The sequence below is a fragment of the Tenebrio molitor genome, chromosome 5, assembly GCF_963966145.1.
Source record: "Tenebrio molitor chromosome 5, icTenMoli1.1, whole genome shotgun sequence".
In the NCBI taxonomy this organism is placed as follows: domain Eukaryota; kingdom Metazoa; phylum Arthropoda; class Insecta; order Coleoptera; family Tenebrionidae; genus Tenebrio; species Tenebrio molitor.
The window spans coordinates 6231073-6300679 of NC_091050.1; the positions used below are offsets into that span (position 1 = coordinate 6231073).

Consider the following 69607-nt stretch of genomic DNA (forward strand, 5'->3'; position numbering starts at 1 on the left):
TATAAAAATTGGATATTTCATCGTATAATAATCCCATTAAAGCTCTTGGCCTTTTTAATTTTGTTTATTACTTCGTGAAGAAATTATTTACAGAAATCATGCACCGTGCCTGATTTCCGGAAATCACTACGTCCACAAGAATTTCTGTGTAATCAAGATTTAATTGACGAATAGGTAAAAAATGCTCAAATCTGATTGGTCCAAATGTATAAAATGCAATTTACAACTAAAACAAAGGTAAATGAAGGTCTTACACTTTATAGGTACTACTAAGTTCTGCCAGTTCAGCTGTAACGTAATCACTAGTTAGTTAACAATAAAGTTTATCAAGGCAAGTTGTTCTTCAGGAAGTAAATTTAAGGTACATAATACAAACAAAATCATTGTAACTGGGAAATTTACATTTTCTGCATTAAACTCCAGTATCAAGAGTTTCATGAATGTTAATTGTGTTAAAAGAGTAAATGTCCTCCGTATTTTTTTATTATTTTAAACACACTACTTCTTTATTATACATATATGACCTTGAAAATTAACAATTATTTCCTTTAATTAAATACAACAATACGAGCGTGACTGTTTTGAGGACTTTTTCACACGTTAAAAATTTTATTACACATTTTGGATTATGATTAAACACATATTTGTGATTTACTAGTATTAATTTCATTGTAATTATTGTATTCCGGATGTTATTCTGTTTTATTTTTTTAAACTTACCTACCTAATATTTTTTCTGAATCGAACAGTTTTTACTAAATCTGTTTATTTGTATTTCTTTCATTCCCTTTTCTCTCTATATTCATAATAATTTTTTCTGTTAATCTTTTTAGTGTTCATAACAAATAATTTAAAATGTAACTTTGTTTCTTTAGTAATGGAAAAATGTTATAATTTAACTGCATTTTCTTGTTAGTTCAAAAAGTCAATTATCACAGAATTTATATTTCTGTTTATTCCTTGATTTTTTTGATAAATTTGTAAAAGAATGCTCCTAATAAAATAAATATATAAGTGGTAATGATAATCTCAACCCCACGCAGATTCCAAATTTTATTTGAAATGCTTACGGATGATACAATAATTAATTTTAAAAAAAGTAACACCTAATGCTAGAACAACACAAAATCTCTGGATCATTTCCAGATACAATATAAATGTGAAAGTTATAAATAATAAATACTATAAATTTTTAAATTATGATAAGCATAAACAATTTAAGCGTTCTTTGGTCTTCTACATATAAGAAACGGCTACCACACTGAACTAGTCGAATATTGTGTTCCAAATACACTCGAACAAAACTAAATTGTATAAAAAAATTATTCGATAATAAACGATTCACATAAGTGAATCAATGCGATCAATGTAAGCAACATAGTAATATCCAGTAACATCAAAATTTTCTCTTTTCTTATATTACGTGACTTATTATATGGTGATTATAGACATTCTCTTTGTGTTCTTTCAAGGTTTCTGGCAGTTTCGATGCCAACAAAAGGACTTAATTAGTGACTAGCGTTACACTTTGAGGTGTCTAATGAAACTTGCGGTTATCACTTGGTAAACCACGCCATAATCTTCGATCTTCCCGTTGAATATCACTATAGGAACGTTCTGAAATTAAAAAGTCATCTTATTAGTTTCCAGCTTAAAAATTGACGCAGTCCTACTCACCCCTAAATTTTATAAATGGTATTTCGTGTACATTAGGAACGTTCCGTTTTGAGAAATTCGAAGTTTCTCTAGTCGAACGGAAGGAACCCATACCCCTGAGCGAAGGAGGCTGAACGCACAATACATCTTGATTCATTCGGTAAGACGTTATAGAAGGGGCTTCGAGAGTGCTATCGTCGTACGTATTTATGTCGATGTCAGTTAAAACTGAAAAAAAATTATAGAAATTAATACGTTAACAAGCAAGACATAAAGGATGAACACAGATAATTCGCACAAGCAGACTGAGTTTCACAAGAACTTTACAGTAATTTTAAATAATCCATTAACAATACCTACATCAGAAGCTATAACAAAACACGCTAATTTTGTCAAAATTTTTCTAAAATATATGCATGTTTAAAAGGAAAATGTGCCTGCCAGGTACGATTCAACTGGACTTGAGTTATTATTTCTTACGGTACTAAGGCTGTAATTAATACTTATCCACGAGGTGTGGAAGTAAAGTTAACGTAACGCTGGGATGGTAATTTCATAGAAGAAACTGCAAATTTAACAGTTATGTGCAAGTGTTCTAGGCAACGCATAATTTATAAATTTTTATCTATTCCTAGTCTTGTCGAGATCTGTAAGCCGCCTGCAGTAATAGGCACCTACTCCTTATCATTTCACCGATCTCCGCACAGTAATTAAATCGAGGATAAATCTAGGATTGTAAAAAACATTACCATAAACCGTATTTGCGGTTGGTTAAGGAACCTGAATATACATCTCGCGTAAAAAGTATCACATTTACGGGTACCTGTGCGAAGTGGCAAAGTAAATCATAATAAAAGTTGCCATAACTGTAACACCTGTTGTACTTGAAGCAAGTTATAGTAATTACATCATGTTTCGTACATAAAATGCGAGCACAGCAAGGGAAAGTATGACCTTTATTTCATACTGGCTCTGACAAAGTCCTAATTGCTTTCACAAAGAGTGGACCAGAAATTCCATAAAATAAGCGACGATTTTTATTCGAGTCAGTTTACAGTCGTTCATAAAATACTTTAAATTTTATCTGATATTTTATATTTGTGTGTAGTTGTTAAAATGAACATATGGAAGTATGTTGCAATGAAACAATGCTGACATGAGAGTTTACAAATGAAAGAGGCGTCTATAAGTGAAAGAAATTTCGGCATATTCCGTACATTATGTTAGAATATGAAAGCTAGACCGTTATTGCAGCTGTAAGAATGAAACAGTAACAAAACTGTGCAAATGGCTAATCACGAAGTCCGCTCGACAATCATACCTACTTTTCTGAGTGTGAAAATAAAGAAAACGGCGATTACATTTTCAGAACACGTTGCGTTCACGTTGACTATAAATTATTTTAAATTAAGCGCAAGGATACTGGTAATCGTTGTTGAACGGTGAAAATACAATTTAAAAAAGAAACATTGCAGACATTTTTCAATACCCCCAATTTGTGATTATTGGAATGTAAAAAATGTAACTGTGTGATCGTTCATCTGAAAACTCGTGAACTGGTAGTTCGGACGACAACATTTAAAACGGCACAAAAGCTTGACGTTTTCGTCAAAATTAAAAATTACTTACTTTCTTTTTTTCGAAAGGAAAATGGTTGGTATCTCCAAGGCTTTGGTTTGTTAATTTTGGATGCACAGTTTTTGCCTAATAAAAATAAAGCTCTGTCGTTAAACGCGTGCAGATTTGGGTTGAATTAAAAAATGAAATGAGAAGCCAAAAATGATCAAGTTCATGAAGCAGGAGCACAAAATTATATCGTATAAAAAAAGCGAGCGTCAGGATTCAAAATGATTATGTGGCATTACGGTTGTTGCGATGGTGAAATAGAATGAAATGATTAAACAACCGTGTGATTATAAATGGGGAAAATTGATTATTTTACAAGCACTTACGAGATAGTCTGTTATCGAGGGTAGGATGCTCCCAATCCCTATCGCTGGGGGTCCACTCGCGTCTTCTTACCGTATCCTGTTTCACACTATCTGTGGGTAATTGCCTCATCGCTGCAATAAAATAAATACCTGAAGATATCACGAGAAGTTGCGGAAGCTAACTCACAATTAATCAGTAATACTGTCTATCAAAAAACGATTGGTAAATAATTCTTACATCATACCATAATCTTTGGCAAGGTTTGTAATGAATTTCTAAGAATTATACAACGAATTAAGTTTATGTAGATGCGTGAAAACCTACGATCGTGATTCATTCTTTATTGCTACTTTATATTTCCGTTCTTGAAAATTTGTTATAGTGCAACATTTCACGAATCCACGCAAATACGGTGATAATGTGAATCGTATTTCCCAATTTTTTGAACAGATAATGCATAGTATCTAACAATCACTTTTCAGGACGAGTGTAAATAATTTAAAAAAAAAATTAAGTGCACCACGTGTTGATAGAATAGTTCTCTTGAAACAACATCAAATCTATGTATACTGCTCTTATTTGAATATACTGCATTACATAATCTTTATATTTTCTACACGCATTATCATGAGATATTACGTAATTAGAGAAACGATAAGTTTGTTAGAATCGTCGTCTAACATAAATTCCTGACATTATCTCCCATAAAATACGCGGAATACTCTCTTTAATCAAACAACAAAAAGATTCAAAGCTATTCACTTCGATTGACTATATTTGTACAGCACCTGTATACCGTTTAAAGCTTAGGAATTCATTTTAATTTTACATGCTTTCATTCTCGTCAATTACTTCGATTTCACTAACAGTGCAAACTTTATTTTCCGATTTAGTGAAACTATAAGTAAATGACACTCGTTTCAAAAAAGAGACTTTTACATTAAGACAGACTGTAGATAGATATTTCGAAATATTGGCCGTATTTACCAATTATCTGTTCGAAATTTTATATTTGTATACCTTTTACATTCCACTAGCAAGCAACCTTAACGTTTAAGTCTACAAGATAACGAGTGTGATAATAAAATTTGAAAGAGGAACCATATTAGTTTCGCAATCGACTGCATTTCTACGGCAAGATAAGAGAATTTGTCTTACGTAGTTTGTGATGAGGAAGCATCCAGTCTCCCAAAGAGCCCGTATTGTTGTTATCTCTTGATTTTCCATCGTGCGAATGCCTCAGTGCCCTCCTCCTTTCTTTACTCATCATCATGCACTCCTCGATCAATTCGAACCAGTCTTCTAGTCCATCCGGTGTTCTCAAGTAAATTTTTCCGTCCCTGCCCAGAACCAAAGATACTGTGCTGTAAGTCTTCTTGTTCTCCCATTCGACTCGTTCAATGTCAACCAACTTGACTTTGAAGAGAAACTGACCCATTTCTGATATTTTGTCGGCTCCGGAAGCTCTTTGAAAGCAGTACAGATAATCCCTCGTCAAAATAAAGTAGCGTTCTTTCCATCTGCTGAAGAGTTTCTTGCGTTGCTGCCAAAGAAGGCCCCGTTTAACGGTGGCAGTTGACTCCTTTCCGAAGTTCGAGGAAAGAAGAGACTGAAAAGAGCATCGTTTCGAAATTTAGAATAAATATTTAAGAAAGGACGTTTCACTTATTTATTAAATAGCCGTCCCCAGCCAGCCACCACGAACATACTTAGGACGCCCGTGGGAACTACAATATACTGCTCGCAATTTCTTGTCATGTATACGGCTCCGGGAAAACATTAATAAACAGTATTACCAAACGAAACGAGAACGGGTACGTCGATACAGCGTTCGCAGAATTCTATTGGATTTTACATACCAAAAGTAGTTATCTTGTGGTGCGTGATAAAAATGCCTTGCGGTCGTTGTCCCGGAAGACGTTCGACCGATTTGCATCCGGTTTGCCTCAAGTCTAAATCTCATTCGAACCAATATAAATTAGAAATTGCGAAATTGGATCTGAAAACTGCGATCCATGTGACTTTTAAATTAAAGTGAAACTGAATTTTATGCAACTGCCGTGGAGAGTTGCCACTATATATTTTTTTATCCTGCATAAATTATTTGCAAATTTGTGATAATTAATCATCACTGTTCGAAAAACTTTCTTGTTGTTATTTATGGTGTAAGATTCGCCAGTTCCGAACAGAAAAATGTACGAAGGCACCTACAGAAATATTTCTCAAACGAATGAATATATTCACCGGTTCCGCTGAACTTTTATCGTTTTGTATATTATTTATTGAGAAGTTCTGAATGGTCTATAAATTTATATCGGCCTGACTTTCCGCTTTAAAATGTTAAATAGAAAATACACAAATCAGCGAATTAAGAAACTCACTTAGACACTTGCTTAAGTTATGTGGCATTTACTTACGAGTATGTGCAGGAAATATGAAGTTACAGGTGCAGTTAGAATAATTAGTAAAGAGGTTTAAAATACAACACCATAAAGAAATGCACTTTTTGCGTTATCTCCTACATATTCATAAATGTTAATTTGAAAAATTTCACTTTTAATTAAATATGTATGTTTTTTTTTCTAATAATGAAAGATCGATCTTATCTAGGTTATTAGAGTAAATTGAACTTTTAACCATGCCCACATACATTGCAATGGACGTCAAAATTGTACATGTAAATGTCACTACAGAAAACTCTCATATTTTTTTTTACACGAACACAACAGGATTTAGATAGGTAAACATGTTGGAGACGATACAAAAAAAATATATAAAAGAGTAAATATGTATCTGCACATTTTTAAAAATTATCTTTGTAAGTGAACACGTTTTTATTGACCAACAACATCCATTTGTACCAGGATATGTTGTTTAATTTATTCATTTAATTACGTATTGTTACGGTTTCGTCTTGTATTTCTTATTAGTCATCTTTCACACATGAACTACAAGGATGTGTTCAATACCAGCAAAAAATTACATAACTCTATATTTAAAAGTAAGCAAATAAAGACGGTCCTGCAATTAAAAATGTTATTGCTTTAGGACAAAAACGTCCTCCTCGTAGTGTTAAAACAGAACTCCATTCTGTGTATTTCAATGTGAAGCAATTTGTATTCCTCTCAAGTTCCAATAAAAAAACAAGTGGCAAACGCGTTTATGTGATATAATAACCAACGAGGCGTTTGCATTTTGATAAAAATATATAGCTTCCTGTTAAATGTTACATTTGAAGGCGATCAAAGAAAAAAGAAATAACTTTGTTATCATATGCATTTTTTTGGAAAGTAAAAAAATCAAAGCTGATAAAAGTATTTTGTGTGAAATGCGTTCGGCCTCGTTTCATCGTTGAAAGCAAAGTCCAATAAATTATTCACTCTGTAAACTGACTGTGTTTTCAATAACATTCAAATAAAAGAGCAATAAAACGTAAAGGATTCTTCTATTACTGCATTAGCATATTTATTTCTTCTTTTATTTCGGCCGGGCGCATAAATATATGTTTTCATTTTTTAGTGTAAGAGCTGTCTGCAACTTTTTCTTATTTCAATTTTCTATATTTACATACTTTATGTCAACTTTAGTCGTGTTATAAATTCTAGACCTCGAGATCTATAAGCTTCCCCTGGTCCTTATGTAAATCCGACCCTGCTAAATGTATTCTTGTGGCATCCTCTGCAGACATCCTTATCTCTCTTGTGTAGCAATTAAGCTACAAACGCAACAACAATTATTAACAACGGCACTTTTAAAAATAGAAAAAAATGTATGTAAGTCAGAAGCCAGAACTTCCTTCCTTCGTCATTATCACTGTTGATAACGAACAACGGGCGGCATTCTGTTTATTATTGTTTATCATTTTAGTTAACATGGTGCATGTAAAACCGCTACTTTTTTCACAAGAAAGACGAGAATAAAGTAAACTGTTAAATTGTATGACGTGTTCCATCCACGTAAAAATTGAGAGAGTTTTTCTAGACGTCTAGTTTCTCGTTTCCAAATTTCCAATAGAAATCTAATAGTCCGCAAATGGATTCCTCGAGATATAAAGACTGGTTAAAACGAGGAACTGCATTTATATGAATGCAGTCTGCATTCTTCACATTTCGAAGTGTTTTAATAAATCTCTAAAAGCAATAGCTTGTAGTGCAGACTGAATTCTGCATTGGGTATTTTTAAGTTTTCGTCGTTTTCGGAAAACATTGTTGTGCTAAACTGTCTAGAGCAATGACCGCCATTAAAGCTTTTCGAAATTAAAAAACTCCAACACGATAAAAAAGCAACAACATTCTATGTATGTAGCAAAAGCAGCATAAAAATTTGCAAATGCGATGAAATTTATGTTAATTAAAATTCTACTTTTCACTGAAATATTACATAAGGTGCTCCTATACTGTGAAATTTATAGACGTCCGTTGACATTTATTAAAGAGTAATACGAATACGAATTTAGAGAGAATTTTTCTTTCACCGAATGTCGTAAAAAATAGACCAAAGTACACTCATAGAAAACTTCCCAAAGTTTCTAAATTTAGTAGGCATTTATTTTATCTAACAATGTGTCATCATTTGTACACTCATAGTAGGATCGTGGGGGTGTCAGATATTAACGTAGACACAATGGTAACTGCGTAGGACTTATCAACAATTGCGATTTTACCAATCGTGCAGGAAATCGCTGCAATTTTTCTATGGTGTCCAATAACAGGTTGGACTCATCGACATTCAGCACATCCATCGTCCTTCCGCTAGAGGATGACACATACTGCATCTTCACAATTGGCATGAATGTCGCAAGGTGGTCAAGGCGATGACCAAATAACCACATCAAAGACTGCCATTTAGCAAGAATGGTGTCTTGTTTACGTTTAATTAGTAGGTATCACATCTTTTACAGTTATCCCATTCGGGAACTCACAATAATCGTGCGACAACAAATTGTCTCTTATCTCTTAATTATGGTTTTGTTGGTCTTTCGCAAAATGGAAATTTGACAATTAACATTCGACTAGCCTCCGGGTAAATGATGTGAATCATTTAATTGCTACTATTAAATAATGAGCAACGTTCTTTACTATCGGCATAAATCTGTCAGCGGTTAAGTTGGAACCCAAGTTACTCATGTCCGTGGTTCCGCGATAAAATTTCGCAACACATCCTTCCGTTTTACGTGCTTTTCTTGATTTCGCGAATGGTTTTTATGCGGTGCCAACTCAGGAATTAGGCAATTCTGCAAGGTTAACATTAGGATTGAAGCGGGTCATTACACTGTGGTTTATCTCAGCTTGATAGCACGTTGTGTTATGAACACAGAAGACCTTCAGCATTGTCTCGTTCTTCTTCATGTGAAATTTAAACATTTCTATTCCTACTGCAGGTATCTGGGATTCGCTGTACAAGAATACTCTTATGCAAGACTGACTTAAATTCAGTTACCTATACACATTTCGACTTGGACATATTACAAGATTGCCAAACTCTATGCAAATCTGTAACCGATAAGGTCGATCAAGTATAGATCCTAATTTGGAAGTCGGTCAACAACGAAAGTTTTATTAATGGGTAAAATATGAAAGAAAGTTTCGTCGGTCTACCCGGACTAACACTGTTAGAAAATACGTGCCTGGACTTCAGATAAGGTTACGTGTACTTCATTTTTTACAATATTCCTGAAACAAGTCGTTAGAATCCCATCGACACAGGAGATTTAAGACCTGTTATCTCATATTCATTAGATAAAAGAAGGGACCGAAACAACTTTTAACTCGTGAATCGAATTCTATTTCGTAACATCAGGTAGTTGATGTGAAAGATCATTTCAGTTTCTTTTTTAAAAAAGCTGTCACATTTCGCTTGTTACCTAAGTGTATGAATTTTCTTCATAGCCTTATTTTTTCTATAGGTTGGGCTTGCATCATTGTCATTCATGACGGCTAATTGGTCATCAGCAAGGCTAAATATACACTGTCCGCAGTCTGCAATCGGAATGAATCACAAAATATGCAAATAGACGGTTGAGGAGTTACGATTATTCTTACTTTATGCAAAAGAAAGCGCAATCACTTCGTCCCCTTTTCATCTTTATTCGTCATTGTTGTCTAGGCTCCTCAATCCGAACTAGTCATCTTGAGCATTCCAAATAAATTCTGCGGGTGGGTCAACGGAACGTCTACACTAATTTTAATAATGACAGAAGATCATGGTGTTAAATGAGTTGATTGGTGTTAAAACGCTGATGAATCATTTCTAGCGCGCTTATGTCATAAACAGACGGAAAATTCGCGTACATTGTTCAGGATTTTGTGAAAAATATAGTCTGTGCAGGCAATTGCTTAATTACTTACGTAAATTGTGTGAAAGCATTTCCCCTTTTAATTGAACTGATAATTGCGCCAAAGTAGACTACAACTTGTAGCACTCTATTGAGGTCATCTTCACCGGTAATTTTTAATAAATGCAATGTTATTGACAACGCGGCAAAATATTTATGTTTTTCTTTATCTATCTATATTTATATTGTTCAGCAATTATAAAGCACTTAAATGAAAAGGATAATAACATCGTAAAACTGCAACGGGTGACACTCAATGAGAATAAATCTTTTCAACGTCGGTTGATATAGACAGACAATCATGTCAGTCTTTGTCCGATAATTAATTAGTTGATTAATTAATTAGTTAATGACAATTCTACATGCGACATATAAAATAAAAATCTTCAAACGCTAATTTGTTCAAAGCGAATGTAAGCAATGAAATGCTTACTAATAAAATATAATTATTATTTTAAATAATTATGTGCATAACGAAGTCGGCAGTTATAGAAAGTTGCGTTGTAATATGTTGAAATGTTATCGAGTTTGCAGAGTTTAAAAATTCATGATAAAGCTTCCGGTCGACCTCATGTAGTTTTCTGTAAAAATGGAAATGTTTCAAGCTTGAATTTAAATAATTGATAAAAGAAGTCATCGATTTTATTTTATCAACCGACACGTGTGTTTCATCGAATTTAATATAAAACCCATTGTCGGCTTCATTTTTGCATTATGAGATCAGTAGAGAGATAATTATCTCCCACTAAGAAAGATTATGTTGACAAAACTTAATAAATTTAGAACCGCAACCGCATCTGGCCTCAACTTTTTTTTCTGGGCGCCTTATCATTTGGAGATTATCGTATTCCTGGTAAACCCCGATAACCTGGAAAAGTCTATTAGAGCGTAGTAATCAAATTGCGTCGTGTTGTTAGTTAAATCGCAATTAGAATTTTGATAATTATTTAGGTCGCACTGGGAGACAATGTTTCAATATGTACGAGTTGTAAATATGCAAATGCAATGTAATTATCACCAAACTCATTATTAATTCACTTTAAAGAAGAGAAATTCGCTACCTCGACTTCTATATAGCTTTTATTCCATCGTTATCCATGACTTGCATTCCATTTATAGGCATCTACTTTTGTTCGCCAAAACTGTCCATTGAAAATAGAAATTGGTTCGTTTGAAAGTCGTCAAACTAAAAATTTATCGTACTGTTCGCCCCACATATGACGCCTTTATTTCATTCTGTTTTAAATGGATTTTTTTTCAGGAGTGCAACAATTGCAACTTCTCTCTATCTAATCAAGTAAAATGTTGCAGCGTATATAAACTTTAGATAAACAACCTATTTTTTTAAAGGTTATTAATATAGATTAAGTTGTGTAACTGTGGTGGTGGCTGATTCGTGTCATAAAGAATGTGGAACGTTTTTAATTTTTCCTCAATGTACATATTCACAATCAAATGTTATTTGCGATTATGATATCAATCTGTTTGTTAACGTACCTAAACATATAATTTTGAGCATAATCGCTAGTGGGTAATATGTATAAATATTACTTGCACCAACCAGATATTGTATAGCAATTTATCTCGAAATCTGAAGTAAATTGATCACAGCTTCACATCGCAAAACAGAGTCTTACAAATTAGAAAATGAGTTTGTTGCATAATGTCTTGTACCACGGTTGGGCTTAAATTTGAATAGTTTTAATTCCTCATTTTTCTTTATTAAGTAAATCTAAATTGTAGCAAAACGAGTGGGTGGTATTATTAAGCCTGAAACATAATTAGAATTTATAGTTGCGAGTCAGTGAAGGCTCAGTTTGAAACAGAAAAGTTTGACGAGAGCTGTTTGTTTTTAAGAGGGTGCGTACAGTCCCTGAATTCCAATGGCGATTGTTAGTTGAAATGTTATCGGTGAGTGTATATTTCAAAGTTTCTGTTTGTACTACATTACAATATATATTCAGTCTTGAGTGATAGGGGTGGAAAATGGGCGTTTTCCACCCTAATGGCTGCTGAAATATTAATGTCACTTCTCGACCTGTTTTATACTCTTCAAGCAATGCAAATTACTCCGTCATTGAATAAGAGATTACCTACATTTTTCCGGCCATATCCCATTTTATCCACCTTTTCGCATTTCACATAAATATCTCTAAATGATTATGGGGAAGGTCGCGACATGGGCGTTGTTTTTAGCAAATTAAATTTGTAAGGTGTGATTACTCGCCAGTTAAACGAAACCCAGCTACGCGTTACAATTATCGTACTCGCAATGAGCTTTCTCCAAAGCATTTTCCGACAAGGAGAGACCACGAGTTTCTGCAAGAAAGTGAGAAATTACAATTTGCGACGATGTAATTACAGGTGGACTGGACTTCAATTTCACTTTACCTTATCAAAAAGGTTCGTGGAATTGTGTGCACAATGGGATTTCGACAATAACTGGTCTTCCTGATAAGTATTGGCCAAATGCCATTTTCAGTGGAAAAGGGTACACCGGTGACATATTCAGGGCGCCCAAAAAAGTCGCCACTTGTTCAAGTTTAATTTTTAATATGGACGCATAAATGACGAGGCAATCTAAAAAACAATGCCAATTTCGATCTTATGAATGCAAATGTAACATTGTCTTTAATAAACCCTTGACTATTCATAACCTCGATGCACTGCATGCAGTGGATTATGCAAACTCGGCTGTTTCAATTTCGTTTTGGTAAAGTGCAATTGGAGGTTGTGTTGTGTGAACATTTATATTACGTATTGTACTTTACAAAAAATTACGTAATGTGTGGATTTTTTCTGTAAAATCCGTAGGAGTGGAGAATAAAAAAGGACGAAATGCGAACACTTTTCATCGAAATATCCGTTTTATTAACGATGTGGCAAATTAAATCACTGACGTATTTTGGGTTCCGAGTTTTTATTGACGTTACAGGAAATAAATAAAGACGATTACAGACAAGTAGTAGTCGACAGTGTCGTCAGTAGTTAGTCAAACGTGAAATTTCATGTGGAAAATTCGTCATTTAGGGATTTGATTCATCGTTTAAATGTCTATCCATATGGTTCCATTAAGCACCGAGAAATTTTTAAGAGACAAGTAAAAACCATTATTCCGATAAACAATTACAACCGTACTGATTTTCTGTTATTTAAAATATCAGAAAACTAAGCTTTACTCGAATGATCTTTTACTTGACATAAAAATTGTAGCAAAATTTTTATTTGCTAAATTACATATCATTTAATCATAGCCTCCTGTTGCGTTTTCAAGCAAATATTTGTTTTCTTGCTCACCTCAGAAACTCTATTTTATACGGTATTTATCATTCCCAATTGGATGTTTTTTTATCCCGATTAGCTGAAAGTGTTTGATAGCCTGCTATGGTAAAAATAAAAATGACTGCTTTGATTGTGCCATGAAAATGCTTGCACCATCTGGTACATTTTTATAGCGTTGTTTTTTTGACATGAAATAATAACATGTGGTGTATTTAAAATTTCGCACATTACGATACACAAAACATCATCGTGGAATTTATTTGTTACAAAATCGTTAGCTTTTAACTCGCGTGATCCTTATCAAAGTATGATTTTTACAGCCTGAAATAACTTGACCTTCCTTGCTTAACCCGCAAGAGAAGTTAATCAAACATAAATAGTATCAATAGATGGAATAAAATGTAGTAGGAAGCACAAATGAGACGCAGGAAATTTACAATCTCAAGCGATTTGTCACACAAATATTTTGCAGAAAATTTGTTATACAAATCTGTAAATATTTGTAAATATTTATACACGTTATCCCGTCAAGATTTGAATAAAATAAATTTGGCAACATGAAACTAGGTGTGACAACAATCAGAATATCGGGGCCGTAATATAGGCTAAGAGTTTTTATTGCTGTATTGATATTTTCTGCAAATGTATCTGAAATTGTCAGAACTAAAGTTGCGTGCTATTTTGATACCATCATCACCACTAAAAATGAACCCGTAGTAGTTGGAAATCTCTCGTTTAATCGATGTAAATATTTAATTTTATTCAGGCACGGCATAAATAGGATATTTCTAAAAAATGAAATGCAATTCTCAAAATCTCAATTTTATGGTTGAGCTTACATAATAAAGTAGTCTTTCCGGTAACTTGGTCATTTTGCAGATGTCACTGTAATATACAGAAAATTGAAATTTTTTGAGTTCAGGATTCCACAATATCCTTGAGCAAGATACTGTGTATGTATTATATTTATTATGTTTCTGAGTGACATTGAATGTTTTTACTTACGGTAAATCTTGATTTAAAACTGCTTACAACATGGAAACTGGAAATCTATCTTTACATTTAATCAGTAGCAAAACGTCAAATCTATACATTTCTTCTACTAATGGTTTTAGCATGTTTTTCTTGTATTTATAGGAAAAATTATCGACGTGTGGAAAAAATACAAATATAATCTCTACGGCCTTTTAAACAAAAAACGAATGACTCCCAAATTTGTAAATTCATAACGTCAGTGGTTCACTTTTGGTTGTTCGTTAAAAAATAATTATGCCTCGTAAAGTGAGATTACACGGTTTCTTTATGTATGCATTCGTTGATGACTTCGAAACTAATTCAAAACGCGACGAACAGTTAATCAAATTTAACGCTAATCGCCTCTGAAAAACTGTGTATTTATTTCGAAGGTAAACTGACAGTAAATTGCTGTATCGCTCTGTAACGCGAACAAGTCTTCAGCGGCCTCGCGTCAATCCATTTCCCAATTCCCTTTCTTTGATTCAGTTGTCCTTACCTGCGTGTATTCGGGCCTCGCGAAGAACCTCCCGTCCCTGTTCAAACCCTCTTCGTGCCGGAGCAGAACGCGCTCAACTCTTGCTAAGATCGGGGAATCCAAGACGCCGGAGGGCCGTCCCGGTGGTCCGGCGTCACCCTCAGTTTGCACCAACATCGCACAAAAAAATGTTTAAATGATCAGAACAACGTGCTTTAGCAAATGTGATGTGCGCGACTGACGAGATTGTGAGTGATGTTGTCTCAGCAGCGAGCGGTAGGAGACTAAGCTGTGGGGAATACCTTCGAGTGGTTGTGGTTAGGAGCGATATGCGCTCCTCGATGCACTTCCCCGGAATTTGCGATTTTACGCCCGGAAAAACTCCGGTTCTAACAGTTTCAGAATTTGCAGGAAAGCATTCGGATCGTTACGCATACGCACTGCCAAAATTGGAATTTTTTGAATTTTGGTCCTACAATATTTCGCCAAGCAGAGAAAATTTTAATTAACTGTGTAAAAATTTTTATGGATGTAAAAGCATATAATTAATTTCATGTGGGTTGTTGAAGGTGAACAATTTCCCCAAATTTATTGTTTGCAATTAGCTCCGCTATTGGGCTTTATGTAAACCACTTTCTACAGAACACTATATGTATAGGAAAAAGTACTCCGTATGGTTATGAATAGAGTAATAGTAAATAGTAATAGCAAATCTATTGATTATTATTAACATAGTTGCGATAATAACGTTGATAGGGTATCTTTTATTTATGTTTTATCTATAATAAACACGGCGCCGGTAAATCCTATAGCGTCATTTGGCAACAGATCAAAATTTAAACATTCTATTTATTACATAAATAAAAAATTATTTAAATTATTTTTGAAAAATGTTTACAATTTGTTGAGAAAATATGTATTTCGTTCTGTTGCCTTACTCTTACTAAGTAGAGTTAATACTTAACCCTAACTACAAAAACGCATATGTATATTAATGCAGAATCGAATTAATAATTGGTAGTTATCAGAATACACTTTCTCTTTTTAAATAGATCCATCATGTATGTGCCTGCAGTTTTAGAAATTTCAACCAAAAATTATACATATTCACAAACAACATGACTTATTGCAAAGATTGCAACATTGGTAAAACAAGTTAATCATAATTGTCAGTTCATCTTTGGGGCATCGATTAAAGTAAGCCCTACCGTCATCACAATTTTTAAATTTAAATGTCTTATAACATGCTTTGCGAACAGTTTAATTATTCTGGTGCACTTGACTGATTGCAAGAATAATATAATGTGAGAAAATTTCACTCGTAATAATGTTATACGTATATCAGTATAATGAAGCTATGGCCGCAGGCTAATAGAGTGACCACCAATATCCAAGAAGACAAGAAGAGTTTGTAGCCAATTTAATGAAACATTTGGTAGGTAGTGATTGTGCTAACCTAGTTATGGGGCTTGATTAAATTTGACGTGGAAGATACCCAAGAAGCCAGGCTAGCGACATTCAAGTGTTCTTTAGCTTTTTGTTCTTTAGTATAACTTAGTGCACCAGTCAACTAATTGCGAGTCCAACATTAAAGTTACAGCCATATTTATTTTGCTTGAAGATTAAAATTTATGTTCAAAGTTTAATGCATCCTCCCACTTTTCTCTCACAATAAGTATTTAACATTTTATGACTGCAGCTGATCACAATTGTTATATGTAAGCTACAATTTTTCTTGATTAAGTATAATCACCCTTGAGTTGTCAGGAAATTCAGTTACCAAGATATTAATATGTAATAATAATAAAAAATCATCTAAATCAGAGAAATCTATATTTATATTTGGTTTCAAATCCCACTTATGTCAAATATAACAATGAAGTCATATATGATCTGCAGTAATAATATCTTCATTTTCTAGTTCCTACATCACCTTACCAAAATAATAATTTATGTCAAAATACAGCTATTCACAGTTATCAGTTTTAATGTGGGTACTTAAAAAGTAATTGTGTTTTTTTTCAATGAAAAGAGATCGATATATGTACTGATAAAATATCGATGCGTCAATATTTCGATAAAAACAGTGGGGAGATTAACCCACATCTAATTCGGTTCGGTGAACAGAAATTCTATCAAATTCTGAAAATCTTGAATCTAAGAATCTGATTTGATTAGATTTCTCATCAGTGATTGTATCACAAAAAATATTCATGGATATCTATACAGGGTATTTTCGAAGTTGAGGCGTTCCTTGTAATAGAAGGTACATTATTCTTAAGAATTTTAGCCTAAATCTTCTTAGTAAAATGTTTGTATTAACGGAGATAATTGATTGTATATTTTTATGGTTTTCTAAAATTTTGAGTCCGGTGCTGTCTATTTCTCGGCTGTACTAGATTACTGACGTTGTCCAGGATGGTGTCTTTCTGAAAATCGCTCTGCGTATTCTCTCGACCCGAAGCTGCATTCAGTGCATTCTGATAACGTGATAACATTGCCCATACATTAGCAACATAATCTGTGAGCTCATTATTTTCGAAATGATAAAGCCATCCCGACTAATTAGATGACAACTCTGACAGTATTTTTGATTAACGTCCATGCCCATTTGATTTTTTTAAATCAATTCTAGTTTCTAACAAATCAGCGCAGCAGGACCGGTTTGAAAAATTTCAAAAAAAATTAACTTATTTTATCTTCATTGCTGTACACATTTTAGTAAGGTGATTTTAGCTTTAGAACAACGCATACTATCACATGTTAAAAGGAACGCCTCAACTTCGAAAACACCCTGTATGTATAGGACCAAATTTTACCTAGAATTTTTAAATTCATTAATCTCGTTGATAATGTCAGTTTTCCAACTTTTCTGTTAACATTATGAGACTTCTTTTTGAAACGATATATGTTTATTTGTTTGATTTAAGACCGACTTAAAATAAAAACAAAATTAAAAAGACAGTTTAGAACAATTAAGTAAATTTAAAAGAAGTCTTGCGGGGTATTATCAGATTAGTATCTGATTAGGTACACTTCTCATCACGACATACTTAATTTTTAAAGCCAAAATAAAATTCCGGGTCATCTTTCTGTCTATTTTTTTTTTGTAACTCAATAAACAACTTTGTATAACCTATTATTTTATCATATTTATTTAACTACATATTAAATCCCTGATTAGATTATTAAAATAATAAAGTATTCAATTATATGGCGTATGTTATACAAAAACATTTAAAAAATACTTTTGTTTTTATGTAATGTTGTCAACGTCTTTTTAAACAAATAAGCAACTTAATTTACGTCTGTACTTTGTTTTTGTTGAAAACTCATGATTTTGTAAAATTGTTCCAAAATATAATTAAAGACTTTAAACTAATTTAATAACTTTGTTTTATAAAGATAGAGATCTATCTCTTCCTATATTTCATCTGAAAATTAAAAAAAATATATTGATATAAAAACATCTTAAATTTCAGAGATACTTTTATTAAAGTTGCATTGTAAATCATTTGCTTTAACAACTTCTAATATTCTTAATAATATCTGCCTAATAACATTATTTTTATAAGTGATAAGCAAAGTACTTTACATTTAAATAAGTACCTACATTATGCGTCCAGAAAGGACATTATCTAAAGACGATAAGTAAAGATTCTTGGGTTTAACAGTAATATAACTCCTCTAACAGTACGAGTACATTATTATAGGAGTAGTTAAAATGAAGTATTTATTTTAAGTGTGCAGGCAGTTGTTGTCTCCAAAATTCTTGTCTGGCGTTTAAGTATTCCACAGTTTCTTCGATAGTTTTAATAATACTCGAATCATCCTCCTTAAATTTGCACTTGAGATTGGGATTCTTCATCAAATTGTCCAGATACTCCTTATCCGGTCCCAATTCCCTCAATAACCGACTTTTTCGTCCAGATCTGATTTTAGAAGCCGGTGTCAATCGGCTTGTTGTTTTGACTGTGGAAGCTGTCGACTCCGGACTAGCGCTCAACTTTGATTTTTCCGTTCTACTTGAAGCGGGTTTCGGGGTGAAAATTTTTGAAAACACGCAGGACGATCCGATCGCATTTTCGATAGCTTTCTGGGCTTTGTGAACTCCTAATTTGAAGTCCTCGTGGTCGGGTCTGATGTGAAGCCCTCTGTGGTAGTACATCAAACTGTGTTCGAAATCTCCCAGGTAGTAGAGAGCCTCGGCTTTCTGATAGATGGCCTTCAGATAACTCTTATCAATATTAAGAGCCGTTTCTGCATCACCCAAAGCATTCTCCGGTTGACCCAATAGGATATAACACTTACTTCTTGCCACGAGAGCGCTTTTCTCGGCGGGATTCAACTCCAGAGCCTGCAAATATTTACCCAATCAATACGACATACATGCCAGGTTTTGTTCAGAGTGATAGCACCAATCTGAAACAGCGCCACGAGTTAGTTTATTTAAAACATTTACGACGAGACCGAAAATTCAAAATTATGAAACTGAGAAAACCTTTGTGATAAAATTGATGGCAATTTGAAGGTCCCCTCTGCACATTTCGTAATTGCCAAGGGCCAAAAACGTGCCCGGTTCTGCTTCTTCCGGAATTTGTAACACTCTAGATCTATCCTGCTTTCTCTTCAGTTTTAAGGACTGTTTTATGTCTTTAGATCCCATATTAACAGCTGCCGCTCTGTCTTTATCACAATACAATTCTTCACGTCTGCCCCCGTTACGTCTTCTCCTTCTCTTCCCCCTTTTCTTTACATCTTCTTTTGCTTCTTGCGAAGCCGGTGACGACTCGTCACCCTCCTTCTTCTTATCATCACCGCCATCTTTCTCACCTTGAAAGTGTACTTCCTCAATTTTACTTTCTCTAATTATTTCAGGGCGCTTAGACAAAGGTTTGTCATCGTCGATGTTTATGCCGACGAAACTTTGCAACAGTTCTGCTTCTCTAGTGAGTCTCTCGTGCATTAAAGATATGGGTGATTGGGTTAATTCCTCAGCCATCTTTTCTAATTACTAAAATTTAATTTTTAAAGTTCAGGAGATGGATTTTGCGTTAGTGTTAATTTATGTTAGATTTACCGCTCTAATTGTGGTCAACTTCTCTTCTGTGTAACAACAACAATCATATATTTAACGAAAATTTGCACTAATAATCAGCTTTGCAAGCCGAGAAAACTGACACTCTTAGTGGCGGTTTCTATGGATACAAAGGTGTGATCAATTTTAACCATGGCACCCAATATCGCTCACACTTTTGACAACACCTACTTTTGGAGGGTGTTCTTATGCTAATTTGGGGTTACTCATTCGGCTTCATCGGGGGAGTTTGGTTCAAACTTCCGATCCGAGGTCTCTCCTTGATGTGTAATTTAATTAACCGAATAATGACTTGGAGCTTTGGCAACTTTTTCAGTCTCCTTTTTGCAGTTTTTCGGTCGGCGAATTATTAAATTGTACAAATTCATTTTGCGTCCGCCTTTTGATTTGTTGAAATTTGATTAAAACCGGGTACTGTTAAGTTTTGATTGAAATTTGTACAAAGTTGCTTAGCTAATCAGGAAACTTCTCTTTCCCTGGAGTTGCATGTAATCCACGTCTAAATTTAAGCCCTTCGAGGAACGAGAGATATCGTTTTGCTCTCCCGATACATTATTTGCGCGAAGTATTTACTCAGTTAACTGGAATTCCGAATTGCAAGGTAATTTATCGATTCAGAAATAATACAGATTAAGTACGGAGAGAAACAGCTAAAAGCACTTTAAATTTCAACTATCTCGTTAAATATTTCATTACCCACATCGCTATACTTGCGACTAATTTGTATAAATATACATAATGTTCAAAATCTGTGAGCAACAAATTAAAAACTAAGGTGTAACTGTCAAACTTGTGATTCCCAGATGGCTTTTGAATCCAATTTATGATTATTTTTAAAAATCGTTTATTTAAAACACTCATTAAAAAGTTGCTTTGCAAAATATCGGTTTTTAAATTCAACCATTCGTGAAAAAAAATGTTTAACTTACCTTGTTGTATGAATAGATAGCTTTAGCTAAGTTGCCCACTTTAATGTGGCTGTTTGCTTCCTCATACCAAAGCTTTGATTCCTTCTTTTGGCTTACGAGCTTAATCATAGACTCCGTCCTCTGTCTTTTCCTTTCATCCGCCATCGCTAAATCAATAAAAAGATCAATTAAAACCCTTGAAAAAACTCAGTGTTCCTTTTTAATTTTCTCTCAAAGAGCCACATGCTAACGACTGCACCACGCTTAACGCAATCTCGTGATGGATTTTTACTAAAGTAATTATTTTTCCTTGCATGTTCAATTACAAAAGAAATTCAATTTCCGTATACATTTTATACGTGATTTATACGTGATCTTGTAATAAAAGTTTTAAACACGAAACTTACAAAATTTACATCATTTTATGTTTACCTACATTTGTTTGCATTTTGTTTTCAAGATGAACGCTTTTAAACTTGGTAGTTATTATATTTGGCCATTATTCTTAATGAAATAAGTTTTGAAACAACTCATTAAACTTTCAGGATTAAACGATGTTTTTCAACAATATTTTGTGAACTCGTAAAATTAGTAGCTAGAAAGTGTTGTCATAATTTTTATTGTCTCGTTAGATTTATTTATCGATTTCGAGCGATGCCACCAACATCGTGATTAAAACTAAAACATTAAGCCATAACTCACAAGAAAAATAATGTGACAGCATTTTATTGACATAACAAACAATAAAGCAAACGGTGGTAGTTTATTATTTCTACGACAGCATGTTTAATATTCCTTTTTGATGACAATCACTGGCGTTAACATTCGTTTTACTAAAAAAAAATGCTAAATCAAGATACGAATTTCTATATTTCTGTGAACTTTTATTTTAGATAACCCTACCAACCCCAATTGCACTTTTTTACAACTTTAAATAAAATACCTACTTTACTAATCAGATGATCTCTTCTAAGAACATAGGAAAACTAAAAATAATATTTTGAATTGCCATAACGCATGTATGTACATGTTATTTTTTAACTTATTTATGCTCCATCTATAAAACAATTTTTATTAAAGTATTCTTGATTTTGTTTGAAAAAAAAAGAATATTGTAATACAATATAACGAATTTATTATAAGTTATGTTTCTTATTAAATTAAGTGATCTTGTACAAACGACATTTAAGTATTTTATAGATCAACATATCGCATTTTTTGTGTTTACAGAATTGAATCTTCTTAATTTGCAATTCAAATAGCGCATCAGTCGCATCACTACTTTTCTAAAATAAATAAAAAATAAAAGTTAATAAAAAATAAGGTCCCAGTCGACTTACCTAATTACGTTTGACGACATTAACATCTTTGTTCTCTATTTTGAATGATGTGATAATTATATTGTTAAACTCTACTAAACGAATTGTTCCTTAAAATTCAGTAAAAATGTAGGTCGCATCTGGTACATTAAACAAATGAGTGTTAAGATATTTTTTTAAATAAAATGGATAGTAAGCGTATTTAAATCGATTCAACAGAGCTTTTTAAAATTCATCTTCTCAAACTTAAAACATAATAATCAAAATAAATCATTTGTTTACGGAAATCTCTTCAAAGAGTCAAATTCACACAATATGGAATAGTCTAACATTGTAATCTCTTATTCATGAACTTTATGGTGATTTGTAATGAACTGGGGTCTGGTATCCTTTATTAAAATTTTATTTGCATTACAATAGTAAGACACAATTGTCTGAACTGTTAAAATAACTCAGCTATAATAAAAAATAGACCGCACTGCAAACTTGAAACTTGTCATTCTAAATAATGAAATATCTTAATTGCAAAAAAATCTTGGATCCTCTTTGAAATTTAGATTTCATTGATCCTCCTTGTTGAACACATTGTACACTGTTCTCCTTCGCTTGTATCAATAATAATAAACCTACTAATAAATTTAAAAAATTAAATTTGCTTATAAGAGAATCTTGAAAAGTAAAAAAACTTGACGGTGTCCCGTTTTTTCAAATGTTTCCTCTTACCAACCTTGTAGCGTAATATGTTATTACAACACCAGGTAATAAAAGACGTTAACAATTTTTTTTAATTATGTTTATTTTATTTGATTCGAGTCAGCTGTTTTAATTTTTTTCCTTTGGGCTTCTAACCAAACCTGACAATAATATTCATTAAGAAAGTCTTACACGTGTAATAATTATATATTTATATAATTTATTTGAATAATTGCGATTATTGCGGAAAATGTTTAAGTTATAAGAAACTCATATATTCTCCATTTAAAACATCTTTAAATGTTTTGTAACAGTTGTAAAACGTAAACAAAAAGCTTACGTGATGGATGTAAAATGAGTAAGCAAACATTAATGGCACTCCCATAATATTTTATGACTTAATTCGTGTAACCCTAATTAATTCTTAATAATAATAGAAATTAAATTTGTCTTATGCCTCGCTCCGTGCTTTGATCGAAGTTATCCTAACGTGAAAAGAATGAAATCCTGTATTAAAATAAAATTTGTCTCCCCAGTTCACGAACAGAGCGAGCAAACACAAAATCCGATCGCAAAAATTATAAAATTCAAATTGTGTCACGGGAAGCTGGTGTTAATATCGGATTTAAAACCTACCTTCAAAGGATAAGTTGAAATATTACGTCAAAATCCTATAGTATCCGAGGGATAATTAAATTTCCATTTCAATGATAAGTCGACAAATCTTACCAAGACACTTGGTCTTTCCAAAATGCAGCATCGAAACCGAAATTTTGTATCTCTAGGTAATCCGCGCGCTAAAAGGATTAGAACAAACTGATTACGGAAACGACCGCGAACAAAACCGCTTATAAACCAACCCTATACCTGTCCGCCTCAGAGGCGACTCGTACAGGTGCACTCATGATGATTGACTCTGCCTGCGTCGAATAGTAATCGATAGTTGAAAATTCAGACCTCCAGAGAGTCATCAGTTAACATTTTCTGCACTCCACTTGAAATCTAAAGAAAGTCTTTGAGGTAAGCGTTCACAATTTTTCATAAATTACAATTTCGAAAAATTTTTACAGCCGTATCTATGAACAATTAAAATTGTCGAAATCTGTACGAAAGTGAAATTTCTCATTTGTTAATTGCTAATGCGTTTTCTTCCAGACAACATTAATTGCACTATATTTTATGATAATAAAGCTAAGCATAAAATTATCAGGATACAAATGTGGTTAAACACAATAAATAACTAAGAAAGAAATCATTAACCATAAAGTTAATATTTTTTATGCTCTGTTTGTGTTGAACCTGTATTCGAAATCGTTTCACTTCAAGTCTGGCAATAAACCTCAAGATTATATAAATTATTACAAGAGAACAAAAAATATATTTGAATGCAGGACCGTGATATTCCACTTCTAATTCTAGAATGTACAAAATAATCAATAGGGTAAAATATAAAAAAAGATAAACATGATGTTAATTCATAATTCTTATGTTGCGTGTAGAGAATGGATCCATCTGTAACACGCGATTTGTCTTCGAAAGTCTTAAACGTACCTTAATCCTCTCCCCCGTTCAAGCCCAATTCTTGGTCCCAAATTGTCCCCGTGTCTCTTTCCCTCTTCACGTTATCTTCGGATAGTGGTCTTCGCAGTCTAACAGTGGCGTGCATAGCACCTTTTAGTTGTGTAAATAATGAAATAAATTGAGGTTCCAGTTAATTGCGGTCTAATGTAATGCATAATGTTGGTTATTTTGTTTTTAGGTCAGAGTTGCTCGTTGTTCGATATAATCATTATTTAAACAACATACGTCGCAGCCTAAAATACGACCCATTTACAGGGTTAATAATGAAATAATTCTTTACATTTACAACTTTATCTTCTAAAAGTTGTAATTCATACAAAATTGCTCTTTATATCTTGGAAAATTCACATTTTACGACGTCTTTATTACGGAACGTAGTAAAGTCAGGATTTATATCCTAACAGATTTAGTAATAATTTCATTCGAGAAAATAATATTTTTCAGTGCAAATACTAATATACTGCATCGAGACTTCCTCTCATTTTTCAAAATTAGCACTTGACTGCGTTACTGCTACTTTGACGAATTGTTTCTAGTTTTCAGCATAAATCAATAATTGTTGTAAGTACTCCAAAAATTTTTTGTTTGTGATTATATTTTATTTCGTGAGCAACACGATTAAATAATGGAAAATAAATTAAAGAATTGTTTTTCAACATGTTTATTTATGAAGTTTTTCTTTTATTTGATTAGTTGCGACATCAATTAACAGATAATTTAAAATTCTAATACTAATTCTAATACTGCTTAATACTGAGAAGGCAAAGTAGAATTCTAGACCTACTTTAGCAAGTTTACAAGATCTGTTCTAGAAAAAGTACAAAAATTTGCAGTTGTAATATACCTATAATTGTAATAAAAAAAGGTCGTGTAGTTGTTACATGTGTCACATCATTACCTTTGTAACTGAATTAGTCAGTCATACATCCTCTGACTAAAATCTCTGCAACCAGTAAATACGGAGCAATTTAAAACAATATTATTTATATGTAACATTAAAAATAAACCACAAGAAATCGTAGCCGGAAGATGTAAGTTATTTTTTAACCTAGATCTTGAAAGGGACCACTTAGTTGTAGCAAATAGTAGTGTGTTTTTCGCAAATATCCAGAGTAAGTAAAATATACCTATATTTTTCATTTTTGACATGTGTATAAAGCACCATCTCCACTTGTACATTTATCTGAATTAACAATAGATAAGAAACTATTTCCTAATTAATTTCAACAACTTTTTGGGGTAGCACCTACATTTGGAAAATTCTTTATTAACTCATCGTCCTGTGCACTGTCACTTTAGCTTGAAAAGTCCTGTCAATGTTCCCGTAATTTTTGATGCTCGGTAAGCTATTTCTGTATTTGAATCTGTCGTTTTCCGGCCTTCCTCTCGGTTTTCCTCTGCTGCCATACCTCAACAGTCTGTTGGTCTTCGAATCAGGAGGCACCACTTGTAGGACCGTGTCCAACAGCTTGGCTTGTTTCGTAGGAGGGGTCGGATTGTCGATAATAATCATGGCCTTGTGTTTTCGTTCCAGGGCAGCGTTCTTTTTCATGAGCATTTTAGCTTTCTTGTTGAGCAATTCTTGAGCTTCGGGGTAATGCGACAAAGCTGCATTTAGGTCAGCTTTGCTCAAAACAAATAAATTCGAATGTCCTTGGGATCGAACGTCGGCAGTTCTGCGATTCATGCCTGGGATCCCCAGAAGACTGATTTCGCCAAATACCGATCCTTCAGAAAGAGTTGCAAGAACTTCGGTTTCACTTCGGCCGATAACTTGCACTTTTCCCGATTGGATTATGTACATCTCTTTCCCGACGTCACCCTTCTTGCAGATTATGTCACCGGGAAGATAAATGACGGATTTCAGTTGAAGAACGAGTTCTCGAAGAAGGGCTTCGTCGCAGTCGGCGAAGAGTGTCACCTTGCTCAAAGTTTGGATGTGCACGTTTATCGCAATATCAGTTTTCATTTTATGAGGCAAACAATCCATTATTGTATTTTCATCTGTAACAAACATAAATCAGGTGGGAGATAAAATTATTGATTGTCACTCACCAAGAGTGTGTTGCGTTTCCCACGTGTAATTAAACCACATCTGCACCCGCCTTTGTATCTCTTGCGGCAAGTTTAATCTTCTCATGTACTCCAAAGTTTCATCCACCAATTTTCTGTACTCGGTTTTTGATCTTGTCGCGGTTGAAATTATGTCTCTTATTTGTCCTATTAACAGTGCAAATACAAACACGCCCATCAACCACGACACGGTCATAAACATGTACTCAATCTCCTGAGTGGGTTTCGGATTTTTTCCGATCGAAGTTGCAGTTTTCGTTGCGAAATAGAAACATTTAATGTAGGCGTTGTTCAGACCGTCGAAAACGAAATTATTGCTTCCAATTCCTTGCCATAAGGAAAACGCGTAATAAGCACAAGCGTTCAGATGGATCAGGTACATCATGTACATGAGAGTTCGCGTTATCCTGATTATGTAAGGATTGGCGAGTAGTTTATCGACAAAACTGAAAAATTCCCAGAACGTGTGCAATTTGAAGAAACGGGGAAAACGGAGAATTACGAATTCGGGTCCCATCACTACGTACAAGAGATCAAGGGGCATTAGTGAAATCAGATCCAACTGAAAAGTAGTGTTTGGAACATGAGATAAGGATAACCAAAAGCGGAAATAAAAGAACGGCCGCAAAAAACCCAAACAATCAAATGTTGGCTTCATTAATCATTCTTAACTACACCCATAGTATTGTGACGATTTGTCTAGTTTGTAATGAATGAAGTGAAAATTTTGTATTCCGCTGACGTCTTTTATTTCCATTCTCAATCACGTAACAGTACGATAGCATCATTTATTACCTTAAAAGCTTTCTTTTTCATGTAGTTATGTCTAAGCTGCGCCATATCGGTAACCCAAAACCCTTCGTTCAAATATTTGACCCTTGGTTGAATGAGTATCATGTCGATCATGTAAACAAAATCTGCTACGTAATCAAACGCCATCCATATTGGTCTATTCTCGGGGGTTTGATATGGAAAAGTGCTTCTCAAAGGAATCACCCACGCATTGTACATGACGGCTATTGCTGCAATTGACATCCAGATGATGTATACCTTACCGTTAGGATCGACGATTTTATTGTCCCATAGATATTTTAAGTTTTTGTATAACGAACTTGACTTGGGCTTTGTTTGAGGAACCAGTCCGACACTTTTATCAGAAGCTGAGCTCAATTTGGGCTTGTAAGGAACAGGTGTAGGTTCAACCGTTTCTCTACTGCTAATAGAAGACGGTGTTGCGGGAGTTTCCATACGCTCCCTGGCGGCCTGGGCCCTTGTGCTAAAGGCATCAACAAGATGTCTAATTCTGTCTTGGATAAATTGGCGATTTGCAGACCTGCAAAATACACTTTTATAAAATCAACCGACAACATTTGAAGCGATCGACTCCGCACGTGACAGCAGTCATTTTTAAAATGTCGGATCAATTAATTATGCACGTTTCAATTCGAAGAAAATATAATTGAAAACGTTGTTCACGCGACAGAAACCTACATGGATGGTGGCACATTTTCCAACGAAGGCGACCGGTTTTGCTCACGAATGTCACTTTTCTCCCTATCTGCACTCTTAGCACTCTTTTTCTTAGCACTGTGTGTTATGTTTACTTTGCTGTATCTTTCCAGAGGTCCACCGCACCACGACGTGGAGGACGATTTGTCAACGACTTGGTCCAAAGATAACTTTTCCGGATACACCATTCTCTGTAACCAGACCAAAAATATATAGGTATACTTATATGGGCGAAGTGGACATCATGAGCGGCGGCTTGTATCTGAACCGGGCCTTAAAATGATTCGATATGCCGTGTTTAGAATCGACAAATGGCATCGAATCAAATTAAATCAAGCGATTTAAACAATTACTAGCAGCAGGCAATTATTTTGTTAAGTGATTACCTTTTTGAAGCGGTAAATGTTTTCCATTTCTGACTATTAATGCGCGTTGCGTGTCATCCAGATAGCTACTACAGCCATGAAAAGAGAAAACCGACTTGCAGGACGAACGTAACCATGGCTACACTTATTTTCAATCGATTTCAGGATTAGATTGCGCGATTAAAATAATTGATATCCTAGTTCCAAGTGGGTGTCATTATCATATTACAATGTCGTAATTTGGCAAGACAAATGACTCAACCGTTGTTTATAATTACAAAAGAAAATAATTTTTGTAGGACATGAGGACATGAAAATACTAACACATACATCAACAGATCATAACAATTGAACTAGCTTTATAATAATGATTTCTTCAAAAACTGGACTCTTGTCTTCTCTTGTATGTCCAAAATTGTTTGACTTACCTTTTGTACGTATTTGGAAAACTAGCCAAAATAAAACGCAAACTCCTTTAAGTAGATTCAAAATCCTTTACGTTTTTCTTTTTTTTTTTTAATTGTGAATTATATCAACTTGGTGCTACTACAGGTTGTTGATGTTCATACTAATACTGATGAAACTAACTAAACACTTTTAAAAACGGGAAACTTACTTATACACATGCTATACAAACATGTAGGTGAAACTTGATTGTTCGAGTTTTACTTAACGATATACCAATATTTGATTTCGTCCTTAATCACATTTTTAAAAAATAACATCTTTTTAAAAAGATGTAATCATGTTAATAGCCTCAAAAAATTCGTGGAGGGATAGTTCTACCAAGGTTGTTACCTGCTAATTAGTGGGCAGTCAATTGGTATACAATTTAGGTTTAAATAAAATATACAGGGTGACTGACGAAAAACCTTTGATGCTGTATCTTACTTATATTTTATCCGATTTGAATAAATAACATATCAAATGAAATAATTTTGAAAACACTTCAATACCAACCAAATAATTTTAAAAAATGTCAAAATCCACATTTACAAAGCACAAAATACTCGAAAACTTGATTGCTTGATTTTTGAAGTGTACACTTCTATTCAATAAAAAGTGGTACAAGTGCTGCACTCCATTTTAGCAATAGTTAGCTAATGTAAGTTCTTTCTAACGTTAACACGTTACTTAACGCTAACAGAAAACGTTACTGTCAAGTTCCCAGTGTCGCTTAATTTTTACAACAGTATTTTTATTTTTTGTGGTTTTTTTTTTTAATTAAAATTAGCTGTACCACTTTTTATGAATAGAAGTGTACATATGCCCAATAAATTTAATTTCTCTTAAAGATTAGATGCTGAATGTGAAACATAATTAAAAATTATTCAAAAAAGTTTCTATTTCTTGTTACAAATATTGTGCGATCAATAAGAGAATAAAATGCGACAAAAATAAAGAATCTATTGTTCTAAAGAGAATTTCTTCAGACAACTTTATTATTTAATGGGGGCAATAGCTCTTTTTTGCTTGTCCTCTTCTAAATAATTTCTCCAGATCAGCTTTAATCCTTTTTTTAGTTTGTAGTAACTTGTTCCAGTATATTTCTAGGACGATAGCCTCGTGCTACACCTCATATTGTATTCAAATCCCAATTATGTCAACTATTTCTCTTTTATACTTCTATTGAAATAAAAGGCATCATCTTGCGTAGTTAATCTTCAGACTTTTAGTTAATTTTATTACACTGTACCATTTCATTACAAGATTTGGCTTTCAATTTACCGGTAAAGTATTAAAGTTATAAACAAGTAAATGAAGTCTTTTTAAAAATATGAAAGTTTAGATTTTTCCGCATTTTTTTTTATGATCCGTCATTAATACGTTGTCAACTTGTGATTCGATTTAAACACTGACACGCTTCTGTAGACTTTTTAAGGGACCGTTAGGGCTTTCAGAGCTTTAATATTTGAAAGTATTCTACATAAGTTTTATATTGTACAGTCGGGAGAAATAAATTTTGGTCGCCAATGTCATTCTTTGATGTAATGGAAAATGCTCCATTGCGACAACAACAGTCGTAAATATCATAACCTATCGTCATGTTATATGGCATTAATTGTCATTTTTTTGACACTGTTGACATGGGCATAATCAAGCAGGGAAATTTTTTTAATTTGTGACAATCTAACCTAATTTTTTACATGACATTGACGATCAAAATTTATTGCTCGCGACTGTACATTTTCAAGTCCCGTAAAATGCTAGTGTTCGTCTGCTACTACTGACACATCCACGTTTAGCTTTCTTATGTTTTGTTCTGTTCAAAAGTTCTGTGGAAACTGCGACTCTCATGTTCGCAGTTATCAATAAATAAGTGTAACGTACATGAATTGTTTCATGCATGTTCTTACATTTTCGTTTTTTGTATTGTCAAAAGTAGAGTGCAAGAGGAATTGGTTTTCGTATCGAGAAAATATAAAAACTCAAGCGACTGAAATGAAATAATAAAATTTATTGAGATACGTTCTAAAATTTTTCATAACACTTAAATCAACGTAAACAGTTCAAACAATTTTGCAAAAAGTTAATAAGTTAATAAAAACGATAATTATTAATAGTACAATAAATGCGAAAATATATTTAAAAAAACACCAAATTGGAAAGTATGAAATGAAATTTACCGTTTTTCTACTAATGGCTATATGGAGTGTCTAGCTACTAAGCGGTTACTGTTTGAATTAAGACTGCTTAAAATTTTGGGTTTCACACCGGTAAACTGGTCGTGGATTATATCATATGTTTTCACAAAAACTTGTCAATATAAAATTAAAAAATATTAAAAAGCTGTTATTCAGATAACAAAACATTATTCAAAAAATAAATGAACTTCAATTTATAAATGCCCTGCGTTTATGGCCTTTAACAAATATTTACACTATACATTACAATTACAGTATCTAAAAAATATCATCCTTATAAAGAACTTGCCCCTATTATTTTAAATGGACAAAATATTGTTAGTAAAAATAATAATAAATTCTCAACTTTTCTTAAAATTACGACCCTGCATGAACATTATTATAAGGATGTATTTGTATAAGACACGCTTTTTACAAAGGATTTGTACTCATTTAATACAAAAAAAAAAATAAAAATAAAAACAATATAAATATACATTGGAAAAACAAATTGATTGTCTTTAAAACCTTATCAACTAATCAAAAATAAATTTAAAACTCTCAACGTTAGATTAAGATTAAAACTTCTTTTAGAATAATACACTGGTGTTCTTTAATTGCTTAACATTAATTTTGCAGTCTTCAAATTGAGATTTTTACAATTTTATTTGTACAGTGCCGGAAGTATTATCGCCTTAATAATAACGAATCAAGATTCATTCTTGATGCGAGTAAATAATTATCATCACCTATTGGGGCCGCTCTGAAACAAATTTAAAATAACAACGAGCAATTTACAATCGATGTTAAACTTACAGACTGCCATATTTTGTATCTCTAGCTAAAGTTCGCATGTAAGTTTTATGTCTAGCTTCGATTTTTAAAGCGACGTCTCGTAATTCTCGCAACACCACGTAGCACTCCTTCACATCTTCCAGTCCGTAAGATTTAAACTGTAAAATGCCTTTCACGAGAGTGTCTGGCTGATACATAATTATTTCCAATTGTTTTATGTGTCCGATTATTAGCGAATGAATCCTTTGCAGTTCCCTTTCGGGATCTAAAGTCATGTGGAAAGTGTTGCTGTCAATTGAAGATACTTTGCTGCACCCGGAAGCTAATTCATTCAGAGATTCGCAACTGCAACAGACGTTTTGTTTCGAACAGTACATCGACATTGGGTGGCTTTACTTACCATGACCACTTGCCGTTGATAAAAGCGGACGGATGATACTGGTTCAACCTATTCTGGTTCGTCTGACACATTTTTGTGAGCAAGTCCACCCATTCTTTTTCTTCAACGCAATTTGCGGCCTGAACGTACAAAGTTCTCTCACCTTGGACGATTTGAAACATATTTTTCATCTTAAACGACTTTTCCGTTAGCCTCTCTACAGCTAAAATATTTGACAGCGGTATCTGACACAGGGCCTCCTTACCTGCGTCAAATAATTTTATTAAATATTATAATGCTCTGTAACAAGTCAAACAAACACCATACCTCTACTTTTCGCATAACTTAAGCTGTGAGTTGTCAACTTGAAATACCTTTGTTTGAAATTTTTTCGACCAAATCTTTTCCTTCCTTGAGCACGTTTAATCATCAGTCTGTGGAACGAAAAATAAATATGAATAATATTTAGCTGTACATTTACCAAAATTTAAAAAATTAGTAACTCGCTCTCAACTATTTTCATACCTATAAAAACATCAATAAGAATTACTCTAAAGTCTAAAACGCTTGTTAAGTGTCCGTTTTCAGTTTTCACACACATTCAAATTTCAGCAAGTACTTTCGAGTAAGAACATATTTATATACGGGTACATACAAAATCCAAAACTATTAGCTATTGACGTTCAGTTAACGAGTAAAACTAATGTTTTCAAATTAAAATTAAAATAAAAAAATAATTCTTAAGCAGAGTTTTTTAATATAAACATATAATTTGTCAAACAGGCAATAGAACGATCAGACTAACCTTTTAACTTCCCTATTCGCAGCAGTGTTAGACAAAAATGTTAATTTCTACATTTACAATTTAGCATCAAGATCTTACCCCTCTTTTAAAGTTACTGGAGTATCATTATCTCGAGTCTCCGGATTAGAAATAGCCGAAATTATTTCTAGAAACTGTCGGACTGCTGTGACATGGGTTTCAGTGTAGAATTCTTTATACAACGATTCCATGTACTCCTCTTTGCAAACTTGTTGGCTCGATCTGCAACTTACTAGGTTTCCTAGAGACTGAATGGTCTTTGAAATCAACGTCAGCGTTCTGTTTATTTGATTATCCTGAAATAGCAAAAAGTGTTAACAAAAAATCTATTTTGAAGTTACATTAATACTCACGATTTGTTCATTAGTTAGATCGAACAGTCGCGGTCCTAGGATCGCTGGTGCAAAAAATCTTAGAAAAATAAATCCAGAAATCACGGAATATCTCACTTCTTTGTTTTCAGGGAAATGTTTCATAGCACATTCTTTGAGATTATAGAATATCTGGCACATGAGAGCTGGACAGTGAACTGCGCTTTGAGTTATCGCTTTAAAAACCTTAAGAACGTAAGTTTTGAGATTGTTAAGGTTCGTTTGGACGGTGTTGGAATCACGGACGCGTGTTGGATCAATTTCGCATGGTTTTCTTTCATTGAAAATGAGCTCTATTGTTGGACGTAAAGTTTTATGCAGATACTGGAGACCGATGAGGCGCATCGCTTCATCCATCATTTTCGATACCAGAGTATTACCGCGGAATATTGTCGTTGGATCACTAAAAAATACAACAAACGGTGAATAAGACAAACAAACAAATATTAAGATTTATTGAAGAAGGTAGAGTCCACATAATAAAAAAGGCTTGTTGCGTCAATACAATTCATGCACCGTCGCCCAGCAAGTATTCTACTTATCAAAATGGAATTTTTAAACCTTCGAAGCGTAAAACTAGGCGAAGCAACTAATTACACGGTAATTAAAAGGGTTTTGCTAAGCTAAAATTTTTATGTGAACGGATCGATAGAGCTCGGGGGCGGCAATAACGAAAAGAGAAAATTGCACCCACGCAGCAAATTTTATGAATGAAAACAACCACCGCCCTCACCCCTTGGCGGCGCAGAAAACGTACGAAACCCACACGTATTCCATTCAAGAGAGAGGGGCCACCCACCGTTTCGTAACTTTGTGTGTGTGTGTGTATAAATATTTGATTGTGTAGACTGCACCCACGTTTGTAGAATCGATACCTACTAATTGCGCGACTGTATGCTCGTTCTATTTGAGAAGGTGGAAATTTAAATTTATGAGGTGGCCGGAAACGCGGCCATTACAGTGTTCATAAAATACGGCGAAATAATAACGATTTTATGATAACTTGCTCGTTCCATAATCACAAAATGACAAAGCTCAAGCTTGGTTGAGGTCACGGAAAAAATGTTGTTTCTCCAAATTCTGTTATAAAATATATCATTTTCGCTTCATTCAGTTAAGACAACTCAGTCAATAATTTATTAAGTGTGTTGTTCTTGAGCCATCAAAGTATTTAATAACTTAAAATATGTATTTTCCGGCTACACAGATACAATCTCATTTTGCGTGAAAACAGATGAAAAGGTGAATTCCCCATTATTTACAGTAAGTAATATACTCGTATCACCTGGATGCGTATTCGTTTTTTTTTTCTGATTTTATTTATATCAAAACAAACAAATATATTTTGTGAAATAATACGTAAACTGTTTGTTCACATTCTTTACGTAATTATCTGTAAATAATCGCAGTGGAGTAGCAGAAATGTTAAACCCGTGTACTCGAATGATACTGAATAAAATGTTTCCTCCTTACGCAAGACAGTTATTTTGTTACATAAAAATAAAATGAAGGTATTTAAACTCAAACGCCAAAATTTTGCTAAATCAACTTCATTTTGTTTTCAAGCAAATTTTAAGTAATGTTGACTCCAATCCAAATAAAGTGTTTTATATTTTGCATTGTTGCATATTTGTTTAAATATTGATATTGAAATTATTTCACCGCAACCTTTTAATTTCAAAAATGAATGAATTTCCAACATTGATGAATGAATTGATTATATAGTACAACTATCTTGTAAAACCCACTTATCAGGATTTGAGATATAGCCTTATATTAACTTACTCAAGTTATTTACATTGCGGTAATATTGTAACTCGTTAAATAATTATTTTTATATGATATTCCTGATTGTTTTAACTAATCAAATATGTAGTTGTTTTTCCTGCGATTACCATTAAATAATTATATTTCTGAGTCAAATGTAGAGCTGTTTATAGTGACCTAAAATTGTAAATATCACTATCATACGGCGACAAAATAATAAAAACAAACACAAATATAGAAAAAAAAATGTTTTTTTCACCACTCTTAACAGAAGTAGATGTGCTTTAATCAATATCGTATAGTGTTTTGCTCATACTGAAAAAACACTTTACATGGTCGTGTTGTTACAGCACTCGAGCTTCGGTTTTGTACACTTGCCTGTAAAGTACTCTTTTCAACATTTTTTACAGTTCTAATGAAGTTCCAAAAATTCGTAGTCATAGTTTATTGCTTTTGCATTTTTTAAGGTTTAATCAAGAAAATTATTGTCAAGAATTTTCAAAATGATCACATTAGACATACATACTTCCATGCAACTTTACTAACATACGTAATATTGGGGTATATGTATTTACAAAAAAAAAAAAAAAAAAATGGCGATAGTGGTACCATCATCGGCGTATTTACATCAATTTGGAATTCCTGCCGTACATGTCAAACAAGCGTAACATGTAACGTCCATTACGCTATTCTAGTTAACTAACTAACAAACCAACAGTTAATCTGAAGTAACTGCTACCACTTACGTCAACATTGAAATTTCGGCATCGGCCAAAGCCTTGATCATAGGAACAATTTGGCCATGATGCATGAATATCCTGACCAAAGGTTGCGCAATTTCCATCTTGCTCGATATGATCTCGCCCAGCACATACACGGCGCTCGACGTGATCGGCTGAAAGGACACGTTCAGTTTCATGTAAGACCGAGAATGGTGAAAATTAACCTTAGTTTGAACACTCTTTAGCAATAAATTTCTAAGCGATTCATAAATTTCTGCGGGGAAGACTCTATCCTCGTTGTACTGAACTTGGAGTCGCAGAGATCCAAGGGAATTATCTTTGGACAGTCTGGTGCCGGGAGGCGTTGAGTACGTAAAGGACGGACGGTTTTTTGCCGATCTAGGCTGCAGGAAATACCTGAAACACATTTCAAACGTTATTTCCAAAAAGTCGTTCGATAAACCGGAAAAAACATCGCTACGGTGGCGGTGACTCAATACACATTTTTGCTAATGCAAAAAAATGGCACATTTCAGTTATTAAATCACTTTTCATGCGAAAACAACGTCCGAATGATATAACAAACCACATTCTACTAAGAATTTCATTCATTCGGAAATAGCAATAACTTCTTTATTTCGTTTAATGAAATATTCAAACACTATAACAATTAAAAACAATAGCAGCACCTGTAGTGTGCACTTAAATGTGCATTGACAATGAAAGTCTCGGTCTATGACTTGGCCTTTGTACCATTATTTCATTGTACAGTTATTATTACTTCGAAAGGATGAACTTTCTGAGTTGTTCCAAAAAAATTTCGTATCACAGTGGACCACATCAGAATAAATTCAGATTGCTTTATCTATTCGTGTCACCAACGTATGACGCCTATGCATTTTCAGGGGTACAGAAACCGCAGGTTTTTATGGTACATTCTTGGCGTTGACCACTTATTAAAAATTATTATTACTCACTCCTCACATCTGTGATTTAATTAATTAGTCATTGAATCACTTAAGTTTACGACTCCGTTTACGACACTCATTGATCCAACACAAACAGCTTTCATTTTACAACAATATGCTCCTACCGTCAAAACAATAATAAAAAACAATAGAAAATATAATTAACAATTCATGAAATTCCAATTTAGTTCTCGGAAGTTAATGAATTCTGCAAATTCTTGCTTGCATTGTGGGACTTAAACAAGTGACATTTCTTTGAAAGACAATTTTGCTGGATTCATGTCAAGAATGCGACCTCAAAAATTAAAATTGTCCAGTCTTGATTAATTACTGAATTTTCCATTTTTAGGCAGACCACATTTTATGATAAGATCGTTTATGTAACATCTCGGGAGACGTAATTAATGAAACAAGTACAAAATTTTCTTCTCGGTGAATTTTGTAACTCTTAAACATGAAAATCAAAATGAACTATTATTTTATTTCTATTCTTACTAACTTGGTATTTATACAGGCTGTTTGATGAAAACTGCCTCAACCCATAACTTTGTTATTTATTACCCGATTTCAATGAACAAAAAAATCAAAGATATGGTTTTTCAAGCGCTACAAAACAGCCATAAAATGGATTTTTTTTGGCGTTATCTTCAATAGCTAACGATAGTCAACTTTTTTTTTTTTAAATGGACACGTAGTTTTTTAGGCTTGGTCTGGTAAGGTTTTTTTTTCTGGTTCACAGCTAATTGAAAAAAAAAAACATTTTTTTGTGGTTCAGCTTATTATAAAATGTTTAAGAGTGCCGTGAAAAACAATCGGAATACAAAGTACGATAAATGTCATCTAAACGTCAGCTTAGAAGTTTTCATCTGCTTTTTTAAACTTTTTTTTATGTAAGTATAAAATAACATTGTCAGTCATTTGCAGTCATTTGACTATTATTTTATGTTCGAGTGTAATAAAAATCGTAATTAGTCAAAAACAAAAAGTTAATAGAAAAAATTATAAGTATAAAAAAAATAATAATTTTTATTATTATTATTTATGTTTTCCAAGAAAATAATAATAAAACTCTTCAAGATTGCACCTGAAAATTTTCAAACTCACACTTGACATTTGTTGCTATTTGTATTCCAATTGTTTTTCACGGCACACTTGAAAATTTCATAATAAACTGAACCACAATTAAAAATTGTTTTTTTTTTCAGTCAGTTATGGACCAAACGATAACTTTTAATACATAGTTAGATTCAGAAAAAAAAACTTTATCAGACTGAGCCTAAAAAACTACATGAGTCCATTAAAAAAAAAAAGTTGAGTATCGTAAGCTATTGAAAATAACGCAAAAAAAAATATTTTATGGCTGCTTCGTAACGCATGAAAAACCATATCTTCGGTTTTTTTGTTCATTGAAATCGGATAATAAATAAAAAAGTTATGGGTTGAGGCGTTTTTTATCAAACAGCCTGTAGATAGGAGTTTTCATAATACATATGTATCTACTTACATAAAACGAACTAAGGCACAGATTTTTAAAAATATTTTTTAGTCTGGAAAGGACGTTAAATATGTATATTTTTTAATACATAGTAATATTTTTTCTTGTTAACATTATTGATTTTTCTAAAAAAAAAAAAAATGGGCATTTTTGTTTTGTTCCTATATTTTATTTAGATATTTATTTGAATTCTTAAAAACCCTATTGCAATAATAATGTTACGTTTCTTTTTAGATCTCTAACGATAACTATTTATACAAATAAGTTAATAATTGCACCACAAGGAAGGATTTTGTTTGAGTTATTGTTTTACATATAAATTCTCTTTTACTCGTAAGTGTGTTTCGTACATAGTTGTATAATGACTGTTTCGTTTTAGGAAATAGGTAATAATGTTCAATAAAGAAGGGTGTTTTATTAATTTTATTATGTTGACATGTTTTTTTTTTCGTGCTTTTTTGCCTCTTTTTGGTACTTTTTTGCTTATTGTAGGTGTTTTTTTTGAAAAAATAAATACTTTTTTATCAGCGCTCTAGATATAACTGTTAAAGTTACATCATAAACAAAGTCAATAATGAATTCTCAAATTTATTATTGAAACTTTTATCAATGGAACCATACTGTAAACAACAAGCAAAATTACTACTAAACATATTTTTAATATGGGCCTTATCAAAACAAGATAAATAAGAAAAGATTTGGCAACACATTTTCCCTCTCTCTCTCTCTCTTTGCGTTCTTCTTTGTGGCCGAGTTATTTTCAATTTTCTTTAATTTTCATTTCATCTTAATTTTCACAGAGAAATCTAAAAATAATGTCGACAACTAAATTTGTTTATGGAACTGAATTTCCACCAAAGAGAGCTTGAATTTTCTAAATTTCACGGGGCATTTTAAAATCCGTTCTATTTATGCGATTATCAGTAGAGATTATTCATTCATGTGACTAAGAATTGCGTTATCAGACGGAAACTTCAAATTAGGTAGGTTCCACATTCTTATCGTCGTCTTAACTACAAAAAAATTTGTTACACAGTCTAGGACTAGTTTACAAATCTATGAGGGGCATGATGGCCAACTCAATTTTTTTAAGTAACTTATTACATACATATTCTGCTTGACGACTCTCACGTTTGAGAATGCAGAACGCATTGATTTTGATTGATTTTGCGTCAATTCGTTTAATACTATGTAGTTAGTTCACTTACAACGTTCTGTTGTATTGAACATATTCTTTTGAATGAAGAATTGTCACTCGATAATCAATATGGTGGGAATATCGGCAATTACTATCGCCGAAGCGAGCTAGTTTTGATTAAAAAAGAATATGTTGTCAAACCAGAATTAGTAATTACCTGTCGTAACGCTGTACCGACATCGCTCCTGATAATTGAATTAACTGGCATAGTTAAAAATTGTAAAATAAAATAACCACGGAAATGTATTGAAACTTATTCAACACAAATAAACCAACAAAATGAATAATGTTGGCAGCTACAAATACGAATAGTCAGTCAAGGCTTGAAATAATGATGTATTTTTGTGAAGAGAGTGCACGAAATTCTGAACTTCCAGAGGTAGAAGTGCAATGACTGCAGTTTTTTTTTCGACCGAATGTTTCCCTAGAAGTCATGGTTTATGAATCATGAAGAACGGATACGATCATGTATTTGATCCTACGCGAAATTCGTCACCGACATAAACCTTACAGTTGCAATGGTAATCTCACGGTCATTAACATAATTTTTGAATCAAACTGACTCGGATTAAGTTTTTCCGTTAGGTAATTTAATACAAATATGGGTCAAATGTGTAGTACATAATTCAGAATAATTGTTACCTTGGATTAACAACATCAATAATGGGAAAATGATAATTAACAAAAAAATTTCACGTTCTCCGAGATCCCTACGGTACCAATACCTACTTACATATTTCATTACGAGAAAAATCCCCTACCTCAAAGTCGGTCCAGTTAATCAATTTTAATTATGAAACATCGGATAGATGTTTAGTTACAATAATTAATACTCGTAATAACGCACATCCTGTATGTCAAACAGTTATCATCAATTACGACAGGTTTTTTGTAAACTGTGCTTGCACGATTTTATGGGAAAATTATTCAGTGAAATTGCCAGTAAAAGCCTTTCGGTACATACCCAACCGCTATCTTAACAATACATATAACAAAATGAAACACTGCCGGTGATAAATCGAGATTACAATGATAAATAAAAGATAATCAAATTGGGCACGATCTCGTCATTAAAAAAAAACCATTTCAAAATGGGTATTTGTACCAAATTCAAATAACTCTTGTTGCCCTTAACCAAAACCACTGAACGTGATTATCAGCATTTCAAATAATTAACACCTTTACGGAAGTTACAATTGTTAAATATTTATTTTGCCACATTGGCGATGAGATATAACAGTCTCGAAACATTTGTATCACACGAATGAAATAGTCCAATCAATAGGGAGTTTTTTTTAAGTTTATACTTGGCAGGTATCTTCTATTAGGCATATTATTAATATTGTTGAGTTTGCGACCTTGGGGGGTTGCCGCTCGCCCCGCCATATTGGAGAATAGGAGTGCAAAATCACATTTTTGCGATTTTTCATTATCCGTGCGAGATACCTCTATCTAAGTTATTATAGAAAATGTAGAGCATGCAATTCTCTAAATTTTTTGTTCTTTATGTTTTTTTGTCAGATCAATAGTTTCGTAGTTACAGTGTGTAGAAATCGAGAATTTCTTTTATTTTTGTACTTTTTATTCTTTTTCACACCACCATAGAGGTAGAGCAATAGGGTGCGTTTTTTTTTGAGGTGGTGTCCCCAGTGGGCATAGTCCACGATACAGTAGAAGTTTACTGTTTTACTCTTTTTGATCTCTTTGTAACGTAGACGGACCCGAATGATCTGGATCGAACGGGATAAATGAGCTGAATTAATCAGAGTTTATGAATTCGGGAATTCCTCTTGAGAAGTTTCCTCTTGTTCCTCAGGGTCATCATCATCATCATCAAGATCATCTGCCTGTTACAAGTACTACCGGATGTATATCGTAACGTATTTTATTTCATACTGGAAGTCTCTTGTGCATCATTATTTTATTTCAAAAATTAAAAAATCACATTATATTGTGAAAATAGCATCACCTTTTTTCCTGTGGCAACGGCCGTTGCTATTGTTTTTTAGATCGAATATTTTTTGACTTTTTATAAAAGGAAAACAGTCCGGTAGGTGTTGCTAAGTGACACTTTCCGGCTCTGATACTGTTATAACTCACCTACCGGACTCAATTGATGATGCAATGGAGCATCTACCGGACAGTATGAAATAAATAACTATTACATATTGATCTTTTTTTAATCGTATTTTTTTTACATTTTTCTAACCCCTAATTTTACACTTCGCTCAATGAAATAATCATCAATTGAAAAGAAAGTGTGAGTGAAAATATTTTTGTGATAAAAACTATACAGTTTTTTTGGAGAAAGAACGACCCCTGTTTTCATACAGTTTTTATGTTTTTCATTCGAGTATTTTAATTGAGTAATTCTTTTTTTCGTGCTTCGTTATCAATGGATGTGTAAACACATGAGCGGGCGCCTGGAAAAACTTGTGCATTTAATAACGGACGCTAAAAAATTTTTGTATGCAACTCGTTAGTCAAATATTATCCAATATTCGTGCGCTGTCAGTTTTCATATATTCGGCCTGTTTTGCAACACTTGGCTAACGCCTCGTGCTTCAAATTTCGGCCTCATACCTGAAAAGTGATCTGACAGAGCTACTCATATGAAAATGAGTATTTCTTACTCGGCAAGGTTTCCTTCTCGTAAAAAAAAAGTATTACTTTACTCACTTGTTACATAAATAACTGTTTATACATTTTTAACAAATAAAAGGTTGCAATAAAAAATATACATAATGAAATAGGCTAAAATATTCGTTTGGGATTTAAGTGGTGCAAAAAATAATTCTTGGGTACTTTACTTACCAGGCGTTTCTAGGAGCGGCATTTTGCTGCTGTATCCCGCTCAGCTGCACTCGCACCTCACCCAAAAACACATCATCCCCCATTCCAGGTGCATCATGCCAAATAGACACATTCAATTCACAAATTTCCACTTCACCATCACCACACAATCCATCTTTATCTCTACCCTCGCACCCGTCAAATGTCAACACTTCGTCGAACTGCGGGCACGTCGTTTTTTTCCTAACTTTAGTCCTCTTTGACACAGTTTTACGGTTCGTGTAAGTCACACAAGCCACAGCATAAGGATCACAAGCACCGTTTTTTAGCGTCAAATCCAAACACTTCACAACCTGCACCAACAGACGATCGTTACGCGAGTAACTGGTCACGGTTTTATTTTTTTGATAACTTGAGGTGAACTTCAGCTCGATATTAACCTTCCCCTGGACTTCTGAATCAGCGTCAACTGCTTTAATCGCAAACCAATGATCTTTGTTGTTGTATGAAGCCAATTCCTCGCGCTTTATGGCAACTTTGCCCAAAACTTTATTCTGCTTGAGATGCTTGTCTCTATCAAACAGGTAAATCGATATAAAACGGAAGTCCCGGGGAACTTCAAACTGGTACTCTTCGCCGAAGAAGGGGCTAAAAACGACGAAATTTTATTCGACTTGCGACGGTTTAATTTTGGTTTGTACTTACTTGAGACTTTTCTCTGCTGTTTTGGTTCTGTAAATTTCTTCTTGATCGAGGGACAAGGTGCAGTACACATCTCTAGCTACCGAAGATAAATTTGATCTAGGTTGCAATTGTTTGGCTTCTCCTGTAAATACGCAGTTTTGGGGATGAAATGGGGCACCAGTCAGTTATTTTGGAGGGATGGTTTAAAAAATTGTTACCACCTGCCAAGTGTTTGAACCTCAAAATGTCAACAAAGCATCGGTTGACGTAAAATAACAAAAAGTGATCTCTCACGTTGGTGTTAATTGCCGAGCAGACTGGATTATTGTAAATGTGGCGTGTAAATAAACTAATTAAACTAGGGTACGTACCGATTTTGATTTTAAGCCTTTCCTCAACTCTCACTGCGACGTCCGCCATGTTTCTGTCTACTCCATGTTCTCTTGAAAAAATGAATGGATCGGTTTGACATGAGTACAGTACAGTGGACCGAATCGAGTCGGCCAGTTATTCAGCCAACTTGACCTGAACTACCAGTTCTACATTAAAAAAGGCGCCATTTTTTTCAGGGTAGTCGCAAGAAGTCAATGGGAGGCTTCGGGGCTGGTTGACACGTGCTTGGTGTTATTCACCACTGGATTTTATGAATGAACCGACGAGGAAGGCGACACGAAACTGCATACGGCAGCCGGGGCAAATCGTTACAAAGTAGCGCAAACAGCGCACTACGCAAGTTCCAAGTGTATGAATGAACAGAAAAAGCACACCGCGTTCCCATAACTCATCCATTGCGATTAATTAATACAAATTTCATGACCGTGATAGCACGTGGAATTATTCGGTGTCGGGAGATTCCAGGGCCGGCTCTTCCGCCTTCGGGACGGGAAGATCACAATTGAGCCTCCCAGACTTCATTTCGATTAGATTAATTTTCACAATATTACTCATGTCGCGCCTACGCCACTTCTGCTATCGTTCTTATTATTTCAACTCTCTCTGATCAATGACCCAAATCGACAATTTTTATTGACATATTTTTAGCAAAAATGGCAACACTTTTACTGGTTGTCAGTCGCAACAAATAGAACACAGCTATTGTCACCTTTTTCCGAAAAGAAAACTAGCCACAACAAAATCTAATTAGACGTAAAAATTATCAAAGAATTAAAAATCATTTTTTGAGCAAGTGTATTGCTTGTAACATTTCCTGTTTAACCGGAAATGAAACAAACCCGTCCTGACCTGTATGTTTATTTGAACGTACATTTTACTGAAAAGTTATTGCCATCACAGTTAGGTCTGTTGGCATCTAAAATAGTATTTTTGCGAATGTATTTTTAACAAAAACGTAAATTTAGACGCTAGTTCTAGTTGCTTTTCTGTTTAATTTATTAATTGGTACAACTCGTGTAAAAAAGACAGGAAAAAAACAAGGGGTCTATATTTTAACTAAGTATTTATTAAAAAATATTACAAGCACTATATATGTACGAAGATTACAATAGAATTAGAAAAGAAGCTACTATACTTACCAACTATCCCAAAATTTACCAAAAACAAATTCTATTAAACCTAACTACAGTGTGAGAACAACAAATTCACAGGTGCTACCTGAATGCTAGGCATACAAACCTTAGACTATCCGTGCCTCAAGGAACCCGTGCAGATCTGGGAAGAAAAGAAACATCACAAGAAAAAAGAACCTTCTTCACGTTCTACTATACGCATAAATGTAATTTATCTTGCCTTGTCTGTGCATCAAGGCATCAAACCACGCTCCAGTCAATTCCTTCTCCGTGTTCGCGCGCCTTTAACTTGTTTTTGTATGAAATTTGAAAAAAGTACTTAGTGTTTTTGTTAATCAATCACGAGTCATTAAAAAAAAATCAGCAATACAACGTTCCAGGACTTTTGCTCCTTAGCGATGAATGCATGAATGCGTCATTGGGAAGCCGCATTAGGTCATGTTTGAAAAATTTGATTGCTTTGGGGTATAGGGCAGAAAAATTTCGAATTATTGGGCCATCACGTTCTCTTGATTTGAGAATTTCCGATCTCTTCTTATGGGATTGTCTGAAGAAAATGGTGTAGGTAATAGAGCCCCAGATAATCTAATCGAAGGATATGTATTATCAAATATGTTTCAAAAAAAGCCTATCTTTGTGATGAAGAAAGAATAACGTAAACAAGTTTTTTAACTCCTTCGTGGCTTTTGAGCACTGGTATAAAAAGTGAGTCTGAAATTTTCCAAGAAATCTGCCATGAATAACATTACTAAAAATTGTTCATACTCTAGGAAAGTCCGAATAAATTGGTACATGTTAACATGTTGTTAATATGTTGATATTTGTAAATCAAAAATTTTGAACGCAAAAAGTTTGAATTACATTTTTTCAATTAAGTAAGACTAAAATTTACTAAAAAGTTGGAATATAAAACGTATTTCAAGGATTTTGTGATAATAGACACCAATAATTATAGTCAGAGATTATAATTAAATGAAATTAAAATGATTGTTATAATGTAGATACGTATTTATTGATCTGACCCACCATCCACCTGGTGACACGACATGCAGACTCGATGAATTCATCATTTCGGATATTACTATCAAGTAATGATAAACAATTTATTGTGAAAACCGAATGTAAATAAGTCATATTATCCTAAAGGTCCTTTTAAGACCGGCCCACCCTGCGATTACTATTATCGTGGTTATTATTGTTTGTTGAAAACGATTTTTGAATGCTAATTTTAAAAGAATGTGTATTTGCGCGTTAATTTTGAGCTGAATGTCACGAAATTAACGCCTTGGATCTGATGTTAAATTTTGCTCTGAATTCATGTGCATCCTGTTAGGAGATTCTTTATTTAGATCTGGAATACATTGTGACGAAATCCGTATCCATTAAATTTGGATAAACTGAAATTAAGAGCAAAGCGTGCAACATCCTCATGTACCATTAACTCATAATAAACGAACGACTTTAATCACAGACGACTCACCCGTAAATGACACAGATGTGAATTTAATGCGCTATTTTCATTCCAGTAAAAATTTAGATTAAAAAAAAATTACCAGACGAATTACGGCAAATGTGGTTGCTCCAAATTTCACTTTTACTTTCCCATCATTTCGCAAGAAAAATTGTTTTCAAAATTTCAATGTAGTCACTTCGTACTATTAGATAAGAATGAATTGTCTTTCGGAATTTACGCATTGCGTTGGTATACTTTACATGTCATTGTCTTTTCGTTTCTATTTACCAAGAGGGAAAATGTGAATAGTGATTAATGACGGCTTAGACTACTGTAAAAGATTTTTACATACAATTTCAACAACATTAGGGACAAAGTAAAGAAAAACCTGAAATTGTGGGACTTAATTATTGTTTGAGTCTGTCATTAAAACGAGCCGGTGGTATTGTTTCGGTTTGCTCTCACGACATTATTAATGTTTATTAAAGATATTACGAAAATTTGTCGACAAAGGGAAATAAGTGTGTTATGGGAGATTGCCTCAAAAGAAAAAACTGTAACGACGAAGATGTTCTAAAAAAATAAGAATGAACAGTACCCGAGCATCGTTCTTGCTTTCGCATGAATTATTTAAATTTTTTGATGATAAAGATCTTGTTCAGACGTTATAACATCCATTATTGTTATGATGCGAGAAGAAAATAAAAGTTCCTTCATTTTAATGTCATAGACGCACTGGAAAATCTTTTATGTCTACTAAAACAATTCAATGTATAAACTGACGACAGAGGAAGTGGTTAAAACTGAATACATTTTCTTTGCGGCTTAGGATAATGGGATAGCCACACATGTTGCACAAAAGGAAGTAGAACAGTAATCGCTACTAAGTTGAATACCTAAAATCAATTTAAATAAGACAATCTGTAATTATGTTTACAGTTTTTTGGAAACTTTAGGTCACACCTAGCTCTACAAGTGAACTATATTTGACCGTAGCCGGTCAAGTTGTAATCATTCAATTCAGATTAAATACAATTAGATTAGATACAATTGTGTCGTTGGTATTTTGCCAACATTAATAAATGTGATAAATATTGGTTACAACAGTGATATTGTGTTGTTTTCTGGTTCATTTAAATGCAAGAGAGCCGCCACAAAAGCCATAGTAATTTTCTTATGCATCAATTAAACTTATTCAAAATTAAAAAACTATTTTTAAAGTTATATAATTTGATATCCAATCGATGATAACTGAGTGCACACCGGTTTTCGAATTTTTTATAAATAAACCAAAGATAATTAAAGCAGAACAATATTTCTATTTATTTTAATTTTTTTCAGTTTACATATTTAACATTTATGGAACTACAAAAATATAATTAAATAGAATATTATACTTCATGCAAAACCAAAAAAATTGAACTAAAATAACTAAAATCCAAACAAAATATGAATTATAAACTTTTATTTCATTTCGCATTTTTCTTCAGGAAATATGATTTCAAAAAATATAAAATGTCCACTAAACAATTACTTAATCTTGTTTTTATTCTAGACTCAACTTATCTTCTTCCTTGAAAGCATTTAAAAACTTGGAACTTACATTTTTTAGTTCATTTTACAGAAATTCAAATATGCCTTCAGCCCTTCACTTGCATCTTGCAGCCCTGAGGCGAGAATTTTTACATATTAATTAGTAATAGTAATAGTATCTAATCTATTACTGGTTGTAAATTTAAAAACCAGTTTTGGAATTTTACAAATTAAAAAAAAACAGTTTTTAAAAACCAACACACACGGTAGTGCACATTGTATTTTTGTCCACCATGTTTCGAATTTACCATCAAGTTACCAACTGTTAAGAAATGTTTTAACTGCCATATAGTTTTCTCTTTTTAGCTTTCAATAATATAGTCTGATCAGTAATTTATGATGTATTGGCACAATTATATAATTTTTGAGCCTGTTTAAGTATGTATTACATCACAGTAAGAAACCTTTAGTGTTAAAATTAGTTAATCTTTATGATTAAAAACATAACAATTGGTGGCAATAGTTTTCTTACGATTAAGGAATTAAACTAAATATTTCATACTCTGATTTTTTGTGTTAATTTGATTTAAAATGTGTATTATATTGCTGCATCACGTCATTGTCAGAGGTCAAATTTGTGATTAAAGTAAATAAATCTTTTATGGCAGTTGACACTGTAGCAGATAAATATATTATATAACAAAAAGAACCACCAATCAATAATATAATTTTGTTGATGTGTCAACACTGCAAGTAGATAGTAGTTTTGAAGTTACAAGTAACATAGTAGTTTTTGAAACGTGATCGTGATTGCAATCTCTCAGCATCTTGGTTTTAATATGTACAAATATATTTTTATTACTTATTAAGTGTAAGTTGAATTAACGACTAATTCTTGGAAATAAATAATTTAGTTGGATCATAATGCGACTAGTACGAGTGGTGCCTGCAACATATTTAATATCTATTAAAAACAACATAACAACAACAAATAATTACAAGTTTATCTAAGTAAAGATGTGTTAATGGTGCATATGGCAGACGGCCTTCAGTGTATCAGTTTACTCTGTACAAATTATTTATCTCCCTTTTTATAAGAATAACTGCATTGTTCACGTTTATCTTGAACCACAAGATCAATATGAATTTATTTCTGGTCGATATGATTTAGATTCACTTGGATCAAATAACATGGCCTGACCAGTGTGGAACTCAATGCAAAAAAAAGATAAACAATCTATTAATAGGTGAATTGTTGACGTTTGGCGCAGCTTGGACTAAGTGCTTGTAAATTTTAGAAAATATGACACATACCGTAGGTATCACGTGTAAAAAATAGACGAATTCTCGGGTTACATTTCCGTTATTTTAGTACCGGTTTGTCATTTCCTGTGTATTAATGACATAGGGCATGGTTGTGTGTGATAAACTCGTTTCGAAATAGGTGATACCATAACATCACTACGATAATATTAATTTGATATGTCCCGTTTGTTAGAAAAGTATGCATTTTTAATACAAAGAAATCTGTACAAATATTATGCGAGACGATACAGTTTGTAAATAACCTTTTATTAATCCGGATGTTAGTCTTGATGCAGTATTCGCACCGACATCAAATAAGATTATGGAATTTTATTTCGCTATAATTTGTTGATAAAAATCGGCTATTCGTAGTTAAAGACGAAATAGTGACGCACAGGAATTTACAGAGAAATTTAATGGCACGCATCTGCACCTAAAAAGAACGATAGATGTAATCTGACCGGAAACGGATATGATTACATTATTTTAATATGTGCAGAATGAAACAGTTTAGGTGCGAATGCATGCACTTTTAATGAGAGGAAGGGAGCTAGAAAATCGTCCGATGATAATCTCGATATATCCTACTTATATTATTTATGTCTTAAAAGCAGGAAAGATTGAATTAGGAGGGAAGTTGGCACCGGAAGTGGTTTTATGAATGGATTCTATTTACGTTCGACGTGTTTTCGTTCACTGGCAATGAGGGGGGTTTATCCATTCAGACTGTCTATACTTTTGTGAATGAATAAAAAAAATATGTTTCACAACGACATTGCAGAATTCTATCCCTAGGTACCTCGCACTACAGACGACTTGTATAAAAACTACGCTATTATTAGGTTTTTAATCTTTATTTTCAGTGGAAAATCTCACGCATATAATATCCATTAAGTTTATTTACTAATGAGTTCCTAGTAAATACTAGTTTAATGTGCTGAACTTTTAGGAAAACTGCTATTCCGCTGAATGTCAAACTCGTAGGATTTGATATTCTCTAACCTGGCAAGTGGGCCTCATTTGGATTTTCCGTGTTTTGGTCGAAAAATCGAATTTAAGCCAATAAAAATATATATTTACATGTAATTTCAAAATTGTGCCGATTTGGGGACTACATTTGTGTAATTTTTAACTCTGTTTAGAGAAACTGCCATTGAAAAATCTGCTTTAATTTTTTTTTTGTTAGTTACTAAGTTACATGATCCGGTTAAATAAATATTATATTCTGTATTTGGATAATTTTGAATTGGACAAATATTTTCTAAAATGAATTGACCTACCTACCTTATTTGTGTACATTGAGAGTACATATTAAAACGCATCCTTCTTGTGGATTAACAATAAATCCATGTTTGTGCAAGATAATAATACCAAACATCGAACGGCTGTAACAGTAAGATTCTATTGATAAGGTTGGAATTTATGTATTGGATTGAGTAACAAAAATTTCGCGCCTGATACCCCAAGCTAACTGAATCATATAGGAAGTTGTCTGGAGATTTTTGTGCCATATATCTTCATTATTACCATATTTAGTTTAAATTTATGTTAACAGCCAAAGCAAAGTGAGATAGATCCTTACTATAAAAAAACAAAACAGAAAAAGACTGATATTTTACTCATTTCAACGGTAAGTTGTAAATCCAGCCACCTACGACCTCGTGAATACATATTGTAGCGACTTTCAACAGAAACAAAAATGTTTAGTAATGTTGGCCGAAGTCCACGCACAGTCTGAGTACTTTTAATTTTTAGTTTTGAGTAGAATGCTATAGAGATAAAAGAAATTGTCAAGAACAAATGAAAAAAATACATTTATTCTTTAATCAAATAAAACTGAAACATATTATACAGTATTTCAGGAGTGATAATGAGCTCGGCGGAATTGAAAATGCAACCCACAATACATTTCCAAAGTTAACGTGGCTGTTTTAAATATCGTCTCTATTGTCTTAAAATGAAATTATGAATCCACGATGGCTTTGTTTCCAATAATTTTATTGTCACAACTAACATTTACGAAAAAGTTAAAATACGACAATTAAAATGATCCTGATTAAAGGCAAATGTAATAAAAATGCTTCTTACGGTGCAGACAACGAACATTTTCCCAAAAACTCTGTTTTTCACAATTTCATTTAACCAAGCGAATATGACATTTATGTCAAAATTTACGAAATTGCACAGTCAATTATGTTTTACGTTTTTTAAATCAAAAAACAAATATCCACGTCAGCTTTCCAAACGTATTGTGGGTTGCATTTTCCATCCGTCACTCTTGATGCAGCTTTAATCGTAGACACAGAAACAATGGTTTATATTCCTATTCACTCCTCACAAAAATTTAAATTATTTGTTTACTGAGAAATGATTTATATTGTTATCGTTAGAAATTGAGGTGAAACTAATATGTTAAAATCCGTTTGTTTAGATTAAGTGCTCTTTATTTTTTTTGCTTCGAATTATCTAAATTGTCGACAGCTATACAGGAAATACGTTGCAAATCCAGGAAGCAATTTTTAGGAAAGAATTTTATACAATTATATTTTTATCTACGTAGTAAAAATGGGGGTACTAAATAAATTCTACATTGTTTGTAACAGTTAACAAATTTATTTTAATTTTGCATGGTTACAAAAATACTTACTAAATATTAGATACATAAATTTTTTTTTTTGTTGAGTGAATATTTTTTTGGAAGTAATTTTTTGTATCTACATTGAATCTTACGAAATTATTTTGGATATCCTCTAAAATTTCAACTGTTGTTTAAGAAGAACATTAAACATAATGTATCTTGTCTATTGGATTACAAATCTATGACTAGAAATTTACTTATTTTTAAACAGTTTTGTCAATTGTCGTTTATTATTAAAAAAATATATAAAAGAAGAAAGTTCAGATTAACAAGATGGAAAAATAAAAGTATATAGACTGAAAAGAAAGTATAAATATTATTGTACATGGTAGTAAAAATGTACGTATCGAAATTTGATTTGAGTTCTTCTGAACTGTAAATATATCTGTTGTATAGTTACAATACAAAATAAATCAAAGATGTTTAAGTGGTGCGTTGGTGAATATTAATATATGTTTAAAATGATCTAACGTCTTACGCATTTATGTAGATAATTGAACCTAATTAGGAAATACTGTTTCAAACGGGAAGTTTTGGAAATTTTTATTATATATTTCCGTGAATGCTGTGCTTACTAAATCGTTTATTAGCGGCTTCAGAACCACAAAGCCTGGCTGCCATGCGGTGTTTATGATCCAGTCCAAAATATTTTCTGCAAAAAATACATCTTATTTGAGAATTTATATTTGATCAATTTATTTTTTTTAAATTGACAGTTAATTTAAAATTATGTAGTTTTGGTCAACCGTAACTGACCTATATCTTGATTAAGCTTTTAGGTAGGATGTGATTCAGTCTTACAGACAATCATTATTGTAAAAAGTAAGAATGTATTATACAGTGCCTGCCAAAAGATTAAAATAGTGGAAATATTTTCTTTACCGTTGAGCTTTCGAAAAGAACTTGGAAAAGTCAATTTTAAGAAAAACATTTTTTTTGCAAAAGTTGTATTTTCCACCCTTTCCCTGCAATGACATCATCGCCATTTTTTAATTGAAAATATTAGCGTTTTCTGTCTTGTATAATCAATTACATATTTATTATACATTCCTTTGAAGTAATTTAATAAACAGTGCTTTTAGAAACGTAAGTAGATTATGTTTTTGCAAGTTTGTATATTATATTGCCTATATCTTGCATAACATTAGGAAAAGTACCTACTCAGTACTCACCAACAATAGTTCTTCCTCCGGCTAAATGTCCAATGTGTAATTTCAATTTGTTGGTAGTTTGCACGTAAAATTCAGCTTTCAGAGGAGGATTAGGTATCGCTTGTCCAAGTGCATTCCTACGAGGCTTTCTTGTAACTTTGGTAGTTTGTAGGAAATCGAATAAATCTAAATTCCAGGTCCCTTGATTGCTTACTTTGTTACCAAAGAAAGTCCCCTCAATTTCGTATAAACCATTCAGTCTTTTTTCGGGGAAGAATTGAGTATACTCGATGTAATTTCTATTTAAGTCGGACCTAAAACAAACTCCATCATGTAATGCAGATACATCTTTTGAATGAATAATGTACAAATTACTTAAATTTGGTGACTTGAGAAGATGTCCACCCAGACTCGGTAACGTTTCGTAAAACTAATTTATAATTAAAAAAAGGACCTCGACGCTTTTGGGGAACCTCAGGGGCGAAAAATGGATCAAAAGGCGCGATTCCATAATCTGGCAAGCCTGGAATAATCGTTAATGGAAAATTTTATACCAATGGATGTAAAAGTGCTTACCGGACTTAAAGAATCCGTTAAGGGAATTCAACCTATCTTTGACGCAATCGTCGAAAGTTTCTTCCGTCTTCTGACAATCTCCGAAAAAACTTACTAGAAATGCCATGCATGTTAAATGATATATTAAAGATATTACAAAAATGTTTTTGTTTACAAGTCAGTCGAAAAATATTTGTGAAATTATAAATTCATTGTTCTATCTAATGGAAAGTGGTTATTATCTCTCCCAATTTCTACAACACGTGTTTTGTGAAGTAACGCATGATTGCGCAACACGTGAAAGCTGTTTTTTTATTGTGGTAAGTTGATTTTCGTTAATCAAAGCGTTTAACACTTTATTTTAAAACAAAATTGATAGGGATTTTTTTAATTTCAAATAAATAATTTACATATTTAAAACATCTTTAAAAACAGTCTATAAGATTATGTATTTAAATAAAGGAACTTACCCAAATCTACTTGACACTCCACACTGACAAACAATAAAGCCATTACAAAAAGTAACATTCTTTTGTTTGTTGACATGTTTATTATTTATTATGAAAAATGTTACAACCGTTAAGACACAATAGAAATAAATGATACAGAACCTAAGTGTTAATTAAAACAATTAGTGAACCACCAAGACATTTTAAAAATTAGTTGTTTCTATTCGAAGAAGCAGCGCGCAATGAAAGTGGTATATTTTGAATAAGATTACCCCACTTGTAGAGTTATGTTGGATTTTAAGATTCCGGGAATTTATAACCTACTCGTCCAAGTTACTTTCTCCAAGATGGTTGTAAGATCAGTGGAAAAGTATCAATCAGAAAGTGAATTGGATTTACAACACCAATGATGTATGCATGTATTTTTAAGCACTATACAAAAATGATAAATATGATTCAATAAAATTGATTCCTTAAAGTAACATAAAATCTCCTTAACTAATTAATTAATTAATTAACAATTTTTTTATGCAGGTACATATCTACTTAAAAAATATATTTACATTAATATTTTAACTTGTTTTAGAACAATCATAAAGTGTATAACAATTTTAATTTAAAAAAATAAGTACAATGATAATTAGATATACACTGCTGTGCAGAAAAATGGCGTACACCTATTTTTCGCTGCGCTAAGTGGGTCTAGATTGGTTTTGACTTTTATTTGTCAGTGTCAGTTGTGTGTGTTCATTTTCCTAATATGTAACTAATAGTGACAATCTCACTAACAGTGTATAACATATTTATATATATAATGTTAAAATCCACATTTACAAAGCATAAAATACCAAATTTTTTTGTTATTCCGGTAAAAAAATAGAATTTATTTTAGGTAGTTATGAATTATTTTATTGCGAACCTCTGTGAGGTAGAAAACATGCTTTTCACTGGTTCATTTACTGTTGCATACCTTCTCGTTAATAAGATTTTTTTAAAGGACGTTTGTAAAACTAATATAAAATGATTTGAAGGTTGCAGATACGTGCATAATTGCAATTATTTGCTGGGGCCAGCTGTTTTGTACTGTAGTTTCAATTTGGTTGTAGGTCGTAAAATTTTATTGGATATTATGAGCGATTAACGGGCACAATGGTTGGGTTTGAAAAGGTTGGGAAGCGGCGTGTGCCGTTTGCCGTACAATGCAAATATACCAAATGTACCGTATGTTTCAAAAAATTTCTGGTCAAGTAGGTTCTGAAAAACAAAAGCATTAAAAACGTATGGCGTAACTTGAATATTCAGGTGGAAATGTGTTTATCACAATAATTGTTTTGAATGAACTGTCATAAAATGGCAATTTCAAAAAAAGCTTGAGAACGGTTCTTTTCCCCTACGATTCTACGAGAATTCGGGTTGGCCGTTGGCGTTGGCGCCAAGATTTCATATTGCAGTACCGCGGACGCGCAGACGATCGCTTATTTGCTTCGGATTAAAGTTAGGTTATGTACCCGGCACGGCCGCGCAACAACAACATCAACAAAAGCCATAAAACCCGGGCAATATGTGTAAACAAGTAATGTAACAACAATAAATAAATAAATAAATAAACAACAATTAACAATAATGTGTTTTAAATTACTCTAGAGCAAGTGTTAAAAATGATAGCCTTGAGCTTCGATGCACATTGGAAGACTCCTCTTTATCAAGCAGCATGGGTGCAAAAAATTGCCACAAATAACGAAGAGTCTCGCGTGCTGTAGCCCCATCTTATTGAAAATACCCTTGAGCCAGTTGGAGTTGATTGTGAAAACATGAAGAATGTTGTTCCGGTATCTTTCAGCTGTTACTAAATCTTCAAGATCTTTTCGAACAATCCTTTGACAAATTGACACTGATAACTCAGTCTGCTGCGACAGTTGCCTGAGAGATAGATAAATGGGGTTCGTCTTCCACGTTTGACAGTCAATATTTTCCTCAGTACGAAGTTTGGGTCGAGCACTTCTGCTGAACACTGTCACTTTCTCGAAATGTGTGAAGTGTGTGACCATTGGAAAAATAAGGTTCAATCATGAATATCTGTTGTTCAGGAGTGAAAATCATTCTCATAGATAACATTTTGCGAACAAAATTATTACGGCAATTAATGACGTTTTTGACAGTTCAGTTATTATTTGACAAGCTGCGCCATACGTTTTTAATGTTTTTGTTTTGCAGGACCTACTTGACCAGAAATTTTTTGAAACATACGGTACAATACAACCCTGCTTAAAATATTACCTGCTAGTGGTAAACTAGGAGTTATAAGCCCCGCAAGATCTTTAACTTAAAGTACCATAAAATTTTACGACCTACAACCAAATTGAAATGACAATACATTTAGGGCCAGTTTACGGAAGCGAAATTAAGTTAATCCTAATCAAATGTGAGATTAACTGAACACGTGATCAGATTGAACCAATCGAAGTTTCGGATTCATAGGTTAATCGCGCATTAAAATTGAATTCGAATTGAATATTTAATTTTTAAAATGGTATTTTGGTCTTCGCAAAAGGAATTTATTTTCTCTATAAGGTATTATGTATTGAGAAAATAAAATAAAGTAATTCAATGTTCTTATCAGAATAAGAAAAGACAAATATGAAGCGTTATTGAATACATTTATGAAAGATTTTTTTTTATAAAAAGTATGTATGTATGTATTTTATTGGTACATAATTGCTAATAAACATTAAGTCGACTCATTTTTATTTTGTGTATTCTGTGATTCCATTACAACTTTTATAAAGAGAAGCAACAAATAATGTATTACATTCAGAAAAAAGACAGCAAGACAGAACACTTTGAAGTCTATACATATTACCCAAACAAGTATCTATGTGAAATACATGCTAAACTATTTTTTTTTTTATATAAATACATATTCAAAAGAATAATGTTATAAATGTATGGAAAAAAAATCCTGTTGATATGTAGTTTTTCTTTAAAAATTAAATTGGTTAGTTTAATGTCAAACATAAGTAAGCTCATCATTATTTATCAGTAATAACTAAGTATGTATACAACTGTTGCCTCATAAGTCAGTTGCTAAACTTAAATCTGCATCGACACCGACTGCAGTTTTTCTTGAATGCGGCTGACCTGCCCTTTTAAAATGTCAATGACATCGGAACGGAACCAAACAAAAAGTAATGTGATTTTAACAATAACATTCTTTTACTCTTTACTAAACTAACCTAAACGAAATTTGCAATTACATCCACACGTACAAAAAACGTAACATTAGCCAATCTCCCCACAACAGGAGATTGCAAAACAAGAAACTCTCGATTGCTGCTTTGCTGATATTTAAGCACTACAGTTATATTAAACATTGCTTAACTGTAAGAAAGTTGATACAGTATGTTCTAAATTCATTAAAAATTTAATATTTTAATTTGCCAAGAACCACATTTGAAAAGTGAATTCACTGTCTACTCCTTACAAGAGAAAGTGAAAACTTAGACTTTTGTTTAAGTTCATTTATCAAACACACATCAAATCGGCACGAACTTCGGAGCTGACAGTGTTGAAATTAATTTGTAAATTATTTTTAGTGATTTCAAAATGTTAACTATTTTAATATTTGCTGTTGTTTTGACGTGTTCTGACGCAACGTTGGATGTAAATACAGTTCGTAAGTACAATTTTAAAACACATACCTAGATATATAATTTAATTAAACTGTATTTTGCTCTACTGTTTTGTTTTAATATTTACTTCTTATACAATTCCTTTTAGAAATTTTATATATTTCAGGAATAAATTACATATCTGAATACGCGAATACATGAGAATAAAAGTAAAATTTACACGAACACGTTTACACGTTAGTTTTTCAAAATATGCATGAACTAATAATATCCTACATGCAATGCACTTCCGCATCGCTCTTTTATGTTGATTGAAGCTTTAAATTAAATTATTGTAACAATCACTGATTTGATTGCGCAAAATCTATCCATTATTCATTAACATCATTAACATAACTCTTGATTCCTTTTGTTGAAGAAAAGCAAGGTCATTGCATGCAGCTATAGGTGGTTGATTAGAGACCGCTGTACATAAGAATTAGTTTTGTAATTTCTTTTGCATGCAGTATGTATATTTTTAGAAATGCGCCGCTCACATATAATCTTACAATTAAAAAATATTACTTTCACTTATAACAATCACTGCAAAAAGAAGAGAGTATTCAAAGCAAACGATGGAAAGTCGTCAAGGGCCATTGACATCTTTTTGTCCAATACACTTGCATGTTTAATTTGCATTGCTTACAACTTGGTTTTAACAATTTTCTAGATAATTTAATTTTTTAGCGCCTTATGTAAAGCAATGTTTCGAGGGTGACCCAAAAATCATTGAGTGTTTTGAAAGTGCAGTCCATCATTTAAGACCATATTTAGCAACCGGCATACCAGAAATAGAACTTCCCTCAGTAGAACCGTTTCTTATGGATGAATTATCTCTCTCATTGACGACAGGACCAAACGGATACAAAGTGTCTTTGAAGGAAATTGATATCTTCGGAGCTAGCAATTTCACGTTATCAAAACTAAAGTTTGTACAGTGTCACTGAAACCTCAATGGTGTAATACTTTCGATTTCTTTTGTATAGATTGAGTGAAAATGGGAAACCTTTTGAGGCAAGAATCAATATTCCATTACTGAGAATTAATTCAAGATACACGAGCAGTGGAGTGCTCATTATTCTTCCAGCCAGTGGTAATGGCACATTTAATGCGCAGTTTGGTACGATAATTAACAATTCTCTAATAAACAAAAGCTTAGCTAAAGAATTTTTCCAGAGGACATTAATGCTGTTGTTAAGGGAATGGTGAGCGTGAATGAAAAGGATAATTTGAAGTTTCTTCATGTTGATGCGCTAAATGTCGATTTAAACGTGAAGAATATTAGAATGACTGTAAAAAATATTTACAAAAATAACAGGATTCTAAGTAAGTTTTACGAAAATCATTTATCCATTTGTATTTATTGCTTTGGTTTTAGCCGAAGCGATTAACTTATTTTTGAGAGAAAATGGACAGGAAGTTTTCAAAGTTATGAAACCTCAGCTAAGGAAGAAATTGTCAGCTCTTTTCATGAGTATCGCAAACAAGCTTTTAACACATTTACCGATCGATGTATTTTATGTGCCTCTATCTAAACAAACGAACAAATCGACTTAAAGACTAAGAGCAATGTTACGTACGTTACCTGTTTGTTGGATGTAGTATTTAGTTGGTGATATATAGTATAAGAGTTCATTATTTTGTTAGGAATATGTTATAAATAAATAGTTTAGTTTTCTACGATGTAATATTTATTTTATAAATATTCATGCTTTTTGATATGTAGTACATAATTTACTATTGTTTCGCAATGATCTGTTTAAGTATATTTTTTTGTTTTCTTGTTATTATGTACATGCTTGCATGAAACATTAAAAGTTATACTTGTGAATCAACTTTAAATGTTGGTATAACAATTTAATTAACTGAATAAAAAGTCAGGTATGAGAATAACTTTATCATTTTCATTACCGTTCTATAACTTACTCCCATAATTCCTTTGTTATTATGAAATTACATATATTACAAATTGGTAAATAGGTAAAAATTGAAAAGTTCAAAGTTATATGATCAAATAAGCAATAAAATATCCTTAAGCTGCTTTGTCTGCCAAAACAAAATTTGCTACATTTAAATGTAGATGGAACAGGTGAATAGGTAAGTAAAATATAAATTGATTTTGGCACAGTGAGGTTGGGAGGTGCTTTATCTATTTTTGTTTCTGTTAGGTCGACAATGAGCTATGAACTATTTTGATTATAAAGGTTGTTATGGAAGTCCACGTAATAAATTTAATCACCAATAGAACTCTTTAAAATATTTTTTTTACATATTGATCTTTTTTGATCAAATATTTTTTTTGACACTTCGCTCATGGGATAATCATCAATTGAAATGAAAGAGTGAGTGAAAATGTTTTTGTGTGGTAAAAACTACAGTTTTTTTGAAGAAAGAACGATCGCTGTTCTAATACTAACAGTTTTTATTGTTTTTCATTTGAATAATTCTTTTTTCGTGCTTCGTTATCATGTTATCAATGAATGTGTAAACACATGAGCAGCCATTTGGAGATATTATCAACAACAAACGGGAATTTCTTCTTTATTCTAGAAACTTTCCCTCTGATTTTCTTCGCAATCTTATTTGATACGAATTCATCAATGTTCAATGTAGTCTTCCTCGACAGTGGACTTACATCCACCATAGGGTTTGATGCAGAACTACCTGCATTGGCCAATAAAGTTGCCGAAGAACGTCTTATACTGCGACAAGTATAGCATCTGGTGGTTTCAAGAAAGATGAAAGAAGCAGCCTTCGAAGTTATTTTCGATAGTGTGTTAATTCAAAAATTCTGCATCTTGCATTTTGGATTTATATGTCGCAAAAAGATCACCCAATGGAATAATACATTTAGAGTTATAAAAGCATGTACTTCTTATAGATGTCATCAGCATGAACAGAGACTCCTTTTTGTAAAATTGTCAACTGTGTGAAACATTTGTCTTCGGATCTGGAACAGAAACATACATATGTGACCCTTTATCCTGAATGTTCAGATTAGTCAACTCGTTACATCATTAAGCACCATCAACGTCCATTATTAGTGTAAATTACAAAGATCAAAAATAATGTTTTGACGTTTCTTACATACTGTACTTTTTTTTCATATGATGGATTGATGGGTATTTTTGATATGTTATTTGTAATCACTAAAGGAAAATTTATACCAAAATTCCCCTAGCTGTGAGAAAGTTCATGCTTTCACTGTTTTTTGAATCATCCATAATTAACAGACGTTAAAGACACCACAAATAAACGCACCGAACTTTTCGGGAGGACACCCAGTATGTTTTTTTATCATAAGAAAAACATTTTTTTTAAATAATTGACATGTTTAGGTATAACAAATCCAAAATATCTTTTTTGCAGTATTATCGCCTATTTTAACAGTTTTAATGTCGGTAATTTACTTTAATTTCTATTATGTAGTTTCAAAGCCATTAGGAAAGAACAATGTCAGTCAATGCGCAAATTAATAATTAGCTTAATTACATAAAATATGTGTAAATTTTCTGTAAAAACTGTTATTTTATAATTAGTAATTTTTTGTAAAACCAATTTTGCAAGAATTTTCGTCGCAATTATACTGTTACTATAAAAAAAATATATCTTTTTCATTTATTCATGTTTCGTGTGTATTACCACAGAGAATTATAGATAATATAGGTAATGACGTCTTTGCACTTCTCCTGCAGCATACAGATTACTTTTTAAATGAATAACAAAATTTTAACATGGTTTTTCTCACGTATACTTTAGTTAGTTATTGATTTATTTCACTCATATGTAAAAAATAAACAAGGACAAAAATTTTAAAAAGCAATCATTAATTTATTATAAATTCACGTTGAAAGTAACCCAACTGATTATTCAATAAAATTAATTAAACACCACTCAAAAATCTGTTCTAACATATCTTAGAAATCAAACAAAAGCAACAGAAATCGTTCCTCTAAAATGATGATATCTTATTTTAAACCCACAAAACGTGTCATCCAATATAATTACTGATTCATTTCTTCCTTAGTAGTATCATTTCTTGGGATATAAAAGTCCCCTCCATAGTAGAGTTCAAAGTCACGGTCGTACCCGTACGAGGTCAGTTGGTGCAAGAATATCTTCAGAAGTAGAGGAACACAGTTATTAGATAAGCATAAAGTATGCACAGAATTACAGTTTTCATCGTGTGCATTGTTTCATGTTTACAAGATGTAATTGCTCAAGACTGTAAGTTTTTTAAATTGTTTTTTAAATGTATAATAATTTTGCTCATTTAATTTTATTTTATAAACGAAAACATAATTAAAAAACTTTTCTGATTGGAGTTCTAACAAATGATAATTACTATTTAATATTACTGTGAAGCAGTAATTACAGTTTTGCTCATTGAGATGTTGTGTGGCATTATTAACCCATTTCGAGCTTCGAAACAATTACTGTGTGTTTACTGTTAGTTCACTGTACTCCTTCTCCGTACAATTAAGGTGCTAATGACACTTTCGCGTTGACCGAGTTTTCGTTAGCAATTGAGCAAATAGACTACTTTTAAGGACATCGTGATATATGCAATCAATTTATGTTTCAGCACCTTATTTCCTGAAACAATGTCATCGAAATGACCCAAATATAAATATTTGTCTGAAGCAATCCGCGAATTATCTTGTCGCTAATATGAGAAGAGGAATTCCTGAACTTGGAATAACGGAACCGGAGCCAATCATCATTGACGAAATAGGTATCGCTCTGGGGAGTGGACCAGATGGATATAGGGCATCGTTCAGGAATATTCATGCCTATGGGGTCAGCAACATCACAGTTACGGGTGTCAGGTATGCCATAATTCCGTCTAGATCCGTTTGGATTTATCTTTATTACCTTCATTTTGATTTAGGTTCAAATTGTTAACTTCGTACCTAATTGATGTAATTACGCTCAGTGGATTGTTAAATTAAATTAGAGAGAATGCTAAACGCACTTTCTTTTCAGTGTTTTCTAAAAACAGTAGCAAAAAATATTTCATCAAGCGAAGTGAAGCAAATTTTCACTGTTGATTAATTGTTTATAACTTTCATTCTTCATCTCATACACATGTAGGGAGTGATTTAATTGTCGGAAATTTGTGTGAAAAGTCAATAATATAAATTTTAGGAGTTTAATTCCTTACTCGTAGTGTGGATAACAATTTGTTTAGTTATGTGGTTGTAAATATCAAGTAGAGCTTCGGTTTTATGTTTAGGTCAGATGTTGATAGTCACCAGTTCCAGTTCACTATGTACATTCCCAAAATCTCAGCTAGGGCCAATTACGAATCTAGTGGAGTTCTTATTCTAGTACAAGCTTCTGGAGGTGGAGAATATTGGGGAGAATATGGTAAATGATTCCAAATGATTTTTTTTAACATTATATCACTTCTTTTTGAAGAGGGTATTAAATGTAAAGTTTATATAAGAGCAAGTCCACACAGAGTTGGAGATCGTGCTTTCCTAGCTCTTCAACAAATCAAAATGGATTTTAGTGTAAAACATATCAGAATGGGAGTCGAAAATGTGCACAACGGAAACAGTGTTATCCGTATGTTAGATAAATTTAAATATTTGCCACTCTTCAAACTATTTTTGCAGAAGCGGCTTTAAATCTCTTCATCAATACCAACGCTCAAGAACTGCTGAAAGAAATGAAACCCGATCTCAAGAAAAAACTAATCGTGCTAATGAGGAATTTCGTTGAGAATCTTTTTGCTAATATTCCATACGACTCTTGGCTAGCGTAGAGTTTACAAACTATTATTTTGTAATTTATTTTTTTATACTTAATTTTTTAAATAAATTAGTAATTTAATGTAAGTAATTATTATCTTTTGTGTTCGTCTGGTGTATCTAACGATAATGACGGTTTGAAGACGTTTGGACATTCGATAATTGTCCAGTTGATAATGTATTATTATCAAATTATGTAACATGTAATTGGTAGAGGAAACGTCGCTATTTTTATAAATTTTCTTATAAATTACTTAATCATTGGTTAATTACCATAATTAACACTTCTTTTGGATTAGTTCAAATTTTAAACTAGACATATCAAAAATCATTAGATGTTCTCGAATCAATGTGTAAATATGCTTTACCAAGTGAATGACCACTTTACTGGTTGCTAAAGTTGGTGCAACTTCATATTTTTATTCAAAATGCAGAATGGTTTTGTTTCATGCGTTACCAATTTGAAAAGTAAATACATCTAACATCTGTAATGAATACCAGGATGAAGTGTTGCAACCTTGCCATTTTCAGGAAATGCATCATTTCACGTGATCAATAATTTCATATTTCTGTATAAAAATAAAGCATTACAAAAGGAAGCCTACATTTTTATGTGTAACCGGCAACAATACAATGAACAATCTTCCAGGAATTATTCTTGTTTTGTTTGTTTTATTTTTTATGAAAAATCATGCTAGTGAACTCCGTAAGTGAAAAAAAAAATGTATTCCTTTTTTTTTTAATTAATTTTTTTAGCATCATTCATACACGTTTGCCACCGAAGTGATCCTAATTTAGGTCAGTGTTTAATGGCAGCTGTGGAAGATATAAGACCTTATTTGGGAACAGGTCTTCCGGAATATAATATTCCAAGCCTGGAGCCCTTAGTTATGCAGGATCTAATATCTGAAGAAGTCGCTGGCATGAAAATAGTTACTTCTCACGTTAGCGCTTATGGATGTAGTGACTTCTTTGTCAGGGGGATAGAGTATTTGTATCTAAATAACATACTACAACACAATTATCATAAAATCATCTTGCAGAATTGACAAAGACTTGCACACTTACAATTTATCAATAGACATTCCAAAATTGCGTATTCAGGCAGATTACTCCATAGATGGAAAGTTGCTGCTGTTACCTGTCAAAGGAAATGGAAATATGGAAGCCAATGTCAGTAAGTACTTTACTTCACAACAAAGAAAAATCGTTTTAAGACAAGATTTTTTGGATTAGCTGATTGTGTTTCAAACTGCATTTTGCAAGGTGAGATATACGAGAAAGATGGTGAAGATTATCTTCGATTTGTTTCAAGTAAGCTGAATGTTAAAGTGGGTGGAGGGCATGTTCGTCTTGAAAATTTATTTAACGGAGACAAAGTTTTATGTGAGTATTGAAAGGTAAATTGCTGTTGTTTAATTTGTACTTTTCAGTGGGAGTAATCAATGATATTGTAAACAAAAATTTGGAGTCTTTTCTCAAGGAACTAATGCCCGTCGTCGAAAAGGCTCTTTCTGCTATGTTTTTGGAAGTCGGTAATGATGTTGTTGGAGCTTTTACGTTAAATCAATTGTTTCCACAATAATATAATGTGAATAATAATGAAACTAAGCTGTACGAACATAATTTGTTCTGATTATATTTCACTATGTCAGATGCTTAAAGTATAGTTACGTTTAAAAGTAGTGAGTAGTAAAATGGAGGCAAGTGTTGTTTAGGCTTATATGAAGTGGAAAATTTGCAAAAAAAATTACCAAAAAAAAAACCGAAAACTATAACTATTCAAAAGATCATTTATTTTTGTTCTCTTGAAAGATTTATAACAAACAGAAGATAATATTTTGACCATATATTCATGTGGTAACAGACATTAACTGCAATATAGATGTTTTATTTCGAAACAAAGGCACTATATTTGAATCATAAAACAAAAATGGCAACATTAATATTTTATTGCGTCACAATCATTTTTTTCTAATTGTGTAACTTATTTTTCTGGAAAAACTTTATCGTAGTCTAGATCGTCAGTAATTTTTCTTGCAGCTTCAAGTAAGATTTCGGCAGCTTTTCTTTGTATGAAAGGTAACGCTCCTTGTATAAGTTCACCTTTGTTTTCATGTAAGATTTCACTTGCTGCCTTACCTAAAAATAAAATAATATGAACACTGCTACAATGACAATTTAAGGTAAAAATGTAAAATGAAAATATAATGTCAATCTTTCTTTTTAAGTACTTAATTACTTAATTAGAAATATAAAATGTGTGTAAACAGCTTAAATTACGTCAGGCAGTACCTATGCCTCCTTAAAACGAGATCAAGTTTTGGTAATTGATAAATTTGATGTCAATGAAACGCCTTGACAATACTGTAATTAATAAGTTCTCGAAAAGAACCATTAACTTACTTAAAACTTCGTCACCGTTGAAAAGGTTGTCAAGGTGGATGTTATAATCACCGATTTTAATTGCAAAGTCAAAGGAAGTGAAGTTAATTTGGCGGTGTCCAGTGTGTTGAATAATCTCAGCCTTCAGAACTCCCTGACCATCGATGTCAGCTGCAAAACAGGTAGGTATACATCATGGAAAATCACCTTTTGCGCAATTTAATCATAGTTGCTCACTTATATCCGCAGTAAATTTTCCTGAGCCTTTGATGGGTACTACGAGAAGCCTGGCGTCGATATCATAATCACCAACCATGGTCATTTTTGGGAACCGGACACCTAGACGATACGTATTCTTATCGATATTGAGCCTAAAAAGTTTCAAATTTAATTTCGACCCAGTTGGAATAATCCCACGTTACTTTAATTTTGTTATTTGGAAGTCACTGGCTCCGTGAACGTCAATGTTCCGCAGAAACGCTTTGAGATTTGATGGTGGTTCACCTCTGAAGATTGCTATCTCGTCGATGCGCAATGGTTCCAAAGAAGGAACGTTAATTTCCGGAATACCACTTTTAAGGCGAGGTTTCAGTATTTCCACAGATTCTCTGATGCATCTGGCTACGTGAGGGTCAGATCTTTTGCAGATGTGTATGTAATTAGCTACGAAAAGTAAACAATTGCTGCAAAAAAGTGTATGTTGATTCCCTATTATTTAATAACCCATAATTTACATTTTTCGGCTGCGTCCTTCTCACCATGTGAAAACATTTATGCTAGATATTCAGCAACTTAGATAGTTGTTGTTTTGAATTTTGAAGGAAAATTAAATGCTAAATTCCATCTTGTTTACATTGTTTTTACTAAACGAAACAGTAATGCATGAGAAAATAATTTAGTTTGGTTCACATGCTTGATTTTTGTTGCAATTTAACTTATTTCTTTCTAATTTGACCATTTATTAATTCCTTTATTGTTACCGAATGAATTTATTTAGTATTTAAATTGTTGCTTTCTGCTAATTAGTTGTATGTGACCTTCGAAATAATAATAGATAAATACCCGATGATTAATAGAAGGTTCAAATAACAGGTTAAAGTACGAAGAGGAGATGCACTTGCGTTTGTTTATTTATATATGTATGTTAAAAATATGTACAATGAAAATTACGAAAACATCTAACCAAATGTTCTATGGCATAAACATTTTTTTAAAGAGATATCAAAGACATTTTTAAAATGTTATGAATTAATTTTTCACGTTTCACCTCTGTGAATTACTAATTATTGTATTGTAAGATGTAATGAGAATGAAGCAGTGTCGGTTTTCCCAACACGACTAAAATTAAAATGTTTACGTACAACAACGTATATTTTTTCGTCGGTTATGTATATACTGATCTAGTGATTGACAGGCACAATATCCCAATAAATTTGTTTAAGTAGGGTCTTTGTTCGGTTTATATAGGGCTTAAGTCAAAATTCCTTAGGAAGATAAAAGCACTATAAGAACAATTAAAAAAAGAAACGTAGATTCGTAAGAAAACAAACACTTTGTTTTTAAGTGAGGTATATTTAAATTTTGTGTGTAGCAGAACATCTTAATTTGATATAAAGCACGTTAAAAATTTCGGTGGAATGTGGTTGGTCGCTATCACAAAAGCTTAACTAATCGCTATAAATGTGACATTAAATTTTCATTTTTATTTAGATTTTAAAATGTTTCTTTTACCATTTGCTTTTCAAATAGAACATCATTACTGTCAATGCAAAACGAGAAATTAGGATATTTTGGTTTTGAATTTGGTGTTGAAAACAATGAAAGAAAACTACAGTAAAACGACTGTTTGTTAGATTTGCAATGGAAAAGAAATCCTAGGAATATTTTAATAAAAACATTATTTTAATTATCTTCATTAGCATAGGTGACGGTAATAGTCAACTTCTTAATGATCGAGTTATTTTATAAGGTCTTTTTTTGATTGAGTATATAAAATCTAAAAAATGTATTACTTACGAATATCTCTAGTTGCATTACAAACCACCAAACTCACAAAGAAAATTGCAAAACAATGAAAAATCATGGTTCGATTAAATTTTGTAAAAGTACAATCGCAGAATGCTCGTTCTTGAAATTGTCTTAACAGTTTTATAGTATTCTTCAGCACTTGTGACGTCACTTAATAGTCAACAAGACTGAAAAAATTCACGCGAAATCATTTATTTGCATGTTCGACCTTAAGCTTTCATTCTTGCCGCATCTTGGTCGATGATGACATTAATTTAAAGTGTAATCGTTGCTATTGTAAATTATGTAATTAATCTCAGTTTTTTAAATGTAACAAATTATATAAAATGGTATGATATTTCTTGATTAAAATATTCCATCGAGCTTTGATATTTAGGTACTCGTACATATATACAAAAATACTTTACGTAATATATACTTTACATACCTCAGTAAATAGCGGGAAAACCGCTTTTATTATTAGTGTTAAACCAAAATGGTTGGAAATTAAACATTAGTGTTTTGTTAGTTACGGGACAAATTATTTCACCTTGAATGTTAATTAAACACTTTGATGTTGTATTTCAATTATACTTATCCGCTATAGGTTCATCGCTTAGTTTTAGATTTAAACAGTTATTTGTAATTATTATTGACACAGTTTAAACCAGTAATTGTACTTTTAACATTTTTTTTTAATTACATAACGCATAAATAAAAATTAACATTGTTCGCAGTTGCAAGATTAAATGTTTACCAATAAAACAAAGCTTGTTAAAAATTAAACCACTTAATCAACGTACAGTGTATGCTTTTCCTTCACCTCTTGCTTATGCAATACCATTTCAAACACCATTTCAAACACAAGTTGCTGCATTGACAACTGATTTTTATTAAAAATATCTAACTACATATACACTTTTATTTAATTTCTGAGTCAAATCAAGATCAAAAAGTTATACATATTTAAATAACCTTGCTATATACTTTTGATGATGTCTCTAACTAAGATTTTACGTCACGGTTTAAATTTATATAACGAACAAGTCAAATTAATTCAAAAAACAAATTTTTTAGATGTATTCTTTATTTCCTGTTATTATAATTAGACTTAACCCTCCACCACCCGGCGGCACGGCAATTTTGCCGGAGTACATACACTGTTACGGATAATACTATCAAGTAATAGTGCAGTGCTTATCAACATAATTACCGGCGTCTCGCCTCCACATTTTGACTTTTTTGTGTTTTATGTTCTGTGTCAATGTTAAGGAATTTCCTCACGATATGACATGAGTATAATAATATGTATACCTTTTATAATTATAACGTTAGTGAACAAGCTCAATTTAATTTTTTGTTCGACACTGTCAGAATTTGAGAATTTTCTCCTGTGTAAATGGATTTTGATAAATGTCACCAGTTGTCAAAACGAAACGTCAAGCTAATTTTAAAGATTTGAAACGATTTGGAGCCTTTAAGAGGTCGTCGAACAAAAAAACGTTGTATTCAACTCGTTCTTGTGTAAATTGGGCTTTTTTTGGCACTCGATGGCCTTTAAAACGCTCGTTTCACTCGCGTTTTAAACTGGCTCACTCATGCCAAAAATAGGCCAATTTACACACAAACTCGTTAAATAAACTACTATAGCAATTAAATTTCTGCTATTTATAAGAATCCTCAAAATTCGTCGCGACTTCTCTGTGAAACTTGATTTTTTTCAAGTTTCTATATAAACATTCTTAGTACAATAAAAGTTTATACATTTTTAATTATGGTATGAGTGTAAAATTTCTAATGCCAAATAATTTTGTAAGTTACACAATTTGTCAATGACATTTTTTTTTATAACAAACATTAATGAAACCGATTATACTTAAATTATAAAAGAACTCGCCGATTTAGATGTGTTTAACAATAAAATTGGTGGATAGTAATGGATAGTCATCCATTCTCACCATTAGCCCAGCAGTTAATCAGCATTCAGGCTGAACTTCGTCATTATGGCTATTGTCAACTGGCTACTAACTACTGGCTAACTACTTTACTTACGACACTTCTGCTGTTACTCAAATGATACTTAAGATTACTGTCCAACTGTGAAGGTAGGGACTTAAGGACAATAAGTCAGGTCCCTTACGAATTTCGTTAGCTAAAGTGTGTCTTACAATAGCTGAACGAAAAAAAAATGTTTATAATAATACTTAATTGGTTACAATTAAAACAATGTTGATGACGAAGGCAACTGACGATTTATTTCCTTGAATCTAAATAAAAAAATATATAAATTCACAACATATTTATTGCAAACTAAACTATC

At 32.6% G+C, this 69607-nt stretch overlaps 9 protein-coding genes across 11 annotated transcripts; 3 read left to right on the forward strand and 6 right to left on the reverse strand.

Annotated features, from left to right (window-relative positions):
• Positions 1-1034: 1034 nt before the first annotated feature.
• LOC138130815 (uncharacterized) lies at positions 1035-14995 on the reverse strand. 3 transcript variants are annotated; one of them, XM_069047489.1, is made up of 6 exons: positions 14718-14994; positions 4747-5197; positions 3609-3719; positions 3286-3360; positions 1678-1884; positions 1035-1617 (listed from the first exon to the last, which is right to left on the reverse strand). In XM_069047489.1, the coding sequence occupies exons 1-6, from the start codon at positions 14871-14873 to the stop codon at positions 1538-1540; spliced, it is 1080 nt and encodes a 359-aa protein (XP_068903590.1). In that variant the 5' UTR covers positions 14874-14994; the 3' UTR covers positions 1035-1537. The 3 variants fall into 3 exon arrangements, with proteins under 3 accessions (XP_068903590.1, XP_068903591.1, XP_068903592.1); XM_069047490.1 differs by lacking the exon at positions 3286-3360 and having other exon boundaries at positions 14718-14993; XM_069047491.1 differs by lacking the exons at positions 3286-3360; positions 3609-3719 and having other exon boundaries at positions 14718-14995.
• Positions 14996-18174: 3179 nt separating this feature from the next.
• On the reverse strand, positions 18175-20030 carry LOC138132034 (outer dynein arm-docking complex subunit 4). The gene is made up of 3 exons (XM_069049362.1): positions 19777-20030; positions 19198-19710; positions 18175-19053 (listed from the first exon to the last, which is right to left on the reverse strand). Exons 2-3 carry the CDS (start codon positions 19696-19698, stop codon positions 18430-18432), a joined length of 1125 nt encoding a protein of 374 aa, XP_068905463.1. The 5' UTR covers positions 19699-19710; positions 19777-20030; the 3' UTR covers positions 18175-18429.
• Positions 20031-24940: 4910 nt separating this feature from the next.
• On the reverse strand, positions 24941-28390 carry CngB (Cyclic nucleotide-gated ion channel subunit B). The gene is made up of 5 exons (XM_069047037.1): positions 28264-28390; positions 27860-28068; positions 27164-27701; positions 26351-26930; positions 24941-26299 (listed from the first exon to the last, which is right to left on the reverse strand). The coding sequence occupies exons 1-5, from the start codon at positions 28288-28290 to the stop codon at positions 25563-25565; spliced, it is 2091 nt and encodes a 696-aa protein (XP_068903138.1). The 5' UTR covers positions 28291-28390; the 3' UTR covers positions 24941-25562.
• A 2290-nt stretch (positions 28391-30680) lies between these two features.
• On the reverse strand, positions 30681-43590 carry RasGAP1 (Ras GTPase activating protein 1). Its single transcript, XM_069047036.1, has 11 exons — positions 43233-43590; positions 42883-43003; positions 42199-42825; positions 35948-36140; positions 35748-35896; positions 33217-33637; positions 32924-33159; positions 32368-32474; positions 32062-32305; positions 31683-32006; positions 30681-31629 (listed from the first exon to the last, which is right to left on the reverse strand). The coding sequence occupies exons 1-11, from the start codon at positions 43279-43281 to the stop codon at positions 31554-31556; spliced, it is 2547 nt and encodes an 848-aa protein (XP_068903137.1). The 5' UTR covers positions 43282-43590; the 3' UTR covers positions 30681-31553.
• Positions 43591-51273: 7683 nt separating this feature from the next.
• Positions 51274-53779, reverse strand: Jhbp16 (Juvenile hormone binding protein 16). The gene is made up of 5 exons (XM_069047842.1): positions 53493-53779; positions 53044-53136; positions 52843-52990; positions 52489-52781; positions 51274-51968 (listed from the first exon to the last, which is right to left on the reverse strand). The coding sequence occupies exons 1-5, from the start codon at positions 53566-53568 to the stop codon at positions 51817-51819; spliced, it is 762 nt and encodes a 253-aa protein (XP_068903943.1). The 5' UTR covers positions 53569-53779; the 3' UTR covers positions 51274-51816.
• Positions 53780-56820: 3041 nt separating this feature from the next.
• Positions 56821-59032, forward strand: LOC138131078 (protein takeout-like). The gene is made up of 5 exons (XM_069047840.1): positions 56821-57144; positions 57827-58067; positions 58126-58259; positions 58316-58465; positions 58518-59032. Exons 1-5 carry the CDS (start codon positions 57075-57077, stop codon positions 58694-58696), a joined length of 774 nt encoding a protein of 257 aa, XP_068903941.1. The 5' UTR covers positions 56821-57074; the 3' UTR covers positions 58697-59032.
• Positions 59033-61204: 2172 nt separating this feature from the next.
• Jhbp2 (Juvenile hormone binding protein 2) lies at positions 61205-62986 on the forward strand. The gene is made up of 5 exons (XM_069047732.1): positions 61205-61366; positions 61725-61968; positions 62376-62509; positions 62561-62710; positions 62761-62986. Exons 1-5 carry the CDS (start codon positions 61300-61302, stop codon positions 62907-62909), a joined length of 744 nt encoding a protein of 247 aa, XP_068903833.1. The 5' UTR covers positions 61205-61299; the 3' UTR covers positions 62910-62986.
• A 505-nt stretch (positions 62987-63491) lies between these two features.
• Positions 63492-64562, forward strand: LOC138130992 (circadian clock-controlled protein daywake-like). Its single transcript, XM_069047733.1, has 5 exons — positions 63492-63601; positions 63652-63883; positions 63939-64072; positions 64132-64281; positions 64329-64562. The coding sequence occupies exons 1-5, from the start codon at positions 63529-63531 to the stop codon at positions 64478-64480; spliced, it is 741 nt and encodes a 246-aa protein (XP_068903834.1). The 5' UTR covers positions 63492-63528; the 3' UTR covers positions 64481-64562.
• A 106-nt stretch (positions 64563-64668) lies between these two features.
• On the reverse strand, positions 64669-67456 carry LOC138130989 (circadian clock-controlled protein daywake-like). The gene is made up of 5 exons (XM_069047731.1): positions 67297-67456; positions 65703-65943; positions 65518-65651; positions 65302-65451; positions 64669-65037 (listed from the first exon to the last, which is right to left on the reverse strand). Exons 1-5 carry the CDS (start codon positions 67361-67363, stop codon positions 64883-64885), a joined length of 747 nt encoding a protein of 248 aa, XP_068903832.1. The 5' UTR covers positions 67364-67456; the 3' UTR covers positions 64669-64882.
• Between the last annotated feature and the right edge of the window lie 2151 nt (positions 67457-69607).

What these genes read in the sequence shown, in the direction of transcription:
- LOC138130815 (XM_069047489.1), bottom strand. Translation starts at nt 14,873, where the DNA reads ATGTTGGTGCAAACTGAGGGTGACGCCGGACCACCGGGACGGCCCTCC. An exon ending in CGAGGCCCGAATACACGCAG is followed by an intron (nt 5,198 to 14,717) that starts GTAAGGACAACT and finishes TGCTCTTTTCAG; the next exon opens with TCTCTTCTTTCCTCGAACTT. An exon ending in GCTTCCTCATCACAAACTAC is followed by an intron (nt 3,720 to 4,746) that starts GTAAGACAAATT and finishes ATTTTATTGCAG; the next exon opens with CGATGAGGCAATTACCCACA.
- LOC138132034 (XM_069049362.1), bottom strand. Translation starts at nt 19,698, where the DNA reads ATGGCTGAGGAATTAACCCAATCACCCATATCTTTAATGCACGAGAGA. An exon ending in CCATCAATTTTATCACAAAG is followed by an intron (nt 19,054 to 19,197) that starts GTTTTCTCAGTT and finishes AAATATTTGCAG; the next exon opens with GCTCTGGAGTTGAATCCCGC.
- CngB (XM_069047037.1), bottom strand. Translation starts at nt 28,290, where the DNA reads ATGGAAAACATTTACCGCTTCAAAAAG. An exon ending in ACATTTACCGCTTCAAAAAG is followed by an intron (nt 28,069 to 28,263) that starts GTAATCACTTAA and finishes GTCTGGTTACAG; the next exon opens with AGAATGGTGTATCCGGAAAA. An exon ending in TGAAAAAGAAAGCTTTTAAG is followed by an intron (nt 26,931 to 27,163) that starts GTAATAAATGAT and finishes ACTACTTTTCAG; the next exon opens with TTGGATCTGATTTCACTAAT.
- RasGAP1 (XM_069047036.1), bottom strand. Translation starts at nt 43,281, where the DNA reads ATGGCGGACGTCGCAGTGAGAGTTGAGGAAAGGCTTAAAATCAAAATC. An exon ending in ATCTAACTAATGAACAAATC is followed by an intron (nt 33,160 to 33,216) that starts GTGAGTATTAAT and finishes TTGCTATTTCAG; the next exon opens with GATAATCAAATAAACAGAAC. An exon ending in ATCAACGGCAAGTGGTCATG is followed by an intron (nt 32,007 to 32,061) that starts GTAAGTAAAGCC and finishes CGTCTGTTGCAG; the next exon opens with TTGCGAATCTCTGAATGAAT.
- Jhbp16 (XM_069047842.1), bottom strand. Translation starts at nt 53,568, where the DNA reads ATGTCAACAAACAAAAGAATGTTACTTTTTGTAATGGCTTTATTGTTT. An exon ending in GGAGTGTCAAGTAGATTTGG is followed by an intron (nt 53,137 to 53,492) that starts GTAAGTTCCTTT and finishes TGGCATTTCTAG; the next exon opens with TAAGTTTTTTCGGAGATTGT. An exon ending in TAACGGATTCTTTAAGTCCG is followed by an intron (nt 52,991 to 53,043) that starts GTAAGCACTTTT and finishes CGATTATTCCAG; the next exon opens with GCTTGCCAGATTATGGAATC.
- LOC138131078 (XM_069047840.1), top strand. Translation starts at nt 57,075, where the DNA reads ATGTTAACTATTTTAATATTTGCTGTTGTTTTGACGTGTTCTGACGCA. An exon ending in TTCACGTTATCAAAACTAAA is followed by an intron (nt 58,068 to 58,125) that starts GTTTGTACAGTG and finishes TCTTTTGTATAG; the next exon opens with ATTGAGTGAAAATGGGAAAC. An exon ending in CAAAAATAACAGGATTCTAA is followed by an intron (nt 58,466 to 58,517) that starts GTAAGTTTTACG and finishes CTTTGGTTTTAG; the next exon opens with CCGAAGCGATTAACTTATTT.
- Jhbp2 (XM_069047732.1), top strand. Translation starts at nt 61,300, where the DNA reads ATGCACAGAATTACAGTTTTCATCGTGTGCATTGTTTCATGTTTACAA. An exon ending in AGATGTAATTGCTCAAGACT is followed by an intron (nt 61,367 to 61,724) that starts GTAAGTTTTTTA and finishes TTTATGTTTCAG; the next exon opens with CACCTTATTTCCTGAAACAA. An exon ending in ATCACAGTTACGGGTGTCAG is followed by an intron (nt 61,969 to 62,375) that starts GTATGCCATAAT and finishes TTTTATGTTTAG; the next exon opens with GTCAGATGTTGATAGTCACC.
- LOC138130992 (XM_069047733.1), top strand. Translation starts at nt 63,529, where the DNA reads ATGAACAATCTTCCAGGAATTATTCTTGTTTTGTTTGTTTTATTTTTT. An exon ending in TTCTTTGTCAGGGGGATAGA is followed by an intron (nt 63,884 to 63,938) that starts GTATTTGTATCT and finishes ATCATCTTGCAG; the next exon opens with AATTGACAAAGACTTGCACA. An exon ending in TAACGGAGACAAAGTTTTAT is followed by an intron (nt 64,282 to 64,328) that starts GTGAGTATTGAA and finishes TGTACTTTTCAG; the next exon opens with TGGGAGTAATCAATGATATT.
- LOC138130989 (XM_069047731.1), bottom strand. Translation starts at nt 67,363, where the DNA reads ATGATTTTTCATTGTTTTGCAATTTTCTTTGTGAGTTTGGTGGTTTGT. An exon ending in TAATGCAACTAGAGATATTC is followed by an intron (nt 65,944 to 67,296) that starts GTAAGTAATACA and finishes TACTTTTCGTAG; the next exon opens with CTAATTACATACACATCTGC. An exon ending in TTCCAAATAACAAAATTAAA is followed by an intron (nt 65,652 to 65,702) that starts GTAACGTGGGAT and finishes GAAACTTTTTAG; the next exon opens with GCTCAATATCGATAAGAATA.